This window comes from Ornithodoros turicata, chromosome 1 (genome assembly GCF_037126465.1).
Source record: "Ornithodoros turicata isolate Travis chromosome 1, ASM3712646v1, whole genome shotgun sequence".
Lineage (NCBI taxonomy): Eukaryota > Metazoa > Arthropoda > Arachnida > Ixodida > Argasidae > Ornithodoros > Ornithodoros turicata.
In genome coordinates, this window is record NC_088201.1 from 202,959,399 (window position 1) to 203,031,487 (window position 72,089).

The 72,089-nt window shown below is 45.6% G+C and overlaps 1 protein-coding gene across 7 annotated transcripts; it reads left to right on the top strand.

The window, feature by feature from the left end:
- Positions 1 to 4,504: 4,504 nt before the first annotated feature.
- LOC135378963 (zinc finger protein ZFP2-like) lies at positions 4,505 to 42,146 on the top strand. Of its 7 annotated transcripts, none has more exons than XM_064612154.1 (6): positions 4,505 to 4,586; positions 4,782 to 4,882; positions 10,729 to 10,820; positions 21,918 to 22,152; positions 29,491 to 29,667; positions 39,718 to 42,146. In XM_064612154.1, exons 3-6 carry the CDS (start codon positions 10,737 to 10,739, stop codon positions 40,908 to 40,910), a joined length of 1,689 nt encoding a protein of 562 aa, XP_064468224.1. In that variant the 5' UTR covers positions 4,505 to 4,586; positions 4,782 to 4,882; positions 10,729 to 10,736; the 3' UTR covers positions 40,911 to 42,146. The 7 variants fall into 7 exon arrangements, with proteins under 7 accessions (XP_064468224.1, XP_064468231.1, XP_064468230.1 ...); XM_064612160.1 differs by adding an exon at positions 10,678 to 10,691 and having other exon boundaries at positions 4,534 to 4,882; positions 10,784 to 10,820; XM_064612155.1 differs by having other exon boundaries at positions 4,543 to 4,556.
- Positions 42,147 to 72,089: the final 29,943 nt, after the last annotated feature.

Below are 72,089 nucleotides of genomic sequence, written 5' to 3' on the forward strand. Positions count from 1 at the left end.
TTTGCGGCCAGAAGCACGGGAGGCGCACGGCGAGATGCTGCACTGTCGAAGGGGTCGATGCAGCAGTTGAACCCTCGGAGTGTGGGGCGATAGCGGAAGAGCACTTCCGCTATCGCCCCACACTCCGGGGGTTCACTAGGTGGCAGAGGCGCCGGGTGCTACGTTGTAGTTCATGGACGTGCGAACGTCCGGGTCACCAGCAGTGATTTCCCCAGAAATTCACTGCTGGGGGGTGCCGAGCTTTCAAGGGGGGTGGGGAAGGGGGTGCTTGGTGAAGGTTTCACTTACGGTATTTTTCTTAGAGACTGAAAGAATCGTGGCACAGTGGTGACATATCTGCACAGCTTTCCCGTTTTATTTGTACATGTTATTACGTCCGAACACAGTACAATTGAATATAGATTCATTATGAACGGCATTTCGACATTAAGATCCGTAATTGCATGACCGACAAAGAAAAAAGACTAGCAACTTGTCTCACGAATCTCAATGAATACCTAGCAACCAAAGGTGAAAGCCCTAGACGAAAAAAGCGGAATACCTTGCTTGATTGAGTTGGGCGCAAATGGTTCTTGATGAGTCCCAGAGTTTGCGTGCCCGCACGCATTTTCGCTCGTATATGCGCGCAATATATGCATTGAACAGTCACTTTCAAATGATTTTGGACAAATGCATGGTACGATCATCTGCATGACTGTGGTCCTACAGCATAAGTTTGACTGTACAGGATATTATTCGCTGCGCATGCAGGACTCACTACCAGAACGTGTTGGTGGCCGAGCTGGTTGGGATCACCTGAGAAATTTCAGGGAGGGTGTTGTAAAAATGCAGGGGGGGTGTAGAGAAATCCTTGGTCACCAGTGTTGCGGCCTTTTGTAAACGGCGCTGAATGGCTGGTCGTCCGTGAAAACTACTACTACTGTCCTTTGGGAGATTACTACTACTGGAGATTAATCGGTACTGAATGGCTGGTCGTGACTTGCCTACTGTCCAAAGGGCAACGTCATCGGCATACACGGAGAATGCGACCTTGCAAGAATGACATTTTGGTATGTATATATTTTTGATAAGTATAACTATCATCAAATATCTGAATTCATTTTCAAGGCGTTGGCGTAAAATACCTTTCAAAATTTCCGTCGCAAAATACACTTATTATTATTACCTGGAAACTTCAGTAACATATTTTAAAAACTCCTTTTCCCCCTGTTTGCCCTCCAACGCATTACGGTTTAGGTTCGGAGGGGAACTTCGAAGCCCCCTAGCGGCGACACCGTACGGATCCCGAAAGAAATATTTCACACAGAACGTATGTACGTCAGTGAGGAGGACATATATTTTTTTCACCAAAACTGGTGGTGGTCGAGCCACGCCATTGGGACGTTTGAGCTGGAATGACCCTAAGATAAACCATTCACAAGAATACAACGACTTTGAGCTCGCCAAGGCTTTATGCGAGCAGTGCCAACTGACGTTAGTATTTCCATGGTAAAAAGCATCTGTTGCAGCTTAAGAAATCAATACCATCGGTCAGGGGCGCCGTCAAGGAAGCAGCTGTCTCGTTATATTACAGGAGATTACTCAGTACTGGTGAGAAATCGGCACACAGAACAAGGCATAATGACAGATGAAAGTCACTGAAAAGGAACATCAGAACATCAGTTCTCTCATGTTCAACAGGGCATAAACTGCATAGTGCATTGCGCGTCAAGTTTACTTCTTGGCAGAATATTATCACCATCCGTTTTTTTTTTCATAAGATTTATCAGATCAGAGCACTTTATAGGATTTACAAATTGCCACATATGTGTGTGTATGTACTCACACTTAAATATATTGCTTAAAAATATACCTGTTGTAAAAACCCCCGAGACCAAGCTCAAAATGTGGGATATGGTCTTCAGTTGAAAAGTAATAATGCAGGAGAGCATGCATTGCTGTAAAGTGTTTCACCTGAACCATTATCCAAAATGTATGATTGAGGCACGATATCGACGAGAAATTGGGAGCTACCGGTACAACCGCGCAAGATATTGCTTTACTAAGAGAGAAGCTCCAAGATATTTCCAGAGATTTGAAGCTGTTGACAGCGAGCTCAACACCGCAGCAGCGTATGTATGGCAGTGCACAACTATTACATAACGAATGATTCACCTGGTGTTGTCTGTGGCATCTGTGCAGACTTTTGTTCGTACCCCAAAATGCTTCAATAGCTGTTTTTTGACGCCTGTCATGAGAACTAGCAAGAAATCCTCATGTTGCAACAAGTCAGTATTTGATTTTTGTATGTGAGGGAAAGCACTGAACTGCTTGTTTGGGCTCTGATAGAACTGACCAAAACGGGCAACGCTGCTTTGATTGCCGTCATGTTTCCTCTCACAGTAACGTCCCTCATGGCACATTTCAAACTCTATTTTTCAATTTCGAAGCAGATAAACAAAGCGTCGTGTCCTATATGGAACAGCTAGGGATACGCAAATATATCGGAAATGCAACGAAATATCGCCGTAGTCATTACACTCCATACGTACCGCCATGTTCGCAAGAAAAAGAAAAAAAGAGGAAACATATTGAACTCCTCTTCCGACGTGTTCTGCTTGTCCTAACATAAATTCTACCACCTTGGCAAAAAAGAAAACCTACTACCAGGGCCGGTGCTAGGGGTGTACGGGGCCCGAGGCAAAGGCATATCGCGCGGCCTGTTTCACAGGATTAAGTGCATACTTGATATTTCAAAAAAAAGTAATCCCTGGTTGAGGGCTTTGTGCGCGGGGCCTAAGGCGGTCGCCTTACTTGCCCCCCCCCCCCCCCCCCGGCCTATCGCCGGCCCTTCCTACTACTTCACTGACTTCTCAAGTTCTCTGCTGGCAAGTTCATTATTCCAAGCCGTGCCGTATGGGTGGAGCATTTCTGGCAAGAGAGAATTACCTTAGCTTACACATGACAAGAAGTGCCTCAGGACGACAGCCGCCGATATTCCGAGCAGAGGCAGTCTCGGTTCGAAATATCAGCAACTCTCGTCCTGAGGGACTGATTCTCTTCATACTTCCTTACCGGTTCGCTGGATTTTCTGCCCGTCTAAGTTAGCTGGCGCAGGTGGCCGAACACTATTTAGTTGTTGTGATTCTACACGTCCACACTACATTTCACTCTGTATGTGTCTACAAGTTACATTATATAGGTACATGAGTCACACAGAAATGAAGAAATAGTCATATTACGCGAAATCGCAGGCGTATGCCAATATTGTCGTTCACTTGCTTGGTAACGATACACAAGCCATTAACTTGAAAGAAATTGATGCCTTTACAGCGTCTAACATGTTTAGGACAAGTTACGTATTTTTTAAATTTTTATTTATCCATCTTCCTTTTCTTTTTCTTTTTTTTTTGCAAATGTTTTATTACGGAGGCCACCTCATGAGGGTAGACTCTTCCCCAGGAACTCATGCTTGCTGAAAAAGCATGTTAAGCTTTTCGGATAGTCAAACGCATTTGTATGAGAAATGATGGCGATGAAACTTCCCGCTCATATCCTCATTCAAATCAAGTTGTTTTTGTAAGGGCAGCTGTCGTGTTGCTGGACGAATGAAAGCAGGGGCCAGGCAACAACAGTAACTCCTAATTCCTGTGAGACCTACGCATTGGCGCAGCATGCCAACAGCACAATTAGAAGGCTCTATATTCTTTTTGGAGCCGTTAACCCCGAGGAAAGCTTGAACAAACATTAAGCCATTTGTTTGATCTTTTTGCCTCCTGGTAACTATATACTTATCGATGGCTCGATATGAGTGGAATGATTGAACTTGCACCACTTGACAGCAGGGAAAAACTGATCATTCCGTCAACCAAGCAGACGGAAGTCTGAAGTTGGGATTCGTGCATATTTCGAACGCCACGCTGTCATTGCTGCAAAACAGTTTCGTGTTCGAAACATTCTGACTAGAAAATTATCAAATATGCATATGCGCTATGGCATGAAATTATGTCAGAAATATATAGACATATCTGAAAGTCAAATAACGTGTATTTGCTGCTTGATTGACCACTCGATTAAATTCGGTAGCGCTTGCATTAGATAGAGTGACCAATGGATTAAAATGAGCGGGAAAATCCGTAGTTTGTTCTTCGGTCATCGTATCTCCCTCCGGCGTGCTGCTGCTTCCTCAATATCGTTTCAAGCGTCGTGTGCACCACAGATGTGCAATTCTTTACCACTGTGCCTTCGAGTCAGCATCATATCTATTGAATCTTGTCGTAGGACACGAACTTGAAGTAATTTAACGGCTTATGCTCAGCGCTCCAGCAGATGTTCGTAGCAGACGACGTTAAGCGTGGTCATTATCACGCTTTTTCTGTTGCGCACGTGAAAATTAACACGCGTTCAGTTATATTGTGAATTAAATTCTCACAAATACGTTCCCCACACCGCGATTTTATTATTCTTAGACATATGATTATGAATTTCAGTCCGTTTTACACTTCACGCCATGCAACGATATCGGCATCATTCTATTGATTTCGCGTGGTGGATTTGTTGATTTTCAGGACATTCTGGTGTGTGTCCTCATTCTTTCCTCCATGGCGGTAAGTAAATAAGTTCGGCACACAAACTTTCAACCTTGTAGTAATGGCAGACAGCTACAAATGTTACTTGGAAGAAGACGCCTATAATCTTTACTTCAAGGCATTAGAAATGTAGTGCTCTGTCAGTGGAGGCGATATTGGGATCTTCACTATTTTGATAGTCGCTATATCCTCTGGTACTCGCTATTGCTCCAGGATTGTTCAGAAAGAAAAACAACCAAGGAGTACCCAGAGTACCTCAAAGAGGAAGACGGAGACCCCATGCTCAACTAAATTAAGAACAGCAACAGAAAACAGTAAGTTACGTCAAGTCGTATGGCATGTATATTTTACAGAGTTTACATTGGATGTAGTTAAATGCGGTAACGTGTGACATATAAAGAGGCAGGGCACATTTTCAAAAATACAATGAAGTCTGTGTATATGAAGCTTTCAAAGGAAGTCAGTGGATCTGATTTTCTTCCAAAAACGAATAAACGAAAAAGGAATGCATTCTAATATAAAAGTGCGCACCATGCTGTGTGTGCAAGATGTGGTAGCACGTTCATTCCATCCCCTTTCTTTCCTCACTTCTTCAACTGATGTTCTAGAACTGCTGCACGTTTTGCAGCTATTTTTTTAACTCTTTGTAAAAAGCAACTTCAACAACTGAGCAGAACAGACGAACGTCAATTCCGTGGACGGAATTTGAAGAACTATCCGCATATGCCAGGGAAGGTGGTTGTTTCGTCAATGTCACCTTCATTGAGCTCATTTGAAGACCCTTGTCAAGTTGTATTACCGTATTTTCACGCGTATTAGCCGCACCGCAGATAAGCCGCAGGACTAGTTTTTGGATACATTTTGAAAATGTTTTTGCAGATAAGCCGCGCTCGCAGATAAGCCGCGGGTAATACGACGCGACTGCTTTGTGCGCTAAACCAGTGATGCACAAACAAAATCAATAGAGACTCTCAACGCTCGTCGACGGCGTACTCCCTGCCAGCTGCCCTGTTCCCGTACTGGTCTGCGACGTCGATGACTTTTAGTTTGAAGCCGCTGTCGTAGCTGTGCCTCCGCGTTGGAGCCGTGCCTTACATCTAACTGCCGTGCCCGTGTCCACGAATGCTGCTGCTCAGGTCAAATGAGAACCGACGCTTAGCTGACCACGTTTTATCCCGACGTCAGGTGTATTGAACTCTTCCTGCGGACAAAGGAGACCGTAGGGAAGGCCATAAACCCTGTGGTCCACATTCCGGTGTCGGCATGATGTATAACAAAGGAGGTCAGTTCTAGTGTTCTACTAAGATCGGATTGTGGCCTTGTTGGGTGTTTCTTGTAGATTGATGAATTAGTGGTATTACAGGAGACATTAATCGCTGTCACCCCTTTTGTTAGAGCTGCGTGGGGGAATGTATTCGGAAGGTCAGACCACTCGAATGTGGACCCGCCCCTGTTCGCTATTGTTCGTGCACTAGCAGGGCGGTCTTTTTCCGAAAAAACATGAGGCACTGTCGGCCCTTTCGTGTAATCTGGGGTATGGGGAAAACACTAGGGAAAAATAGCCATCAGATAAGCCGCACCCGTGGATAAGCCGCAGAGGGTCCGCGAAAAAAAAAATTCGCGCATAAGCCGCGGCTAATACGCGTGAAAATACGGTAGTCAGCATCCATCAGTCACAGTATCTTCGTAGTTCTAAGAATCGCGTATTCCGTGGTATGTCTCCAAGCACACACAGTGAGAACCCGTGAAAACACCATTCATTATGAATAAAATATTATGCAACAGAGAGGACATAATAGTAATAACGATGATAACGATAATAACTTTTATTAACCACAGTCAGCAATCAAAAACATAACACACCCTGCTAAGCCCGAGTACCTTCTGGCTCTGGGTCATGGGGCAATTGGGCAAGAATTACTGTATATAAGCAAACTATTTAGATAAAAAATAAACAAGAATTGACGTTACATAAAAAAAAAAGTCTGTGTGAGACTTTTTTATGCTAGATATGCGAGTTAGATTGAACCAGGGAGAACTATGTGAGCAATAGGTTGAAAATTCTAGGCACATAACACACTCCCCGACAGGATCCAAATTTGCTAAAGGAGAAAAAGGAACAGCGAAGTTAAAGACTCTATTTCTGTGAGTTCAACGTTCCTTAAAGGGAATGTTAAAAGAGGTATTCCAAAAGTGTTTCATTACAGTAGTGTGCTTGAAGAGACTAACAAAATAAGGGTATAGATAAAGGTCAGAAAAGGTGTGACCAGAACCAGTCTCAGAACTTTCTCCACGGTCAACACTTTTCACGCAGCTCTTTGGGGTAGCATTAGTACTGCCCCTCCAAGTTTCACTGCAATGAGAAAACAATGTAATCACATATTGCAGCACACTGTAGCCCAAAAGCATTGAGTACAGACCTACGAACCCGCGAGGGAGGTACATATCGAACAGAATTGAGTAAACGGGATGCATGTCTGAGCTTTTTACAAGCACGAGACAAATGCGTGTTATAGGGCATGGGACACGATCATCAAATCGGCAGATGAGGGGGGTAAGTGTCATCGTCACCATCATAAAACACACCTGTGTATCCTTGAAGCCCATGCACAACTCTGAAACACGGCATGTTATGCTTCTACGTGTGCTCCAAAATTTGCAAAGCATATCCAAATGAACCCTATACTGTTCACAGCCCTAGCATGTCCGTTTTTCCTAGCTGGGTCATCCCATGCCAAATGATCCGAAGGTCCTGCTCGACCTCCCACACCTCTTGGCCAACAAATTATTGTGGATACCCTATGGTATTAAATTTTACTGGGGAATATTGAGCCCCTGTCATTTTACGCGGGGTGAAAGTTTCCGGTAAGCACGAAAACCATAGTACGCTTGAAATAATTGAGTGGTTGCATCGCTCGTATTACGCACATAATTGTGGTGCTGAAACAGACAACTGGGTTCGGAAATGTGCTGAAGGAGCAATTTTGAGGGGGTGGGGAATTCAACTTTTAGTGCCATAAAACTCCCCGGCTATCGGCACTTTTTCTTGCGACCTTGCGTTATTTTAGATATTCTTTATGTAACAGCTGGAATTCCTAAAAACTTTGTGTGTGAAAACTTTCACGAGGACCCGTTCTACAAGCCAGCTGGTTTTCGAAGCCGTCAATGCAGTAGTTTTTGCCATAGTACACCTGGCGATTTTCGCAAATTTTGACGTTTTTACGGTCAATTTTGAAAAGGAAGCGGTCGTCATAGAACAGTCGTTTAGTATGCATTAGGTAAAGGAAGCCCTCAGCCAAAACATATGAGAAAACTAAAGAGGTACTTTTTGATAAGCGCAAGAAAATATTTTTTTCAACGAACACACTACGCGGAGGCGCATGGACCCTCTGGGGGAGGGAGAGCGTTGGTGAGCATCTCGGGCCAGGCGCGCTGCGACGCGAGAGCTCAGGTACGCCACTGCTTGTCGCACAATGGCAAAAACGATAAGGGCACCGGTCTAGTGCATGCACAACCTACTGCAACACATCTGGTAAAAACAGACCAAATGCCGGGAACAGTCAAATTTGTTACGTAAAATACACACCGGCACACACAACATTTAAAGCACTTTAAAATGATGTTTCGCCTGCCCCAGCCTATTTAACTACCAAGGCTGGCGTAGCAATCAGGCAGTGGTCCAGGGTATTTGTTGATAGATGATAGTATGCCCTGTATTCTGAGCGTGCTTCCATACTATTTATCACATTGCTTTTATGGGGGCACACTCGGAATACAGGGCATACTCTAGATTTAGATACGCCGCTTATCTTAGCCAGGGAAAATTGTTTGCCCGTATGCAAGTGGTAGGAATTCTGGTACAAAAAAAGGGGGGGAGGGGCAGTTATCAACAAACACCCGAGGCCACTGCCTGATTGCTACGGCTTCTTGGTACTTAAATAGGCTGGGACAGATGAAACGTCATTTTAAAGTGTTTTAAATGTTGTGTGTGCTGGGTGTGTATTTTACATAATAAGTAGATTGGTTAGGAACACCAGGCTATAATCGTTAACTGAGTCAAAAGCAGTGCTACGTTCACGAAATAAAATTAAAATTAAAATCATCGGATGAACCCTGATAGACTTGTTGGTGATGTCTCAGCAGCACACCTTTCACTGTAAAATCTGTTCACCCAGATATCAGGCTTAAACTCCCCAAAGGGGGGAGTTCCTCTTACAATTATTCTGATATTTTATGGTTATAATCGTTCCAGCAAATTAGCTAGCCACGTAGCTCATCCGCACCATGCTCAGACAGCTCTTTGTTAATTGTGCTCACCGTCTGCAATACTTTGATTCCCTTATTTTCATCATGCACATCTACATTTTTATCATGTGCTGAGTACATGTCGCACGTTCTGTTCTCACAAGTTTGTCCTCGGTGCTTGCTGTATCCAGTGATTGCGTAGCACGAAGCAGCGTAAATGCGATAAAGTACCTTAGATGTGGAGCTAGAACACATGTTTTGGGCCAATGACCTCCCTTTTGGCATAACGAGAGCACTGGCGAAATACAGTTAACAGCCAACATTTCAAATATGATTGGAAACATACAGGGTGTCTTTTTTTAGGCGATACGGATTTTTCGTAAAAAATCTAAGGGCTATAGACAGGCTGTTTTCACTTTTATTATCTCTTGGCCGGCGGACATTCTTGACCATATGTTGCTCAACCGTTAAATCACTAATTACCTAAAAATTGTTAATTAACTTTTTCATTATAAAAGCTACGAAGTTGTCCCAATGAGAACATCTGTTCCTTTCGGTGACCTTTAAATCGTAGCCGTTTTCAGAACAAAAATTCATTCAGTAGATCGTCTGCAAAAAATTTGTGAAGGAAAACCTTTTTTTTTTCTTTATCTTGTTTATTGCGCATCTTCGGAGACCCGTCTTTCTTTCACGCCCAGTGTGAGAAGGGGAAGAGCACACTATCACCTCTTGCGTCCCGAAAAAATTATCAGAAAATGCAGCCCAGGATAAGGGCAGTTCCGATAGCTTCGCCCGATGCATGTGTATTTGTTTTGTTCCTGCAAGTTAAAGCTCATCTTCGACGGATGAGGCTCCTTCACCATCTCATATTCGGGGTGAAGGCCCTGAAGGGGGGGCCCTGGACTTATTATATGACGACCAGGAAGGAATATGCAATTATGTGAAATCGATAGAATGCCAAGGGTGCAGGCTGGCTGGTATATTGTTGAATGATGGGAACCGGGAACCGAATAGACATGGGTGAGAAAGGACAGACACAACAAAGATCCTTCAGCAGCAACAACAAAGAATCTTATTGTGTTGTGTCCGTCCCTCTTTGCCTAGGTCTCCCGGTTCCCATTGTTCAACACAAGATATTGTAGCACGCCTGCCAACTCTCCCGATTCATCCGGGAGAGTCCCGGATTTGGACCGGTTTGTACGATTGTACGGCCGAGAAGCAAATCTCCCGGAAAATGCAGTTTCCCTCTCTATATCTCAAACGCCTGCTTTTTCTCTGGGCACACAGACGAAAACGTCAATCCAATACCAGCCCAATTGCCATCGGCATCGCTGCCGCTTCCCGGAGTCTCTGTTTTACGGAGTTCAGGGGTTCTGGTCATGGTTCTAGTTCTAGCACTCATAGTTTCCGGGCATTTCCTCCATGTTTTCGGGCGACAAAGGTGCCTTTGCGCTAGCTGTTTCGACCTTGCGTACCTCGCAAAGAGAACAGAGACATAGTTTCGTGTCCTCACGTTCTTTTGAGAAAGTGTCATAGCCTTGTCACAGCTTGACACCCAGATAGTTTCTTGGAGAGGGCAAACTCTGGTGCTGCAAAACTTGTGCCCGATGAGCCTGCTGGGGTGAAGTGTGCTCCTGTTACGTATGCAAATAAAAGCCACCCAGCATCGGCGTTCTCCTACCCCCCCCCCTTTTTGAAATCTCCCCAATTTGAATGTTCCCAAATTGGCAGGTATGTTGTAGATTTGTGCCGTTGTGATTGGTAATGTGTAGAGAAACGTTAGGATATCAGCTAGAACGCATTCCGAAAATATGCATTTTGCACCACCTCCCACACCCTAGTCATCACGCTTTAATTCTTCCAGATGTGTTGAATCTAGTAAGTACGGTATTCGAATACAAGTTTCTCTCTTCAGGAGAAACAATGGCCAGGCAGGATTTCATCATTCTGGGACCTCTTCTATCTTACAGGGAACCCATGCAGACACAGCCCAGCCTCCAAGAAACAGTGAGTTGGCGTTTTCATCAATACGCTTTATTTTGGGCCACTCCACCCCAAGCGATCCCGAAGTGCCGCTCGACCCCCCGTAGAATTTTATGTGAGTTTTCTTTTTTTTGTTGTTGTTGTTCCTTACGACTTCAAAAGCGTCAGAACATCTGTTTTTTCTTACGAAATTGCAATTTATGTGGTGCAGAGCGCTTCAGAGATGCGGTGCTTGGCGAAAACCTATGTCGTTTTAAGCAGGCATTACGGCCGACATAAGGAATGGAGCACGTTAAAAGGCATCTTATTTCGTAGGAGAGAGTTCATTTTACCGTATGTAATCAATTTTCGCAGTCGCACTCGACGGGCTTGATGCTTGTGGCGTGCACGAAATTTGCAAAGTTTGTGCAAGTTTAAAATTTTTTTGCAATATAAAATTCTCAAATTCATTCTTCAAACTTTTTTGTCATATAACCCTTGTGTTGTACGTTAAGCACAAAAAAAAATGCAATCCCGCCGGTGCACTGTAGCCGCAGTAAAAAAATCGGGAGGTTGTAAAAATTCGACAAAATGCACATTCTTGACCGAAAAATTCGGTGTGAGGAGGTTGGGATAGAAGCGTTATCAATGTGTCATTCGGTGCACCGTCTTCCTAGCAAGGCGTAGCAAAAAGATCTCAGATGTACCTCTTAGTTAAACTCAAATTACTTTTTAATAGACGAGTTCAGAAAATCCCAGTGCTCTTTGCGCACGCATTGCATCCTGTACGCTTGCTGAGCGGGGGAACGAAGAATAATCCTTCACATTTTGCTTTCGCTGACCTTGACACGTCGTAGACAGTGGACTGGCAGGGGAGAAATCGGAAGGTTTAGAGGCCACCGGTTTCTTTCGTACTAGTAAACTCCCACACTTCAAAGCGGCGCTAAGCACTCTGGAATTTTCTGAACTCGTCTATTGAAGGAAACTTCGCAAACATGTATGCGCGCTGTGGCGCATCATTCCGGATGAACAACTGAGCAGGTCACTTACAAAATACTAGACGGAAAGAAAACACTAGGCAGTCGTATTATTGAAGAGCAAATAACGGTTGCAAATACGTGTTTGCTTCCTTCGAGACCTGATGGTTGTTTAGTGAGCGCTCATTAGGATGGCCATCTTGTGCTCTAACGAAACTTCTAGCCAGCTCACGGTGGTGGTAAATGATAGATAAGTAAAGACATGGGAGATAGGGGTCCATTCAGACTTCACAGTACTACATGGGTGATTTTTGGCCGTGTGGCATCCGGCATCCATCAGTCGAGTCGTTGATATGAGTAGAGTATTCACGACATGAACAGTGATCAGATACTGCCTGCACTGAACACAAGTGGAGAATGCTTTAACCAGTAAGTTCCTGATATATATGCCATTGTTCGTGTCAACTCATCTAAGAGGAACAGATGCCTTTAGCTGTCCACTCCTCTTGTGCGTGTATAAAACTTAGTAGGTGTGATGTACGATCCCTTTGCTTTGTGCGCCAATAGTTGAGATGTACGTATAAGAGAAGAATTTTGTCAGTCACGGGTGCTATCACTTCCGATATCGGGTAAGCTATCTCCGGTCATTTCTGTTGTGTACAAAGCTGTGGTACATGTACTACGGTATTCAGGTCAGGACTAACGTTTCTTTCATGGTCATCATGCATATGGGGGATGGTTATTTCAGAGAAACATGGGCGAGCGTACAAGGGCAGGCACATTTTTAACTGCTTGCCATATGCAGACACTTTAGTGTATAAGCAAGACGTTAAAGATTACTTCAGAGAGATCTGGGACTTTTCGACTTGTTCCTTGGCTGGGGTCTTGACTTTTGTAGTTCAGCTCACAAAAGAGTGCTAACTTGATCCCTTGTTGCCATTGTTTCATGGCAGTGATCAGACTCCAAGGAGCAAGGCAAAAAGTCCCAGATCTCCCTGAAGTCATTTTTAAGGTCAGACTTATGCATTAGACTTCACATGGCAAGCAACATAAATGTGCCCGTTCTCGTACGTACGCTCGCCCACGTTTCTTTGAAATAACCATCCCTGTATGAAAGATCACTACCAAAGATAGATAAGTGATAGCAAAGAAGTGATAGCACCCGTAACTGACAAAATTTTATCTCTTATATGTACGTCTCAACCGTTGGCGCACAAAGTGAAAAGATCGTACATCACAGCTACTACACTCTGGAAAAAACGTAAAAAACTTTCTAACCACGCGGGTAGAACGACAGTATTTATAAGAGCCGCAGTGCATCGGCGCGCCTGTTCTTCACTCCGTGTATAAACTAGAGCCTCCCTTTGCCCAGTCCTCTCTCCACTTATCAAGCAAGGCCGCAGTTGGCATGGGAGGGTACCAAGGTGGCCTCGGCAGTTTCTTCCTTTTGAGTGAAAAAAAAAAAAAGGAAGGCCTCGGTAGCACAGTCGGTAAGGTGTTGGCTTGCTGAGCTCAAGATTGCGGGTTCAAACCTGGCCGGGGATGGTATAGCAGTGTGGAGTGGTAAGCATTGCTTCCAGCACCGTATGTTGGAGATTCCCGGAGTAGGTAAGGTGTCCTGCAGCGCGTGCAGACAAATCTCACGTGTAACATAACAGCTGCACACCGCCTGCTACCCGCTAGGTAGCCCTGGATGCAGTTCTATGGATGGATGAATTCGCGCTTGGATGCGGACAGCCAGATTTCCTCGAACAGTATATATCACCGTTTAAAATAAGAGCTGAACTGTTTTAAAGAGTACAAAGGGCCATCCAAAAACATTTCAGTTTAAGACATCTGATGAAAGTGTGTGTGCCATTATACAGAATAGCGCGAAAGGTTTTGTTGTGTGCAATTTGTTTCCCAGAAAGAAAAAAAAAACTCGCATAATCATAGCTCCACGCGTTCACCCTTAACTCGCCACTCCAGGTGTAACGAGGATGAGGAGGTACGATGGCACGTCACCGATGACGTTATAAGGAGTGCTCGTTCTGGTTCGCCTGTCAGTGGGGGTCAATGCCTTGTCCCTTTGCCGCTGTAAACCAGGTCTCCCGGAGAATTGGGGATAAAAGGCGTCGCCGAATCATTATCGTACCAGGAAAAGGGCTTTTTCAGAACCCCGAACAGCCGAGTAGCAGACGACAGAGGAGTGGCAGACAACAGTTCTCCAGGCCAGTCAGCGAGCGTTCTCCTTGTAATGTCAGCGCGAGGTTCCAGGCAGATCACAGGCTGGTACTGCTCTTCACCACAGTTGCACATGGTTGTTTTTTGTGGCATATTTTAAATTCAGTTTCTGCGATAATTGTGACTCTGGTGTGAATTACTTCGCATGGTGCATCTTACTGGCCGACTTAACAGTTTTATAGGAAGAAAACAGGGTGTTAAAAATGACCTCTGTGCTACTTTAAGTAGAACTGCTGTACTACCAATTGTACTCATACCAGTAGAAATGTCTGTACCATTGCAGTTCTACTCATTTGAGTACAGTTCTGGTTGCAGCGCAGTTCTACTCAGGCAGGTGCAAAGTTCTACTTTTTTTCTTTAAGTGTTAAGTAAGTTTTATATACATTCAAGAGGAGTGGGCATCTGAAAGGTTCTGTTCCCAATACTTAAAGGGACTATCGCATCCATCTCGGTCGATTCCCCAGCTTCAGTGCCACAATATTTCTCAGTGACCTCTGACAAGGACAGCGAAAACCCCAAGTGAATAGGTCTCGTATATGCTGAGTAATCTAATGAAATACATCGAGAGAGCAGACGACGCATAATGAGGTCCCTCTCCACCGTCTCTCCACAACGCCTTGATAACGTCACGCTCAACAGCGCCAATGAGAGGGCATCTGGATGCGAGGCGGCCAGCAGACAGCAAGCGTACAGTGTCGAAATCGTCAAAATACGAAAGTGACGTCTCGTCGCTTCCAAGCGATTCTGAGGATTACAGCGCCGAAGAAATTGTGCTCGATGATGACCCTTATTCCATAGACCCTCTTCCAGTTGGCCCTGCTGCAGCTGAAGGTGCAGCCAGTGAAAACGAGCCGTCCGATAGCAAACGACACTTTCAGGTACACCATATCCCGATCATGTCATATCTCATGATGATTGTGCACTGTTAAGCACTTTGACATTTGTCCACTTGGAAATGACAGATGCCTCTGCACTCGCTGTAGTCCAGTGGAACCTGATGAACGCTGCTGCAGTGCTGTTGATCGGGCGTCGGCTGGCTGTGAGAGTGCCGGGGTCAATTGTATCACCGATCGCCCACTCTTCAATGACATTTGTCTGCGGAGGGAGCTCCTGCTTGTTTATGCACCAGTGTTTTGCCGTGATGACTGTCGCATGCGTATTCTCGAGCCATCTGACAATAGGTACTGTGTCAAAAACTTCGTGCTACTTTCGTTTCAAGCTCATGGATGCGTGTTACTAAAAGTTTGCTTCTCTTAGTCAAACAAATCAATACTTTGTCTCCTTTATTATCGTTTCACACAGACGTCTCCGATACACCGCGTATTGCTCCTTCACAAGCTGGATACACGGATACCTTGGGATAAGAAACCGAAGGCAGATTCCAGGATGTGCTGTTCGAAGAATCAGGACGTTGTACCCCTCGATTTCACGTACAGGATACTATGAGTAACACAAGGCATATCTCCCATGTGGCATATATTGTAACATATACTTCACTTTTCATAGCACCTTTCAAATTCAACTCGTGCGGTATACAGGGTGTTTGCTCTAAAGTGTCCAGAAGTTTGATCTATGAGTGCTACTTTTTTTTACTTTTAAAACGAGTGCTACTTTTCAGCTACCTCACTAAGAAACTGGAGCTACTAGTGGTACTAGTGGAGCATTACCTGTTTCTTACTCGAGAAACAGGTACTGCTTCACTTGCAGCACCTGTTTCTTAGCGAAAGTAGCTGAAAAGTAGCACTTGATAAAACTTCTGGACATGTTAGAGCAAACAGTACTTTAATTATATACGCTTGCATTGTAGGACTCATCAATGTCATTGTTGTTTGCGCATGTTCATGTAAGGTGCTTTGCTATTAGAAGATGAACCTCGATGATGTTTGGTTTCCATAACTACATATGGTGAAGAAATGCTGCAGAGTGAAGTAACAAATTATTGAGGAGGTCATACTGTTACATCATATATGTGCATGCATTGACAGTTCCGAAGGTTTGGACCCTTCATTTCAGTTCAAGAGCAGTGTAGAGAATTAAATCACATACTGCAAGTACTGTGGAATGTGTAAACAATTTTCATTGAGAATAATTTGGAAGTACAAACCAAAGTTATCACATGTGATAACTTTGGTTTGTGACAAGTACTGGTGAGCAGAATGTGGACAAGTTCTGGTGCAATACACATTTTGAATACTCTATCCAGTTTCACCATAGAGAGGTTTCTTTTTGTACCAGGTTTTTCACCTATGTTTACAAAGAAAACAATGTTTTTTTTTTTTCCTTTAGCCTGGATTTATGCTTTATTTCTAAATAGATAGGGTACAGGTTATTGCCAGTTTGTATATTGCCCACTCCTGTATATGGGAGCTTTCTGAACTTGATACATGTATTAAACATTTCAAACGACAGCTGATTATATATAGTACATTTTATTTCCTCATTCTTGCTACGTTTTCAGTTGCTATGTAGGGAGCTGGCTTTTTGGTTCATGTTGACAGGGTGGTAACAGGTTCTTTTCTTCCATACGAGCAGTGTGAGCTTGATGTGCTGAAAAAGTAAAAACAAATATTTAAGACAAAGAGAAAAAAACTTACCATCATATGCATATCAGTGGCCGATACCGCCATATTCTTGAATCCTTAGTGTGTCCTCTGCACTGAAACTGTAAGTGGAATTGCAACAAAAGTCACAGGTTCGCATTTGGTTCATTAGAGGCCATTAATAGACACAGTTACTAACAAGGAAGTTAAATAAAAGAAAGCAACACAATTCAGAAAAGTATATGAAGCTGGACCAAAAACAATAATGTGCACTTTGGTGGGTTCGTAACGCAACGCTTGTCTCTGCATAAACCTTGTTTTGGCCCTGAAAAGGGCCTTTTTTTAGCTTGGTTTCAATGTTGAGTGTTTGATGCAGGTGGGAGCCTCATTTCTGGAACCTAAAAATAAAAATTCGCAATATACAACAACATCAAACCATGACAGTATGTGAGCAATATATGGTAGGAAAAGTGTGCACAAACCTTGCCCGATGCTTCAGGACTGCCTCTGTAAGACTGCCTCTGTAAGACTTGGCCTTTCACCATACGTTGATGGCCGCGTTGGCAGAGTTGCCATAACCTTCTGCGCTCCTGAATGCACCTCAGCAATCAAGGCTGATGAATAACCTATCCAATAAGAAGATGGGATTTGGCCCAAAAACTATCTGATCAATGCACTGAAAATTGCCCTTTACTAAAGTGCTCCCCATTGTACACGATGTTTGATGAGACACTCACAGCTGAATAATTCAAAAATAGGTAATGGTGAAGCAAAGTGCTTATGGACAGAGGGATATTCCTTGCCCAATGATCTGGTATTAATACTAGATTTGAATATTTCATCTCACTGTGGGACTCAATATTTGTAACATGTACAGTGGATTTCGGCAAGGTTCCTTTCCCATATTACTCATATCTTACTTTTCTGAAAGTTACGAAGGCCCAGTTTCACTAACATCAATTCACACTTCAACCGAGATTGCTGGTCCCCTAACATGAATTTAACACATAACTGTTCTTCACAAAAAAGAGTCATTGTCACTGAAACGTTCATCACATGACCATCTAACATTTGTAAAGAAAGAATTGTGTGTTGACTTCACGTTTTAGCACCCCTTGATCTCGGTTCAAAGTTAACCAGCATTGGTGTAATTGGGCAGTGTGGTAATTTTTTGGCAAATAAATAAGACTAAAACTCAATGACTGCAACATAGATTCATTCATGCTGCGTGCAACAAGCACATACCATACCTAGCATTCTCCTTCAGAGGTACAGCCACCTATGTCTTCTTCACCTTCAGTGGCTTGGGACGGTACTGCTTCATGCCTTCCCTCTCCAACTGGACACAGTCTGCATTCTCGTTGAAGTGAATGATGGCCAACGGTATCCTACAAGTGGAGTAGATTACAGGATACAGGATACATTACATTCTTATGATACCCTTTGTAACCATGCTGGACTTGGCTCCTAGCTTGTGGGTTCATACCTAGCCACCATCCCCTCATCAGAGAAAGCGTAGGACTTCGGCAGGAAGTGGATGAGGGCACTGTGAAAGGCCTCCAGTTCATATGTTTGTTCTTGCGAAGACAGGAATGGGATATCCTTCAGGAGTGCAGGTGACAACAGGATGTCCTGTACTCGCCTGTACGTCTCTGTGTCTACAATTGTGTGTTGTCAGGTGCTTGAAATGTTCATCATATACACTGAAAGGTTACAGCCCCTACGTTTCCGCAGTGAAAATTTCAATTATACTGCGAACCACAAACTGATAATCTGCAGTTGTCTACAGGCAAAAAAAGAAATAAAAATTGGGCATGTGCTGGATTTCTTAGTGCATATAAAAGTTCACAATGGACAGACAAACAGTTTGTTTTTTCTCAACAGAAAATAATCTAGATATCTCTCAGATACTAAAAGTCCTTGGCCCTATTCTGCAGGCAGAGTGCCATGCATGTGCTGTGCTCTGCCATGCATCTGCATCATCACAGCAGATCCATACTTTTTTCTGCTGTGCTCATGTATCTGGTATTCGAGTTTCGCATTTTTAACACCTTTGCTTGTGCAAAAGAGATGCAAAAACACCCACCAACCATGGCTTCCAGCCAGGCAGGCAGGCAGGCAGTCAGACAGGCTCATGCCTGCCTGATCACTAGATATGAAGTGCTCATGCAGGCATGGGCAGGGGTTGTAGATCATCTCTACTTGGTCTGTTGCAACTGCTTTTTCTTTAATTGTTCGGTGAGAATAACACATTCCATAGGGCACAGCAAAGAATTATAGGTTACATAACTTAAAAGAAGCAAAACTATTTGCAATACCACAACAAAAGGTGTGGTCTGCAAAAACATCATCACTTCTGCGAGATTTCCGTGAATGGTGTAAAGTTAAGGGCTATGAATCACAACTGCCGATACAAGATGGAAACAATAACACCGACTTAACATAGTCTGTTCTGTGACCAGTTTGTTATGTTAAGTCGGTGTTATTGTTTCCATCTTGCATTATGATTCCCGGCTTTTGGAATATATTCGCAACTGCCGATACATTAATATGAATACAGGAGAGCCACATATAAAAGTTTATCCTTATTGGCATGCAGTACACACAATAATTACTTGATGCGAGGAAGGATCATTGTGTCTGCTTATGTTCACGTTTCATTTTAGTAAATTTTAAACCAGTTGTTCTCTCTTGTCCCCTTGCTGAAGGCAGAAGGAAGAATTTACTGCATAAAGAATAAAAGAGATAAATAATACTCAAGATCTTACCACCACCCAGGTCGTGGATAAGAGAATGGGCATGACGCTGCAGTATTTGGTGCGCAACAAGTTTTTTTATTTTTCTGTTTTCAATTCTGCTAATTTTGTTGTAGGATTTTGTAATTTGTGTTGTGTATGTCACCCATAAGTGTCAGTAAGGAAAACTTTTATTACTTCGCTACTCTGTATACATATAATGTTTTACAAACTGTAAAATGTCAGTGTTTACCTTCTCTGAGCCATTGTCGTGGTTCAGAGAGTGCGCCGTGGTAGCAAATCGGGTACAACAGGTTGTCGTGCTCATGGATGTCAACAATGTGGTTAACTGCTGACACCCACTTTCCAAGACATAGGTCCCCATCATCCCCATCATCATCATCATCATCATCATCATCAAAATGCGAGGAACAAACGTGCCGAACGTGCAGTTCCTCTGCCACGACAGGAAGACTGCCGGCGATTGCTGCTTCCCACTTTCGTTTAGTGTCCCGCCTGTCCTTGGCCCCGTGAGATGTCAATTCTGGGTTCTCACCAGATGATTTTTTACAGCCAGGAACATTACAATGCGTTCCCGAACTGGAAGACACGTTGCAATTTCACCACTGAGCGAAACTCACAGCCCTTTCGAGGAAATTGGTTGTTTCATACACAGAGGCATGCACGACGCCATTTGTACAAAGCAGACGATATCTCAAAGAGGAAATAGGGGAGCGGCGCCGGCAGTGCGCCGATCTCGCATTGGTCCTCTTGGAGCCTTCGTCACATTGACGTCATCCAATGTTTTGCTGATCGAAAAAAAACTCGTTTATTTATTACCGAAACATTTTCCAGCCAAGATAATTGGTGAAATCAATTGTCGAATGATGCCAAGCATTCTCGTAACCATTCCCTACCCATGTCTCCGGATGCGATAGTCCCTTTAAATGAGTTAACACACACATGAAAAAAAAAAAAGAAACCAACAATGGCATATGCCAGGAACCTACTGGTGAAAGCATTCTCCGCCTGTGTTCGGTGCATGCAGTACTTGATCATTCTTCATGTTGTAATTACTGTAGTCGTGTCAATGACTCGACTGACGGATGCTGGATGCCGTACGGCCAAAAATTAACCACATGGTACCATAAAGCCCGAATGGACCCCTATCTCCATGTCTTTCCTTATCTCTCGCATACCAGCACCGCGAGCTGGCTAGAAGTTTCATTATCTTAATGAGCGCTCACTAAACAACCATCGTGTCACAAAAAAGGGGGGAACACATGTTTGCAATCGTTATTTGCTCTTTAATAATGTGACTGCCTAGTGTTCTCTTTCCATCCTGTGTTTTGTGAGTGACCCGCTCAGTTGTTCACTCGATAAGATGTGCCGTGGCATGCATACGCGTTTGTGAAGTTACCTTAAAAACATTTAGTTTACCACTGATATTTTTTTTTTGCTACGTCTTGCTAGGAAGATGATGCATTGAACGACACCTTGGTCACGCTTCTATCCTGACCACCTCCCCCCGAATTTTTCTGTAAAAAATGCGCACCTTGTCAAATTTTCACAACTTCCCTTTTTTTACTGCAGCTTACAGTGCGCCGGTGGTGTTGTATTTTTTTTTGTGCTTAAAGTACAGCATGGGGGCTATATGACAAACTTTTGAAGGAGAAATTCCAGAATTCTATATAGCAAAAAAATTCGTAAACTTGTGCAAACTTTGCAAAATTCGTGCATGCCAATGATGATGATTTGGAGTTTAATGGCGCAGGGCATCTTTGGCCATAATGCGCCAAGACAGATTCGTGCACGCCACAAGCGTCGATTCCGTCGAGTGCGATGACGAAAATTGCATACATACGGTAAAATGAACTCTCCCCTATCAAATAAGACGCTTTCTAACATACTGCGTGCCTTACGTGTACTGTAGTGCCTGCTTAAAACGACATAGGTTTTCGCCAAGCACTGCATCTTTGAGGGGCTCCCAAAGCAGCACAATGTACTGAAAGTCGAGTGCAATATGGGTGGACGGTGTGTGTCTTATCAATGTTCTTTAGTTTCACAATTGCGTTCAAAGCCTTCCACCTACCCGTTCGCCCCTATTTCACTTGACTTTCAGTACATTGTGCTGCTTGGGTCTGCACCCCATAAATTTCAATTTCGTTAAAAAAGAGTGACATTCCGTTGCTTTCTGAATCATAAGGAACAACCAAACAAATTCGCATAAAATTCTAGGAGGGCTTGAGTGGCACCTTTGGATCATTTGGCGCGGAATGGCCCTTTTTTTTATTCCGAGTTAGCGCCACGAAGCAACTGTTCCCGTGAGCGACACACAGATGTAGACAGATGGGGAGAGGACAGCAGGAAGGGTTATATGCGTCCTGGGCCGACCTCGCGGGGAATTGTGCAGACATTCGTCTGGAAAGTCTTCGAAAACCCAGGGAAAACCTTACACCCAGTGGTAGGATTAAAACCCACCACCTCCCTGTCTTTGCCATAACCTTGGCTACCACCACCACCGAGTGGAATGCCTAAACCCGCTCAGGCACACTGCGGTGTCAGTGCGCTGTTGAGGATCCGCAATGCAATGTTCTGCGAGCTTACGGAAACTAGCTCTATTTTTTTCGCTTCTGGTCCAACGTGTCTCTTTCTTGTGACTCACAGGGCACCGGTGCAGCAAACGGTTTACTCCGCACGAAGAAAGGGGCAACAGACACTTACGTGTTGGAGTCATCACGTTCCAGCCCCTCGGATCCACAACTCCAGGAAATGCAGCTCTCCACGGAGTCCAGTGGTCAGCTCAAGAGAGTAAAATCGGAACCGCCTGATGCTGCGTGTCTATTAGAAGAGGACCGGGTCCAGCACTGCAGCGTGTCTCTATCAGGAAGTGGTACTTATGGTAGAATCCTTGTAAACTATACGCTCCAGTGGTGAATGTTTTAGAGATAGGGTCTGATGTTTTCAGGTTAAATGCCCAATTAAATCAAACAACCCAAGAAAATGGTGCTGATGCTGGGGTTCAAACCTGGACCTTGTGATCTCCCATCAGATGTGGTACCACTACAGCACTGCTTTCTCCCTAGCTAGAGTGCCTCAAGTATAAGGGGGGGTAGTTACCGGTAGCCTCAAATATTAAATCGGTGTATCCCATAACCGTAACCAAAACCGCTTCCAGACTTCTGACACTGAACCGTAACCGAACCAATATCCGTTTCAACTTCAGTCCCTGGAAGGGCGCGATTGGCTGCCCATCCCCCTCGTACCTGAGGCACTCTAGTCAACACCACCTGGATAGAGAAAACCTGCTTATTCATCGATGGGACGTAACAATTAAGGGTCAGCCAATCAGGACCGTGTTTTCAATGGCGGCAGACGTCGGTGGTGTCTATGAAGACAAACCACCGTCGTCTGCCAGTTGTTTTTTAACGTCCCCGCGTATTAAATGGGAAAACTTGGAAGTAAAGCGCAAAATGGTCAATCTTTCTCAGAGCTGATTTTCTGGAATGCGTCCTGCGCTTTGTGTCTAAATATTTAGGTCTACAGGTTCCAAGCGAGCTGCAGTCACTTGCGAGTTCTTGAATTCGCACATCGGTGAAGCGTAGCAGACGAATTCTGACTCTCAATGTCCACGTAGTGAAGGAGGGAGAGGAGGCAATGAACAGGCTTTCTGTATCCAGGTGGCGTTGCTCTAGCTCAGGATAAGCGTAGTTAGTAGCATATTTGAACGGAAATCAAAAGGCAAGGTGCGAATCCTGGCATCAGCACCTCTTTCCCAAGTTCTTCGATTTAATAGAATCTGGGTCTTGAAGGCCTACGTGTTTGTGTCGCCCATGTTTGTACCCTGCCTCGGGTACAGTTGTCGGGTATCGTCCGGTACAGTCGGGTATGGTTGTTTACGTAGTAAACGCCAAAGGCGGATTCGGGAGGGAAAAATCGGGTGCTGTCTTTAAACCTGCGATTCCACTTGTAAATAGTGCATGTGATACATGGTACAGCTCCGGTCAACCTTAATGATAACACTGAAAAAAATTTGGTCTCGTTCCCGAGTACGATTACAGCAATCCTTGGGGCCATGAGGAAATCTTAAATGGGGACTAAAGTGTGGAAACACCTCTTCGTGTTATGAAAGATTCCGTTGTCATAGGAATAATGTAAAAGGAATTAGATTCACACATTGCACCTTTTGTAATTAAAACGTGCGTAAAGGTACCAATTTAGAGATTACTCTTTTCTTACTTCGAATCGGCGCAACACGTCAAGGGTACGTCACCCCCAGTGCAAACATATTGCGGGAACTGCCCATTCCCACATTTTTTTGTCCAATTAACGCAGTGCAAGGGATGCTCCGACTCGGCAGTGACACGTAGGGACACACACCTTACTGGGGCGCATCTGTAGTAGCGGAAGGCACACGCTTCCGCCAATACCGCCGCGCAACGAGTTAACGGGCACAGAATCGAGCAACGTTCATGTGGGGCAATTGGAACCACCAGGAGCCCGAGTTGCTCGACTTTGGTCCCCGAGTGAAACCTTGAGAAGTTGTTTGTGTGTCCACCATTCAGTGAATGGAGCATTGACCCCCAATTGACCCCCGATTTTGTTCGTGCATTCATGGGTTCAAATCCTGCAGGGTCAGCAGAGAAATATTTTTATCCCATTTTTTTACCAATGCCACACAGACATGTCAGTAACAATTTATTGAAGACAGCGGTGATCTTTTGGCATAATAAACTGACTAAGATTAGGTAAACCGCAACTATAAAAAAAAAAGAGACTGCATTAGGTCGACTCAGACTCACATTCTCCGGGTGTATCCCGTTTGAAACCATTCAAAATAATCTTTCAAAAATAAACGCGTAAGTACCCACTGTTAAAAATATATCTCCCAGAATATACGCTTAAAAATCAACGCACAAAAATAATCGCCGAAATATCCCTCTTTAGATCAAAACGCTAAGGAATCCACGATTAAGAATATATCGTTAAAAATAAATCATTTCAGTATCCCCCCAAACCCACCCTACAGTTGCTAGAGTCATGTAGTATGGCCCAAATCAAGGTGAACTGCAAGCAAGGGGCTTGAACTAACCTCACAGGACCAAACTAGCCTAAACTATCCCAAACTAACCGAAACGAAACTAAACTAACCTAACATAACATGATCTGACCCGGCGCAAATTGCAATCAGTCTGCCTGCGTGCTAGATGGTGAGGGGATTTTGAAACAGTTTATTTGTAATGGTGGATTATTAAACGGTGATCTCTAAGCGGGGATAGTGAGCAGTTTACTTTAGGAGATATATTTTTAACCGTGTATTTTTTAAGCGGATTATTCTTGAATGATTTATTCTTAAACGTTTATTCTTAATGGTGGATTTCGGCGACCCCCCCCCCCCCCCTTCTCCGCCTGCCGTAAGGTCGCTTGCAGGTGGAGCCGTGGGTGGAGCTACCGAGTCGCACGTGCGAAAGCTATCTCGAACTGGCAGGTGGGGCATTTAGTCATTACGACGTACTCATTCATCATTTTGACGTGAAACTCCTCATTACACACACACCTCACACTCGGTGCGCATCACGAAATTGCGTGCTTTTTTTACATTTCCTACGCTGTATTGCGAGTACACGTATATTCGAAATAACGAACATTGAGTACAGAATATACCTACTTACAGTAGCCTATGAGACATGCAAACACCGACCCCTTTGGTGCCCCTTTAACTGAACAAAAATTATTCTGTCAGTTTAATGCTATGATTTTGTTCACTTAACATTTCCCGAGTGCCCGAAGGGTGGCTGTTATCGCACTGCGAAATGAGACCAAATTTTTCCCAGAAGGTTGACTGGAGCTGTGGAACCTGATATATGACCAGAAGTCAGGGAGAAATCTGGTGGGACCAAAATTGATCCTCAACTGATTCGGGAGGGAATAATTGGGGTAGGTCAGGTTTAACCCGAAAAAGTCTTACCCTATTAATAGAATGTTCCTTGAGAACATGTCGTAGTAGTAGGTTCTAGGTCGTTCTATAAACGTACTACTCAGACCATGAACGTTTCTGGGGAGGATGCGTAATGAAAAGGGAGTAGCAGCCAGGGACACGAACAGGAACTACACGAACAAACAGTTGACTCTGAGCTAACCGAAATTTACTTGGTGTACAGGCTCAAATACAAAACAAGTTGGTAAGCAAAAAACTAGACACCTAAAAGACTTTCACACTACAATGCCTCAGTTGAATCCTGGCAGCATGTGATGTACCGCATTCCATTAACATGCGGGTGAGTATATGTCGGCCGGACAGGGCGCCGTGTTAAAGGGATGCTTCGGAACGATCAGTGAAAAAATTGCTGCACATCCTAGTTGGTGCATAACATCCACAGTATATACCAGCCATGAACTTTTTCTTCTTTTTTCTTCTTCGTTTCTTTCTCGCGTGACGAATTATGCCTCGAATAAGCGAGCAGTCCAACAGAAACGGCAACGTGGAGCTGAGTCGCAGAAACTTCCCCCTCCGAAGGCCAAGGTGTTATTACTAAGGCCCTTCATTTTTCTGCTGCGGCAAATCCTGAACTCCGCAGCAGGGAACTATGAATTCTGCATTTTTCCGCGGTAAAAGGCAAATTGCCCTAGTTCAGACAGAAAATACTCTCTGTTAGCTCTTCATGTTGAGGAACATGGTTACAACTCCAAAAACTTTTGCGACTTAGCATAACAAGGTACAGTGTACTTTCTCCTGAGAGGCAGTGACGTTTGTCACTGACTATCAAATTGTACAGGGTGTTACCCTATAAAAGTCTACCCGTGCCGCCATGCCATATTCGCCAATTACTCAATGCAGGTGGCACATTGTGCGATCTTTATATAAAGCTCATAAGGACAATTAATCTTGGTAAATTTCAAAGTGATTGAGTGCCGCAGCACGAAGTTATAAAACGTGCAATTCCCATAGTCAAAACAAACAAGATGGCGGCGTTGAGAAGAGCACTTGACATGCTGCTCCCCACACGATAACCTGTCGCATATCCTGCTAGCCGGATGGAACTGCAGTTTTCATTTCGCTTTCGTGTAACTGTCGTATTTTGCTCAGAACTAAGCAACGTGAGGAACGAAAAATGCTGACGCATACTAAGCAGACGACACCCAAAAGGGATGTCGTCTGCTAACTGAGAGGCGCCATCTTGGCTGTTTTGACTACGGGAACCTCACGTTTTGCGCTATAACTTTGCGTTACGGTGCTCAATCACTTTGATATTTACCATGATGGAATGTCCTTATGAGTTTTATACGTAGGCAACACATTGTACCGCCTGCATTGAGTAATTGCTGAGCAGGGCATGCCGGCGCGGGTAGACTTTTATAGGGTAACACCCTGTACTTGCTAAGTGGCCTCTCTGCATGTACAGAGTTTACTGTCACACAGAGGCACTTGACAGCTATGGACACCAAAGCGTATGGGTCAGCGTTTGCATTCCGCTCCAAAGTCCCAGAGAGTTGAGGGTTAGAGAGAGGAGTTAGAAGGTTGTTCCAGCACACAGATGGGGCCTTATCCGGTTGGCAAATCTACGCTGTAATGCAGGCCGACCCGGTGCGTGTCAAAGTCCGTTCATCTCGTGCATAAACTGAGTTAAGCATGCGGTTTCTGCAAAGTTCTGCGCAAAACATCATATTCCGCGGCAGGCTCACAATTCCGCGAATTTTTGCAGAATCGCGGAATTGCAGAAAAAGAAGGGCCTTAGTTATCACCCTGCATGGAGCGTACAAGTTGTATACCATGCCGGTCGTAGCCACTGTGTTACATTCCTGAAACAAAACAGTGGACAACAAGATTCTGAATCATATTTCTCCGACACTATTGGAAAGAAACAGCGGTCACCTGCTTCCCTGAGAGTCAGAAAACAGTGCAGGAATGGTGTGGGTAATGGACGGTGACGTTGGCTGACCAAAGAAAGAGAGAGGTACTTCCATCCACACCCGGTGGGAGCCAGACTTTTTCAAATTTTGAAAGTTGTTTTTATGATTAGTTAGTATTTCACCGCATTCTACAGATACCATGTCCCACTCCACCCAGCCCTAGCTTCTATTGGGTGACACTCCTCTTGTGCCGTTTGTTAATGTAATCCAAGTTTTGACCATGTGTGGGTTACTTATAATCAGATGTAGATGTTAAGCATTGCTCCGCTTTTATCCAATATCACCTAACTCCACATGTAAATCTCTCATCCTGGATCACCTCATCGCTCACACTTGTAGATAGCTTTTAACTGCCATACTCAGTTGTTGTCGTCATCCTCCTCTCTCTCTTATCTTGGTCCATCTCATCGCTCGTACCTGTAGATAGCTTTTAAGTACCACACACACTCTCTCTCACATCATCTCTCCCATAATCATCTCCCACACACTCACCATAGTTTTGGCGCTCTATGGCCTTTGTTGCCTTTGTGCCAACCCATAGTCTATCTCTCTCGCTCTCGTTTTTATGATTCCACCTTGGTTTTCAAGTGAGATATTTCACAACTGTGTTCAGTTCGTGTAAATGATTGTGGGAATACTGCAAGCTTGAAGTCCATTTGGTTGCAAAGTCTCCCTTTAACGCGTGACTTAACAAAAATAGGGTGTTGGTCCGGAGCACTACCCCATCGGGACACCTAGCACTTCACTTTAGGGCCTGTAGGTGTTCCCACTATTTAGTGACACCGCAATAGAGGACGTTTTCAAAGCATGCGTTCCTCGAGAAGTTCTAAAGGCCTTCTTAATTGCAACATCAGGATGAGGCCACTGTGTGAGCACACCTTCTTTGGCTCTCTTATCTGCGGGGACCAAGTATCTTGGGAAATGTCCAGATTGCAACTAGCCTGTGTTGCTCATCTGGATTTTGTTGCCCGTTTCACTCTGATAAGGATGTTATCTTTTTGCTTTCCTTGTATCTTGTTTCTGTGTACCAACTTGTTTTGTATTTAACCATGTACGCCAAGCAAATTTCTCTTAGTTGAGAGTCAGCAGTTTGTTCGTGTGGTACCAAAGTGCTAAGTTGGGGTAGTTGGCAGCCTAAACTAGTAATGTTCGTGTGGTTCCTGTACTTGTCCCTGGCTGTTAGTCCTTTTTCATTATGTACTGTTACCAACTACCATAGACTGAGAAGTTACCCGTCAAAAAGAACTCGTTACGAGTTAAGTTACTCTGTGAAAAATTTAACTAAGTTAATAACGAAGTTCTCTAGCGTGAAATGTAACTCGCAGTTAGGAGTTACTTTAAAAAAAAGCACGAGTAACTTCCAAGTTACTTCGGACACAAAATAGCACTACACAGGTGCAGCGCGCATGAGCAGTTGAGTTAGACCTTTAATTGCCTGCGGAGGAGTGCAACACGCTTAGATCGTTTTCGTTTATGCCCAACAATTCGAACGCTTTGCATCTTACTCCCTGTGGGCGCACAATGGTTCACCTTCATTTCAACGGCACCGGTTCTTACTTCCTGAATAGAATACTGTCATTGATTGAATATCACGTTCTGTGGCATAAAGGGCCATGAAAGAACCGGAGAGAAAGCAAGAAAATAAGTGGACGTGAGTGAAAAGCGAATTAAAAGTAACTTGGAACTTAGCTTAAGTTACTTTGGCAAAGTTACCTGAAAAAGAAACGAGTTCCTCTGAAAGTTACCACGGCGCAAAAGTACCGAGTTAAGTTACAAGTTACCGAAAAAAGGAACTTAGTTACAGTAACGAGTTACCTCAAACTCTGCCAACTACCCTACCTTAAGATGCTTGTTTTGGGGAAGATGTCTGGCATAATATAGCGACAAAGGATTCCTGATTTCGTAGACTGACTCCTTCGAATGCATTATGTACTGATAAGTTGCAATAGAGCATAATTATAGAATCAGAAATGTGATGGAGATGATGGTCACATGACTTGGGGCTTTGAGAAAGGCGATGGATTTCGCGGGAGGTAATGGAGGCCAAGCACATCAGAGGCATACGTAGGTATATGTATAAGTGATCCAGTGGTGACGCTCACAGAGAGGGAATTTACACTTATCATGCGTGAGGTTCTAGGGGTCTTAGGGGGCGTTGTGGTAGCCATGCATATTGTACAGTTTATTGCTCATGTCCGTGCAATAAATAATTCGTTGGAAGTTAGTGCATATCTGGGCCCTCATTGTTTTTTTGCCCGTGTCTTCGGTTGCATAAGTTGTCATGAGCTTTGCAATGTGGCTTACTTCTCTTCTTTTCGTTTTCCTTCAGGGGCGACTCCTGGGATGTGTCACATTAAAGAAGAACCTCGTGATGATGATGAACAACCGATCACAGTGGTGAAAACGGAGCCTTACAATGTTGCACTCTTGGCAGGGCAGGAGCAAACGGAGCACAAAGTCCAGCAACAGCACTGCGGAGAGTCCGCATCCCAAGGTGATAATTATGGTAAAACTATTGTGAACTACCGTATTTAGTCGTAAAAACTATTGTTTTTTTGCTTGCCACGTGGTTTCTTCGCCATGCCGTCAGTGCTGCCAGAGTCACTGCGGTGTTTTTTGTTTGGTGTGTGCTCGCGTTCGGATAATGGTCCACTGACACGATGGACAATGCTGTCTCTCGAACTACAGAACAAAAATGGGAAGTAATGCTGGACAAACACACTATGAACTTCCAGCGCCACATGACAAAGTTGGCGAACATAGCATGCAACCAGTACCAGCATGCAGGTTGTGAATGTGTCTAATGGAGTCTTGCAGCAGTGGCATAGCGTTTCGCCATATTTCGCTGGTGGAATAAGCTGCAGTGTTACGTCATTTTGAATCCAGACCCTCGCCGGATGCACGTACGTGGGCACTTCTTTCGCACTTGTCCAATTTAGTAATGTCAATGTTTAGTAATAGTGTCAATGTCAGATCTACCTGGGGCCTATATGACGGGGGGAGGGGGGGGCTTTAAAATTTTGGAATTTTGCATCGTTTAAACATCGTCACAACCATTCCTGCGGATTTCGGCGCCCCCAATGTTTCCTACCTTTTTTTACGAGAAAGTGTGTAAATTATGTGAGTAAATACGGTACGTACTCTGTGGGAGTGCGTGCACACAAAAAAGAGAGCGATGCAACAGAAATGCTTTTTAGTTTTCTGTTGGGCATGTATCAGCTGTGTAGTTCACACTCTCTTTTACTAAAGACTCTAGCAGTAGACAGAATAGACGCTGGGATTCTTTATCCAATTTTGCCTCAGAACTTTTGCAGAATTAATGCAAACATAAACAACAACGTATTTATTCATTTGTTTGCTGTGTGTCCCTCTGCTGTGTTTCATCCTGTCTTCTCACTCTGTATGTTCAATACGGATAACATCCTGCAAGTACACAGCATGCATTTGATACCATACTAATAAACGACACTGGTATATAATCAACAAAATATTAATAGCGCCATATGGTAATGTGGCACAGTTTGTTGCAGCATAGATTGACATTCAGCTCACGGGCTACATAATGAGGAATACCTGCACCAGGTGTGCTGAGGTTCTCCCTGTATGTTTCGGAAGGCTTTCCAGACAGCACAGTTTCCCTTGAGGTCGGCCCAAGACTCACGCTAATCCCCCTGTCATCCTCTCTCCTTCCTGCTGACCCCTCTCCATCGGTCCACGCCTGTACGGTGCTCATAGCTGCCATGGTTCCCACTGGTCTTTGAAACCATTGAATACCAGGGAATTCGAAAAAGCTGTTTTCAAGGCTGGGAAAACCGTGGAATTTTAGCATGGTCCTTGAAAACCCTTGAATTTTCACCTTTCATTTTCACTTTTCTTGCGGCACTGAAACATGAATTGCCCTTTTTCCGGTGTTCGAGTGGTGGTTTTGAAATCACTGCAGTCTGCACTCATCGCAATGGCCATCAGTAGCGGAAGCCGGAAGTGCGAGAAATGAACGGCGCCCTCTTTTGTGTTGATTCTTGCAAATGCGGTGATCTGCAGCGGGTCGCTGTGTTACTCATGTTCTTGAGGGAAGTGCATGGCAGATGAATTTTTCAGCAGCTTTGGCTAAGTGCAGGCTTTCTGCTGAATGGCAGTTTTCCCTTAAGAGTGCAGGCCAGTGGCAGGCCAGTGAAAGCCGACTTTCTCAGTTTCTTTAAAAAGAAACACACTGATTTTGACATCTTGAGCTTCTGGGCTGGAATGTAAGAGCTTACGCCTGCTTTAGTATCGATTGCTTTGCAGTATTTGCCTGTGCCAATCGACTCAGCTCATGCTGAAAGGTCGTTTAGGCAATATGGGGACATTGTCTAAAAAAAAGGCAGTCACTAAGTAATCAAAACACAAAATACCTGTTGATTCTAGAGCACAATAGCTGCTTCGACTTGTAAGTTAGCTAGTGCTGACTTATTCCATTGTGTTTCCTTTGTTTATCTGGAACCTAAAGACAGCTGCAGTGCTTAGTTGGTGTATTCTAAGTCATGAGACAAATGAAATAATTCTTTTGTGTAGGCCTATTCCATTCGCGGAGCCGCGGAAAGTTGCTGCGGAATTCCTTTTTTTTTCCTGCGTACACTCGCAGATTTTAAGATCCTGCTCTGCGGAGAACCTAATCTTTTACCGGAGAAATTTAATGGCTTTACGTATGCTCATCGGACAAATACGTTTTCATGTTTGACGAATCTCTTAATGAAAAAGTGCGGCAGAAGCAAATAGATGTACACGTCAGGTGCTGTAATGACTCCCAGCAAGTCTTGACCCGATACCTTACATCCATTTTTATGGGTCATTGCACAGCCAACAACATGGAAGAAAAATACTGGGTGCCTTGTCATCACTTTTCCTGATTAAAATCATTCAGGTTTCAATGCACTGGCCGTGTTCCAACTGGAAATTGTTCAGACAATTCCAGACACACATGGAGTCCAACTTTCTGGTGAAATGCCTTCATCTTGGCAGTTGTGAATTGCATCCTGTGCACAATGCCTTGAAAGCTGGCATAAAAGCATGTAACTGGGGAATAGAGTCATTCCTCTCCAGCCTGTGTTACTTGTTTCATAATGTGCCAGCATGACGAGAGGACTGCACAGCAGTTAGTGGCCAGTACACTTTTCCACTGAACTTGCCTTGTCCCTTGCTGGTGGGTAGAAAATGCAACAGTCCTCGAGAGGGCTATACTAATCTGGAATGCAGTTGTAAAACATATAGACGCTGCTCAGAGCAAGATCATGCCGTTGCCAAAGTGCACATCTTATGAAAGCCAACAGCAGTTCAGGAAGGATGCCTCCTGCTTGCCAAACTGCACTTCATGCTGAGTATTGCAATTGTCCAACAGCCGTTCCTTGTTGAGGACCAGTACGTGGCATTCTTTCTAGCGAGAAACCTGGAAGTGCTATTGAGGCCTCTGATGTCAAAGTTCCTAAAGAGCTAAGTGATAGCAGTAGCAGGTCCCATCAGCCTCCTCAAGATTGACTTGCACGACACAAAAGACCATGTGCCTGCTGAAAAAATTGATGTAGCACATGCTGTCATGCAGCCCTTCAGAGAACGTATGGGCATAGACATGGGCATAAAACTAACGACATTTTCGCTTTCAGTATGGAGTGCAAAGTTCCGCATAAATGTTGCTGCGAAAGTGAGAGAGAAGAGCCCCATCAAATATGCTGTCGTCAGACAGCTTGCGGCGCTGTACCCCCTCCCCCTTGTGTTATGCTGTTGAAGCCAGAGAAATGTGAGAGCCATCTCAAGACTATTCTAGGCACCCTTATTGATGCAAACCTGTTAGCGGAGCACAAGCAGGACATCGTCCTTGTCCAATATTGAGAGTTCTTGCTAGGAAAGGGGGACCTGTTCACACATTTTGGGAAGTCTAAAGATTGTCTGGCTGATTTCTTCAGGGGCAGTCTTAAAGCAAACTGCTTTTCTGCTCTTTGGGATGTTGTGCAAATGCTTCTGCTGCTTAGCCATGGACAGGCAGCTGTCGAAAGAGGCTCCAGTGTAAACCAGCAAGTAGCAGTAGAGGACCTGAAAGACCTTCCATACATATCTAAGAGTATGATATTTGATGCTATGGTGAAATTACTGCACTGCACTGATTGTTAAGTCCAATAGCCTTAGTAAAACTGCAAAACTAAAAAAATGATGATGTTCTCCAACTTGACACTGAAATTAAATCTAAGCTCAAAGATAGCTTCGACATTGTGCACAGTCATCACAGTCTTGTGTCGACTGAGTACACCTATCCTGTTGCTTATCTAGTCATGTTGGTAGTATCTAGCAATATTTGTGGGTCTAGTCATGTTGGTAGAATTTATGAATGTAGCTAATTAATATGCTTGCAAAATATTGAAGTCCTGGCAATATATTCGTTGCTGCAGCGCCTTCGAAATCACATCATCACATGGCCCAATACTGTGCTATGTCCTCGGCAAAACGATGTTTGACCCTTGAAAAATCCTTGAAGAACCCCTGAATTTTTGTTCCAAAATGGAGCGGGACACATGCCCTTGGTGTCGCTAACGCAGAATTAAGAATAAAACATTTTAAGAAAAGATGTTCCTCAGACCATGAGTATTTAAAGGGATGGTCACATCTGGAAGGTCCGTCTATGAAACTGATGCCACTATATCTGCCACTAGCTAACAATCTACCCAGCAAATTTATTTGTCCAAAAAGTGCTTAGATATTAAATAAACGAATTTTAAAGGTCAGCGTTGCTTCAGCGGCCACACAATCTCCAGAAGTGAGACGTTGCTCCCTAACTGGCGAGTGAGAGAGTACGACGATCAGAGGAGGACGCCCGCCCTACGGCATTCTTTTTCTGAGGGTCACACCCACGTTGGTTTTTAGGGGGTGATGATTTCCCGTTTTTCCAGAGAGGGAATTCCGGCATACTCTCAATGTCCATCGTCTGCTGTTGTCATGCATTCCGTCGAATAACAGTCAAACGATGCCACTATTTTGTGTGGGATTTGCGGTACTGTGGACTGAATGACTGTGGAATGGACTGAAACAGATGTGACTGTCCTTTTAAAGATGTCTCTCTGGTACACATATTTGCGACCGTCCTAGTAGAGCTGTGTGGTATTTGAAATTTCAAATATGAAACAAATATCTGAATTCATCCAAATCCTACTTGCAATCTGTTTTCAATACTCAAAATTTCCGAATATTGTTTTAAATAGTGCTGAAGTGAGGTATGGCTGTCACTATTCCGCTAGTGGGTTTCGCCTCATTATAATCGAGAGTTAGGTGAAGCCCATCTCACACCACCACCACTGTTCTTTTTTGTACGACTCAGTTCTGCAAGTCGGCTTCATCTCATTACACTCGAGTGTTAGGTGAAGCTTGCTTTACACAGTTTACAATATTCTGTCACTAAAGTCTACAACATCTGTGAACTCATGGTGAACACTGTACTCTGGGCACTGCATGTTCCAGTAAATATACTTCCAGCTTTCAGAGTTATGTTCAGTGAAAGATGGAAATATGTGTAGCTTCTAAAAAAGCGTACAAGAAATTCACCATGTAAACATAGAAATAAGGACATGCACACAAAGAAGGCTGCGTGGAACATGTTGACTAATTCTCACTGCAGTTCATCCCACTAGTAATACAGTCTATCATGCACAAAACAAAGGGACCCTTCTCTGACGATATGTTGTGCTGGACAGAGGTGGGCGTTTGTCCTCACTGGCCTCGCCCTCACCTCAATTTTCTGGGAGAAAAATTTTCCTCACCTGACCTCACCTCAAAAATGTTTTTCGAAATTTTCCTCGCCTCACCTGATCTCAAATTTTTTTTTGAGATTTTGCTCACCTCACGTCACCTCAAAAATTTTCTTGAAAATTTTGCTCACCTCACCTCAAACATCACTAGAAAAATTGGCCCTCACCTCACCTCACCGCAAATATCGTGAGGTGAGGGTGAGGAAACCCTCACCCTTGCATGCCCTCGTGAGGGCGCCCACCTCTGGAGCTGGATGAAAAGGCTCTCTAGTTGGGAGCAGTACATCATCGAATCAGAGCAGCACCACAAAATATTTCATCGTGAGGTATTCAAAATTATTTGAACTTTGCCTTTTCTGATTATTCGAATTCGATTCACAGTGCAAGTGACATATTCGTGAAGTATTCGCAGGGGAAATGTTGCTCTATTTCTTATAGTATGATCCACTCTGTAACGTATGTGTGTAGGTGGAATAATATTATCATACATTTCCATAGGCAATTTCCACTGTGATCAGAGAGCAAGTCCCAACCCAGCATGGCCTTCATCTGAGTGACATTATAGTAGATCACCATATACTGGGTGTCTCAGTTAAATCCCCGGGCTAAATAATTTGGGAACCGGTGCACCAATCGAATAACTTTCTTTTTTACAAGTATCTGTCCAATATCGCCTACAAGATGCGCACCGCGTGAATGAGCGGGAGGTGCACCTTATTTAAATAAAAATTCAAATGAGTTTCGTGAAAAAAGCTAACTTCTAAAGCAGGGCGCCGTCGGCATTAAAATGGGTACTACTACTTTTGGGACCTTCAGTGGACACCTTTTAGAGAAAAATCTGCCACCAAAGCGGGTCATTTGTTGCAGTAATTAATTGGTTTCGGTTTACGTATTTTTGTCGCGGCTGGTAGCGGCGAATCGCAAAAGGATGTAATTCATTGGTGTAATTCATTGGTGTAAGGACGTAATTCATTGGTGGACATGGGAGTAAAAGAGCGTCTTTTTGTGCTTCACCGCGACCAGCCGCGACAAAAAAAAATGTGTAAACCGAAACCAATTAATTACTGCAACAAATGACCCGCTTCGGTTGCAGATTTTTCTCTAAAAGGTATCTACTGAAGGTCCCCATTTAGCCATTTTAATGCCGACGGCGCCCTGCTTTAGAAGTTAGCTTTTTTCACGAAACTCATTTGAATTTTTATTTAAATAATGAGCGCCTCCCGCTCATTCACGCGGAGCGCATCTTGTAGGCGGTATTGGACATATACTTGTAAAAAAGAAAGTTATTCGATTGGTGCACCGGTTTGCGAATTATTTAGCCCGGGGATTTAAATGAGACACCCGGTATATCTGTATGTGTATTCAAGCACTATATGCGCAAGTGATGTATGATGTCTCTAATTGAGAATATACAGACAACAGCAGACACAACCGCGGTGGCAGTACATAATATATTGGATACGGAAAACACCACTACAGTTGTGTTCAAATTTTGAAGGAAAAGAAATTAGTCCGGCAACTACATATGCTGTTGGAGATAAGGAGACGCAATAGTGTGCCAGGGGAAATACTGCAGTTTCACCATGCGTCACCAGTAGGGGCGCACACTTTTTTCTGATGCGTAGTGTCATATTGCCAGTCTTTAACAGCCAATACGGAAGCAGAGTGAGTATGATGGATTACATTATCTTGTTCTAATTCCGTTCTTTTATCTATGCTACCTTGTGGTTTTAAGTACATCATTACATTTTTAACTTAAGTTTCATTGCATCACCAAGCTTGGCGCATTATGACCTTCGTTGTCGCTGCGCCAAAAAAATCCCAATCATCATCAATCATCATCATCATCAACATTATCTGGCACAGGGAGAGAGTGTAACCTCTCTGCATCCAGTAATCCTATCTGCAGCACAGTAATATTTTGAGAGCTGACAGACGATTTCTTTCCCATCTTGAACATGACTGTAGCATCCAGAACCAACTTCTGAAAAGAGAATGCGTGACAAGTTGTCAGCGAGCCCAAGTTGTGCTTGATAAAAATAAGGGAATCAAAGTATTGCAGTCTGTCTGCACCATTCTCAAAGGCAACGAAGAGTTGTCTGCACGTGGTGTTGATCAGCTAGGTTGATAGATAATCGACCTCTCCCTGTTCACAAATAAGTGACGTCAGATGGTACAACAGCACCGCCAACTTCGCACAGTGAAACTACTATAGTAAAAAAAATCTAAGTCACGAGAAAAGCACGTTTAAACATAGCTTTTCATATCGTAAGGTCTTTATGCAATTCCTTGCATATTATTAGAGCCTGAAGTTTTCGGGAAATATTTTTTTCTAAATTCGGGGGGTAAAAATCAGGTAAATAAACATGTGCTCTAAATTCGTGCGAATTCGGGTGGAAAAAGGTCCAGTACGCTAAATTCACATATTTTGGAAGATTTTTGTGCATAAGGTCCCCGGCTCAAATTACAATATGCTTTAAGTAGAGTTTCTGCACACAAGAGGAGGAAGAGAGAGTGGAGTGATGCCTGCGGTGATGTGGCGCTCTCCTATTGTAGAGAAGCCCATTGCACCACGTGCGAGAAGCGAAAAATGTAAACAAGCTGGATTGATCGCTTTCACGCTGTGAGTTCCTCGTATTTTACGCCGTTTTGAAGTGACGAAATGGTAAATTCGTGTTGTGGAGTACGTGTTGTGATGAGTACATGTTGTGGACACTTTGATGGAGTATCTGTCTTCCGTGTTCCAAAAGACAAACGCGAACGTCGGCAGTGAGAGAGAGGCAATCAACCGTCGCTCCTGGCAAGCTACAGATACCAGAATTGTTTGTAGTCACTACTTTGACGCCGCAGCACCGAGGCACCGCCTTCAGGACTTTTAAAAGTAACACGTTAGTTTCTATGTACTTTAAGTCACATTTTGGCATTGGACCTCTATCCTGTCTGATAGGGTCTGGATAGTTTACCTGCATACCATTCAGGACTTCACATCACCTCCTGCGTGCCCCCAAACCGTCCAAACCCAAGGCGCTGTAAGCTGCCCCATCCCAAGAGGGACGTGAATAGCTCAGTTGCTAAAGCATTATGTGCGTGATGCAGTGGCGTAGCCAGACCTCCAAGGTAGGAGGGGCTCGATACGAAAACACGCCCACTTTCGCCCCGCCCCCCTTCTTCCTCTCCCCCCTTCTTCCTCTCCCCCCGCTATTCCTGGGTGTGCCAACACACACATTTTATTGCCAGGGAGCTATTGCGCTCATCACAAGATTAGGGATGCAAATCTAGACTGATTTGAACGTTCACAATGCGATTACATGTACAGGCTGTTATGACCAATGAGGCCCTGTCACCAGATTGGAAGTATTTTGATACGCTCATACTTTGAAAGCCATTCAAGAGTGTAGACAGACGCAGAAACTGCAAGAACTTTCGTGATCGTCACACTGGTACCCCCTCCCATATATTATTTTCTCCTCGGATTTGCACAATTTGCGTGGGTCGAGCCCCCCCGTGGCTACGCCACTGGCGTGATGCATTGTGCCAACAAAAGGGAACCTTTCGCTTGACCTCCAGGTGACGCACAGAGTAGTATGTTGAAATTAACCTGGAAAATGCGTAGAAGTACAGAAAAAGTATTCAAGTTCGATTACTAAATGCTGCTTTTTTAAAAAGATACTTAAGTTCACTACTCAGGTTTCTGTACAAGTCTAGTGGTATGCTAGTTTTGGGGCCCCGTATCTACTGTTGCAGTACGTCAGTCTTTGACACGTCCTTGATGGCAGCAAACAGCAATGTAGTACTCTATGACTACAATTCTCATTTCCGTTGGAGCATTCACGCAAAGCACACTGGATCTGTCCATAGGTTGACAGTGTAAACCTCACACTGTATGAACGATATCTGAACGAGGCACGTGCATTCGAACTAATACAGACGTCCAGGAATTCAAACTTAACTTACGTTCAACATTTTTCCCCGTTGTTCAAACAGCCAAGATCATCACGAAAGAAAAACAACACTTGCGATGTCGATATCAGAGCGCATTCGTTGTTATAGAACTATAGTCGAGTATGGAACGTACAAGGGTCTTACGTGCTGTTAACTTAGTTTTGAAATTGTCTTTTAAAGTTCTCCCTAAGTGGGATACACGTCTATTACCCTTATGCAAAACAATCTTAATGTGGTCGTATCATTTAACTGCTAGTGCTATATACACGATGTTTATACACATAACACACTTTTTTGCCTTAAAACATGGCACTAAAGACGAGGTCTGTATGGAAAAAAATTTGAAGCTGTACATGTCTTTATCCCAACGTATCAGAGTCCTGGACCTGTAATCAAGCTGCGTTTTGTTGTCGTTTCGCACGTGATCTTAATGTGGTCGTCATCTACTTTGTCAAGAGCTGAACTTCTGTTATCCACAGTAACGCCAAGCAATCCCAGGAAGATATCATATTCGACAGAGAATGATTCCTTCTCGAATACTCTGGTGGTGGGCACCTCGTTTTGGTAGTCACTCCTTTTTTGCTAGTACTGCATTTCCACTTCATCAGTGCAACTGACCAGATGGAGACAGCCACTGCACTGTGTTTTCAAATACAGCAATGCCCAATGTATTAGAGCAAAATGGCAAATGACTGCCAGGTTTCAATCTTCCATACATAATGTGGACTCTTTATGGCACTACATTTTTGTGCAAAATAGTGCCTTAATTTTTTTGAGCAAGTGCTATACTTATGCTAGTCGACTACAAAACTGTCCATGCACTCAGTGTCTGATTTCTGCAATTTCAGGAGCAAGTGAAAGCACTGAAGCACCTCATCCCAAGGACCAGCCCAGAGGCACTTCTCATCAAGCATCCTCAGGTTGCACTTCTTCGAGCTCACCACTCAAGATCACTGTAGCAATGGATGAAACGCGATTTGACAACAGTTCAGTAGCCCCTACGAACGATCCACCCACAGAGCAACCTTCAGACCAGACCAAGGATTGGGAGGCAGGCAAATCGACGGCGTTCGCCCATGAGAAAGACAGGTTGTACAAGTGCACTGTTTGTTTGTCTACATGCATTGACATTCACGACTTGGAAGTTCACCTCAAAGCTCACAAAATGAAGCCATTTACCTGCAACACATGTTCCATGACATTCTGTGATGCGTCTGCTCTTCGAGTGCACGCAAAAAGTCACACAGGAGAAGTGTCACACAAGTACGCAGCATGTGCACTTGCATGTGCATCGAGTACGTCGAAGAGCAGTCATGGCCCTGCAGAGTTCAGCCAACGCACAAGTCCGTCACTTCGCAACAGAACATACACTGGCGAGAAGCAATACAAGTGCAATCTCTGTCCTGCGGAGTACAACCAGAGCACAAGTCTGTTGCGCCACATGCGATTGCACACGGGCGAGAAGCCATATAAGTGTGATCTCTGCTGTGCAGAGTTCAGTGAGAGCACGAAGCTGCGGCATCATAAGCGAGCACACACGGGTGAGAGGCCCTATAAGTGTGATCTCTGTCCTGCAGAGTTCAGCTATAGCACGAGCCTGTTGTATCACAAGCGGAAACACACGGGCGAAAAGCCCTACAAGTGTGACCTCTGTCCTGCAGAGTTCAGCAATAGCACGAGCATGGCGTATCACAAGCGAAAACACAGTGGCGAGAGGCCCTATAAGTGCGACCTCTGTCCTGCAGAGTTCAGCCAGAGCACAAGCCTGTTGCGTCACAAGCGGACACACACGGGCGAGAAGCCATACAAGTGTGATGTCTGCCCTGCAGAGTTCACCCAGAGCACAAGCTTGTCACGCCACAAGCGAACACACACAGGCGAGAAACCATTCAAGTGCGATCTGTGTCCTGCGGAGTACAGCCAGAGCATCAGTCTGCACAATCACAAGTGGACACACCTGCGTAAGAAGCCACAGACATGCGTCATCTGCCCTACAGGGTCCACAGCCACAACTTGCGGCATCACAAGTGGGCAGACATGATCAAGGAGTCGTGCAAGTATGACCTCTGTCCTGCTGAGTTCCGCAAGAGCACCAGTCTACAGAATCACAAGTGGACACACCTGCGTGAAAAGCCACAGACGTGCGTCCTCTGCGCTACGGGCCCACAGCCACAACTTGAGGTGTCACAAGTGGACAGACATGATCAAGGAGTCGTACAAGTATGATCTCTGTCCTACTGAGTTCAGCAAGAGCACCAGTCTACACAATCACAAGTGGACACACCTGCGTGAAAAGTCACAGACGTGCGTCCTCTGCGCTACGGGCCCACAGCCACAACTTGAGGTGTCACAAGTGGACAGACATGATCAAGGAGTCGTACAAGTATGATCTCTGTCCTACTGAGTTCAGCAAGAGCACCTGTCTACACAATCACAAGTGAACACACCTGCGTCAGAAGTCACAGACGTGCGTCATCTGCCCTACAGGGTCCACAGCCACAACTTGCGGTGTCACAAGTGGACAGACATGCGTGAGAAGCCACAAACATGTGGCCCCTGTCCTGCAGGACCCGCAGCAACAACTTGCGGTGTCACAAAGGGACACACAAGTGAGGAGCCATATCGGTGCGATCTGTCCTGCGGAGTTCAACCAGAGCACCATTCTGCACAATCACAAGTAGACACACATGCATGGGAAGCCACAAACATACGAACCTTGTCCTGCAGAACCCACAGCAACAATTTGCGGTGTCACAAGCGGACACACGAGTGAGGAGCCTTACCAGTGCGATCTCTGTTCTGCGGAGTTCGACCAGAGCACCATTCTGTACAATCACAAGTAGACACACATGCAAGGGAAGCCACAAACATGCGACCCTTGTCCTGCAGGACAACAGCAACAACTTGCGGTGTCACAAGCATACACACCAGTGAGGAGCCATACCAGTGCGATCTCTGTCCTGTGGAGTTCAACGAGGGCACCATTCTGCACAATCAGAAATCGAAATTCTTGGTTTTGTACAGCTTAGATATATCTAGGGCCTGATTTTTTGTGATATTATTTTTCAGCAAAATCGGGGTTAAATATCGGGTTAAATTTTTGCTCGAAAATTCGTGTACAATCAGGTTAAAACGTTTGCTGCCATAGCGAAGTTTGGGTGTAAACGTGCAAAACTTTTATGCAACGTTTATAAACGTTTTTGCAATATGCATAATTCCTTTCATAATACTTACAAGAGAAGTTATTTGAGGATGTAATAAATATGGCAAAGTTTGACCAGTTCTTGATTTCTGCAGCACCAAAAGTTTGAGACAGGCACTGTTTGCCAAGTGTCTCTTACTTATTAGTTCCAGGAATGTTGTGGCCCCAAAAACTCCTGTCTTGGGGAGTGGGGGGGGGAGGAACAAAACGATAACCTACATTCTCTTTTGTTTATTGCACTGAAACAGTTGTTAACGACGATAGTTTAGGTATCATATAGTGGCTTCTGAGGCTGCACCTGTTTAGTTAGCCCTTGTTAATGTACATGATAAGTTGCATTTTTAAAAGCTCTTCACTCATGCTGGCATGCTGTGGCCGTTGCACATATCTCAATTTTGAAAATGACCTTCAACATCACAACTTGTGTTTAGGATGCACAGAAAGCTTAAGGCAGCAGCTGAGAGCATTGGATAGCGAGCCTTGGCAGTGTTTATGCAAGTTTATGCTCACATTACTATGTGTGCCTTCAATGATGTACTCTCAAAATTCGCGCTCCAGTTCACTTGGAGTTACAACGAGAGATAGCAGGGGGACATAGTCAGTGTAGTCGTGGCTAATCAAGTCCTTGTGGAATGGGTCAAGAAGTGATTCCAGCTGACGGGTCATGCTGCATCAACAAATTTCCTGCAGGTCCCTGTGTGTTTCTAGGCAACAGTGCTCTTCCACTTCTTTGCTCACTCATGGCAAAGTGTCCTGCACTCTGCTTTCACAGTTGATGCTGCTTCCTTTGGCAGCATAACTAGCAGTAGTTTAGCATGCTCACCTTTTCAAATGTTGCTGTCCACCTCAGAAATTATCTGTTCCAGCTTCACATGAACTTCGTGGCTATAATGAGGAAGGAGTATTGTTCCACCTTCTATAACTGCTTCTCTATTCTTACAAGTGGTTCCAGAGCACTCAAAACATAGAGAGCCTTTGCATATACATATAGTAGATATTTCTAACCAAACAGAAGTTTCTTCAGGTCTTCCACTTTGCTGCTTCCATCATTGTAGTTTTCAATAAGTTCGGTGGGGCAGTCCCACATGTCGATTGCGACATCAAGTGAATTGTAGAAAGTATGCCAACGGCTTGGAGCCACGGAAGATGCCGTAAATGACAGAACTGCAAAAGCTAAGACGAACCTGCATCCTGTCCTGTCCTAGTCTTGTCCTTTAGTGTTTCCTTGTGTTGAAATTTCTAGCTCTTATAAAAAAACATTTCTAGCTCTTATAAAAAAACGAGCAACGCTGTAGCAGACGTTCTTCCAGGAATTCAATATGGCAGCTCGCATTGTCTTGACAGGCCGTTAGACCTCCGACCGTCAGGCTACTAATTTTCAAAATCAACTTGCTGTCAAGTGGAAGTCCGTGTTTCAATTAGTCTAATGCAAGCAAAATTTGTCCACACAGTGCTACCCCCTGTCCCCAACTCCTCCCTGCTGTCCTCTCTCCATTTCTCCACGTCTGTACGCCGCTCATAGCCACAGTTGCTTCGCTGCGCTAACACGGAATTAAAAAAAAAAAAACACACAGCGCTACCGTTTAGAAGAAACACAACGGAAACAGAGCAGTCTGGCGGCAACGAATGGCATCCCCAAGATGCAAAGATTGGCGGCATCCAATGAGACAGCAGGAGAAGCGCGCGCATACCTATCGTGCGTGTGTGGATTTGGAACGGGTCCGATCGTAGTGTCCCGTATATGCGCGGCATGATGCGCACTGCTGCATTTTTCAATACCGATTCACTAAATTGTATCCAACAACAGTTCTCGCGAATGTTCCACTGACAACGTTTACCTTCACGTCCTTCGGACAGCGACGCCAGTCCGCTTCGCAACGCGCACTATGTTTCTCACCGGGACTGCTCCATGGCGTGGCACGCGCGAGCACGCGCAGCATGGACTAAAAACACCTATGCACGAGCTTAACAAGCACGAAATTAACACAGCGTATAACGTAATTCTAAGTGGACTTGTTTTTGCATTTTAGTGCCCCTTTAGGTGGCATGCATGTCAATAAAAATCTCGTTCGTCAGTCTGTGCTGTGTGGTTGTGTCGTCCTTTTGTTTGTTTCCCGGCACGGTTTTTTTTTTATCGCTTTTAAAGTATGAAATACCGAACAGCCCAATTTTTGACCATTTTCTATAAAAGGCCACGTGCCATGCGCGAGTACCATAAGCATTCATAAAACGACTTCGAGCAAGCTTCCGGAATAGCAAGCCGATATTCTGTTTGACTGATCTTTCCTTCTCTTATTTGTTTCTTGTCCTTTCGCCTTCTAATAAATATCCCATCCCTCCCCCGCGTTTCAGCGCGAGGTTAATGTGCCCGATATGGGCACCGTGCACTAGCGAGAGGACGCTGCGGTCGCTTGATCGGCAGCGCCACCCGTGGCGATTTCGCGCGTAACGGTCTGGTACTGACGCCGTATCGGCGCCTTCGCGTATGTAGCTTTGGTGCGTACGGGTGTCTTACCGAATTTTATATGTCGGCTTTGGAGCTTTGGACTCATTAACCCATGAGACTACTTGTGTGGAAGTGGTTTGTCACGTAAAATGTATGCGATGGGGAAGCCTTTTGCACGTGGAACATTATGTGTCTATATGCACAATGTGTGACACAGTGTGTAGCGCAGACAAGCGTGTAGCATTCGTGGCCCGTATTTACGTGAAGTGCATATTTATCCGCAAGGGACTACCAATTATAGACTACACATCAGAGACTAGCTACGTCCAGTACCTGCGCTATGAGGACGGAAATCTCTCACTGAAGAATTCACATGAATAATACAGTCAACAACAAATTGGAATATACATTGCGAACATAGCGGGAAAAAACGTTCTCGTTTCTTTCTTAGCATAATCCGTTAACGTGATGATGCACTGTGAGGATAAGTTTCTTAGTCAAATAATTCCCAATCTTGCATCGCTCAAGGCGGGGGGATTCCCTTTTAGCCCTATGTGCCTGCATTTGATGCACAGTCATAGTAATAAAAATCAATCAGTCAATCAAGATTGTTTCAGGATATAAATAAGGCGTGTTTTTGTTTAAAACTGGATATGTAATGATAATAATGTTTTATTAGTGCTAAACAACGACCACAGCGGCCTTAGTGTAGGTGGACATAGCGCATCAGACACATTGTCGCAAATTGCAACATAGAAGCAGCCAGAAATATCACGCAAAACAAACTATGCTAAAAAAAATGACAATAATTAAGAAGAAACAGTGAGGTTGCTGTTCGACAAACGCATGATTACTTTTGTGTGTGTTTGCGTGTATGTGTGCAGACGAATAGGAAGGAGGAAAGAACCACTTGTAAACCGAGATCACAAGATTTGGCAACGATAATATATAGGGACAGAATGCACCTACATAAAATGATGACGGCTTGCGCAACGCAGCTCCGGGAGGACAAATGTGTTCGCATGCAAGCTTTATATTGAAGGAAGACAACGTCCAAATCCGGTCTTCGCCGACACGCCGCAGAATTAGGGTCCGAGTAAAAGAGATAAATACTGTACGACATATGGCAGACACTAATTTTAGCCAAGCTCCACGATGTTCGTTGGTCATTCATTGGTGTATTTCGCAACTTTTTCACGTCAGTTGCTGTGCTATAAGTCCGCATCGTGACGCTCAACTGGTCATTGACAAATATACTAAATGCAAGGAATGAGTTCTAAGTTTGAAACAACGGATTTGAGCGGCACGTTGGGTGGATTGCCGTGAAAGCGCTCTCTCAAATACATGATCGGCGGGACGATACAGCGAGAAGGGCGAAAACTTTACCTCAAGTTGCCTCTCTTTCACAATAACTTGGTTGTCGTGGCAGATTACCACACAGAATTAATTTCCATTTTGTCTTCTCCTTTGACTTTCTATGCAGGCAGCTTCAAATCGCTCTTTTCGAACGGCGAAACTAGCACAGCACTGCTAGACGCTGCTGGCTGGTACCAGGGCATTACGCCGCGTTTCCCCTCGAGGGGCCGCTGCCGTCGATAGAAAACTCTAGCGCACGGTGCCAATAGGCAGGTCAGGTCCCGCTGCTCCACCAGCCGGATTGTGGACTGTGTTTTGTCCCGCTTTTGGCCGGAACGACCCCCAATGGACCATATTCACAGTGATGGACACTAACTACATCTACTGTAGTTTAACTATAATTACATCGTGATGGAGTAGTCTAAATAGTAGTTCAACTACTTTTCAGGGGAGGTAGTTAAAACTACTTCTCTATAACTACTGCAATGTATTTTAGCTACATCTGTAACTACTTAACGTTGTCCATCAGCACAAATACCATTCTACAGGGTGAGTCTAGCAAACGTTACACATTTCGATCGCATCGTAAAAATAGAAGATGGGGTTTAGCTAACCCCAAACTTCGCAGACTGGTAGCCATTTGTCTGATGTTTTGTTGGAATTGTTTGTGAGCGCTATGGTCCTCTAGAAGAAAAATTAAAAATCAAGCAAAATCTCACTCTGTGCCAATGAAAAAATGGCTAGGAAGCAAGCGAGCTGGTGAAGATGATGCATAATGTAAAAACCCCGAGACTAGGGAACACGAAGGGACAGACACAACAGGAAGACTTCGAAGGTTTTTACATTATGCATCATTCTGTGCATTTTCTATGGCCTATCTCACTCAAAAGCCGCCATTTTCTCCCGTGTGCGCCTCATTTTCATTTCTCCGCACACCCGCACACAGATGGCACCACGGTACAGAACAGGGGGATCCACAGGGGCGGCATCCAATGTATTCCTCCGTAGACGAAAGCGTGCTGGGCGAACGCAATGCATCCTGGACAGGTCCTGGTCGCACGTCACAGCAAACGTCAAGGCGCACGTGACCTTAAAGATGGCGGCGCCCGTGATTGGCGGCCAAACCGTTTGTAAACAATGCGGTTGTTGTTTCTGGACGACGTTTTGGATGTTTTTCGATCACGGGAATTATTTTTATCCGATAATCTTCAGTAAAACGCGCAGTTTTGCACACAAAGCCTCGTAGTGTTGACTTCCAAAGCTGGGATGACGACTGCGCGTTAAGACTTACCGAGCCGATGCCATGTACTTAAACTAAGGAGAAATGGGCTACCATGTTGCGGCAGAAGCACCGCATAGTTTACGCTGGCAAAATACGGTAATCTCTTGGTGTTATGACGGCGAAAATATGTCGGTAAGCGGCAAAAGGACGTATAAACAAAGTCAGATGACCTGAAAATGACGTTTTCTATGACGTGCGACCAGGACAAGATGGCAGTTTTGCCAAAAGCACCCGCTTAAGGGTAGTTACAACAATGGCGGGTTTGTGTCACCCCTGTGGGGGGATCAGTGCATAACGCCAGAATCATGGTCAGAATAGCATGTCACGTCGTTGTAGGCAGCGCCGCCTGTGTGAGGTGATATGAATGTGAAGCAGAGACAAAGAAAAACGGCGGTGTTTGCGTGAGATAGGCCATTGAAAATGCATGGGGCGAGTTTTTGCTTGATTTTTAATTTTTTTTCTACATGACTATGGTCCCTACAAAAAATTACAATGAAACCTGAGATAAATGGCTATCAGTCTTCAAAGTTTGGGGCAGGCTAAACCCTGTCTTCTATTTTTACGATGCGATCGAAATGTGTAACGTTTGCTAGACTAACCCTGTATAGTGTTCTTGGACACCTCAATATGAATCACAAGCAGTGATAAAGGTGAAGATTTAATACACATGCACGGCATAATAAACCTCTACCCGACAAACGTCATCATGACGTTGGTAGACAGACCGAAACCAGAACAGATCGGAAGGCGCGAAAGCTGGGTTCCAGGAATGAGCAATTGTTCGCTGAAAGAAAGTGGGACCGAAGGTCGCGTCCCTTTCAGAGACCATCGTAATCCCTTCAAGACCGTGGCTTTCATGCGCGACCTTGTTCGCCAGTAGCTTTGAACGTAGTTCAACTCTACCAAACTGGTGGCGCTGTCGAACATTATGACGTCATTTGTTTACAAACAGGTAGAGGTCTATTGCTCTCCACCTCCGTTCTCATCAAACAAGTAGCTCGAGGTAAAAGTCGGAAGCACAATCGTGCCGCAAAGCTTGCGGCAAACTCGGAAGTAGTTGGCGCCTGCAGTAACCTAACTGCTGTAGTTAACTACTCGAAATAGTAGTTTAACTACTTGTTGCACACTACATTTCTGCAAGTAGTTGATAACTACTTTTTAAATACAGTCAGGTAGTTTAACTACATGTAGTTAACTACTGGCCATGACTGCATATTCACATACACGTCGTGTCCTAGCAGCTCCTCAGCGAAACACTCGTGGAGTGCACTAAAACAAATCCACGTGGGTAGCACAAAGGACCGCAAAACCGGTCTGGGATAGAAGCCGTTCAAGTGCAGAGGCCACGTGCACATGAAAGAGGCTAAACAAACCATCACGCAGAAGTGTCAGTTCTGTTCTGTCGCATGTCTTCAACCCAAAGACCTCAAGAAGCACATGGTAGTATACAGCGAGGAAAGGTTGTACACATGCAATCTGTGTCGCACATCATGTTATTTCTGTGTGTTTGAAACTTGCATCCATGAACAAAGTGAAGAAAGAGTTCGATTGGGTGGCTACACATGTGAAGTGAAGCGAAGAAAAAGAACCAGTGCCAGTAAACAAACAAACATGAAACAAAACATCCTCACTCAGGCTCTGAACTGCCAACCAAGGCTTAGCTCCAGGAGCAACACGCCCTTTTCCCGTTTCTCATTTTATTTCTCTAGTGATTCAGGCTTATCGTCTTCTTGTTTTATGCACTAAGTCTCCTCAACCGCTAAAACAAGTCAACAAACAAATCAAAAATAATTTCATAAGATGTGACAAGTAACCAAAATTCCGAGAATTACTTTTTATGTTACGAGCACCTTTTGTGGAATGCATTACAATTTGTGAATGACACCTCAGGAGCAACCACTGTGAGAGAATCGTGTGGTACAGCTCGCATCAGGGTTAACTTGAAGGCAATTTCGGTCTGCAGACCCTGGTGCTCCTTACCGTGTATTCACACGAGCGCCTTTTCTGACTGCGCAGCGACTGAAGGAGGAGAAGGAGGTATCAGCATAATCACGCAATCATCCAACCATTCGGTCGCGGGCGGAGCTTATCGCACAGCAGAATCTATGAAGCGCGCACGTTTTTATTGCATTTTTGGCGAGATATAAAAGAGCCTTGTGCAACATCACTGCGCTCAGCAGCTCCGTCCGTCAGAAAGAAGCACACGGATAGTTTGTTCGCGGGGCACAGAATCTGACGACTGACGCGCAGAAGGAGGACGGAGCGAAAAAGAAAGCCACCCTCTGTTGCCAATGTTACAAGCTCTATTATTTTTTATCTATTACACCAGGTAGAGCAACATCCGATCTTGTGGAAGCTCGCCGATGAGCAAAACCGAAATGTACCGAGGAAACATGCCATGTGGGAAAAGATCGCTCTTGAAATGGAAAAGAGACACCTGGATGTCGAAGCAACGGTAGATGTGTACATCAAAACACTTTTTGGGTCCCCATATTCACGGCGCAGTCGTTGTATCAGTTGCTGTTAATTAATAATAACGAGTTGGCAGCATTCGCGTTCCAAACCAAAAGGTATCGGCTCAGGACGCTAGCATTTTGGTTTAAAAACGAGAAATGTATGAGCAGTATCGCACGCCGGGTAAGACAAAGGGGTGCAAAATTTTATCCCCAAGCCGGCCACTGTGGGGTCACGCATATTCATAGTTGTCTGGCATCATAAATTAACCATGTAATGGTATAATATTTTAGGGCTGTCATTACACAAGCCTACATGGCAGCTCCCCGGGGTCATCATCACGTCATGCGGCGCATTCACGGGAGGCCACTGTGTGCATACATCGTGTTCTGACAAGCACCAACGAAAACGATCAGTTGTAATAAAGGGAGTCAGTTTTCCGCGGTTTCACTATTCTTACGTGTTTCCCATTCATCGCGGCCACACAGTTTGAGAACTGCCAGAGCGCTTTAGAGTAACCCCTGGACAAAGCTATAGTGCTGAAGATGCAACACTTACGTGATGGCGTCTCGCTTTGTCATGACATTATTTCATAATTAGTCACTAGGAGAGCTTCCTATATAACGCAATATGCAAAAAGTGCCAATTCGTGAATTTCGTTTTGTTCCATAATTTTATATGTATGTATGGGACGGTAACGTACCTCCACCAAAAAAAGAGAAAAAGAAAAGAAACAGATCATAAGGGTTGTTTGAGTGGGTGTGAACTCTGCATCGCTATGCCACCGGAATGAGTAGTAGACACAAAAACATGGCCTGTCCAACGTCTAAAGCAATGGGGCCAATGAAACGCAGGAATTGGAAGCTACCAAAGCTAGCCGAAAAAAAAAAGCAAGACGGATGGAGGATAGAGGATGAAGGGTGGAGATGCGTTGAGGGTGCATGAGTTCGTCGGGGAGAGCAAAGTATTAGATGGGCCGTTGAGCAAGACCTCCCTTCTGCAGAAAGAGGACAAGGTTTCTTGCTTTAGCGGAACGTACAGCAGAGGGACCACCAGAGACACACACACAATTGACACAAAAAGGTGTACGCTCCACTCTGTCCTCCAATCAGAAGTGAGAGCCCTATCATTCACGGCAATGATTGGTGCAGAACCTGCTATGCGGTGAAGCTGTTTTTACTGTGTTCGAAAGGTGCGACCTTTACGCCACAGCCGTGTCTGCTTTACACCACACTCAACACTGTCAGACTGCTGCGGAGTCACGGTAAAAAACGACGACGCACAGCTTTCACAGTACTCTCTCCTACACTCTTTCCCGCTCAGTCTTATATACGAAGGTTTTATGCATTTAGAGGCATGTTTAAGCGCACATAATTCGAACGAACCTGTTGCAGACGGGTTACGGAAAGACGATCACTGGCTAGTATACTGTCCCGCATATTGGCCTCTATACTCTCCTTTTGCGCTTTGCTATGCGGAGCAGAATGTATTTAAAAGTGGCCGCATCGATGCTCAAAACCTTGCGGTAGACAAATGGGTCCTCGCGTCGTAGCTCCCGTAGAAGGCTATTTTGCAGACCGTACTCTTTCCTCAGCAACCATTCATTCGTCCATAGCTTCTTTAACCGCTTCTTTTCGTGTCAGCATTCACTATCGTCAATGAGAAAAGCAAGAGCCACAAATTTTCGCTTTCTTTCGTCCATTGTGTACCAAGCGCCGTGCACATAAAATTGATGCTGCAACGTTCAACCGCAGCGCGAACGTAATCCCCGGCTTCCCCAGCATCTGAGCCGACATCACATTGGAACACTATCTGTGTAGGCGTTCCAAAAGGGCGTAGCCTCAGCGCCTTATCATTTACCCCTTTCGCTCCTTCAGTCGCTGCGCCGTCAGAAAACACGCTCGTGTGAATACACGGTCACGCGGCATGTTTGGCTGCGATGCAAGGTGCTTGTGTCACGGGCCGCCTGCTGAGATGTCTCTGGGACTTCCTGTCTGGCTCGTCTAGGCGCAGAACCGACATCTCCAACAAACTCTCTAAAGCAGTCGCCGGACACTTTAACGTTCCCGGTCACAATTTTGACAACATTAAACTACATATTCTAGAAACTGGGTTCAGATCCACACGTGACAGGCAGTCTTATCTCATATACAAACCACAAGGCACCCTAAAAACACTTCACAAATAAAGTACGCCCAGACCTTTTCCCTCCGACTATTCTATCCCCGTTATCTATTGACACTATTATGTTCTCCATGGCCACTACTTTTTCTTTATTTATTGCATGCCACATTAGTGTATTACAAATATATGTTACAAAAAAAAGGCTTTGCTTGCTCTGAAAATTTCCACCTAACCCTAACGTCCTTAGCTTTCGGAGTGCTCGCCCATTCCTGCCTGTTCTCCAGTTTCGTCTCGTTGTTCGTGAGCCTTGCATCTCTGTAACCGGTCTGGAGCCAAGATGACTTCATTCACATTACCCCCTCCACACCCTAACAGAGCCGCCATTCACTTCCCCCGTAAAACCCTGTACGGACCCTTTCTTGCCCCGTGCTGTTGACCCACAATTCGCACCAACCTTTAACACGTCATACATAACCATGGCAATGATGAGGACGGTGCCCAGAAGAAGAACAGTCTATGTTCGAAATATCGGCGGCTCTCCTCCTGAGGCATTTCCCTTCATACTTCCTCGAGGCATACAGACCATTCTCCATAGGCTTCGGACTGGATCTGCGTTCACCAGCTTTCAATTATTCAAGGTCGGCTAGGGGAGACGCCTGTTGTGGTCACTGTCAGCAACCTGAAACAATCGAGCACATCCTGCGAGACTGCAGAGCATACCATTCTGCGCGCAAAGCCTATCTCCCTCGCTCCATCTCGGGGTTCTTCTGCCGAATGTTCCGCTGAAGCAAGAAACCCTATTCTCTTTCTGCAGAAGGCAGGCCTTGCTCAACGACCCCTCTAATACTTTTCTTCTGCCTATGGACTCATGTACCCTGTACGGTATCACTATTTAACCACTCAAATACACGAATTTTCGATGTCTCTCCAAGTCGTTTGAGCGGCTATTAAGCTTAGGAGGGCGAACACGACTGAACAGAACGTTGGTGAGTTTATTATTAGGTTAGTCCAAGTTCAGTGCTTGCATTTCTATGTCCAGGTTAGTCTAAGTTCGCTGTTCGCAGTTTCCAGCGCACAGGTCCATTTTATAGTCAGGTAACATTTACTTGCAGTATCCTGCAACGGGGATTTCGATTACTTTATATAGAGGTACACCCCAGTGGTTAGGCGTGCTGGCTACGTCACATCCAGACTTGGAGATACCCGGGTTGGAATCCCGGTGCCGGTTGTGCTGTCCGGCGTTTCTCCTGGGTTTTTCTCAGACGTTGTCAAACACACGTCGGCACTGTTCCCTTAGAAGTCGGTCCGGGACGTATATTCCCCAAAGGTGTTAGTCGTGGTGTTGCCCACTTCTGAGAGGCCAACAACGGTGATCGCTTTCACCGCCACCACCTGCGTTTACAGTGTTAATTCTCAGAGATGACTCATCAGTTACACAATTAGTATTTTCAGCTCAAAGTACTTTTTTGCTCACCGTACATTTAAACCCCTTCAATTCTATCGCCTCTCTTAGCGGTGAACTCGTGGAGGCGTCGCAGAAGGAGTCCGCAGTGTGCCGTAGGAAGCCATTGCCCATTTTGTCCCATGCCTTTGTCAAAGATGACGCGAAGGAATCTGCAATCAGGAGTAGCGAATGCCTTTCCTTCTTATACATCGAGAGCGATCGAGAGGATTCAGATGAGGACTGTACTCCTGTGCCGAGATGAAATCGGCGAGGTTTTCCTTGCACTGGTCTTGCATCATCCTCGCGTTTTGAGCAAACGCTGAGCCTTGTTGGAACGCGTACGGTTTGTTACCGAAAATGGGGACTGATCCAAGGGACGAATGTTTATTTGAGATGCCGTTCAGAGAGTTGTGCTGGTTGACCCTTTATCACTGGGTCCACGGGGGAGGCTTGCCGTCGCTGGTGAGGATCGCAGAGTACCATCACAGGTCGGGGCCCAGTCTGTCAATTCGTGTGGCTCTTATGCCTACACCTTGCAGAGTTTCCCAGACCTTATATTATCTTATCACACTTGCTGACCTCGGGTCTTACTCGGGTATCTGCGAGTATATTCGCACCCGCGTATACCTCTGCTCATGAGGCACAAATTATTGCACGGGTTGTTTATGAGGGTATAAACAACCCGTGCAATAATTTGTGTGTGTGTGACCACATTTGAACACCTAATTCGATTACGCCCACCATGTACTTACCAGACGTGGCGATGACACGTCTCAGCCAAGTAAATTTGTCGCCACCACTGTCTCAGCTCATGCACGACGTACGCGAAACTGGGAACCTCGTTCGTTAAAGTAGAGGCACGCTCTTTATTCCATGAAAATCTTATTTTTAAACGAGAAGCTTTCCTTCCAGGTAGAACGCTGTTCGCTGATCTGGAAGATCTGTATGTGATATCCTAGGATGCGAGGTTCCTAGAATCACAAAATGGGCTCTCCAGATGTGCCCAGCGAGCAGGCCAGACGTATACTTCTAGGGGCATTTTCCTTGTGTGTGTGTTGGATAACGCTAACAACGTATTGAAGTTTTTCTTTCTCTTCGTTTTATCTGTGGTGCGAGGCTCGCTCTCTTTGCACATTATTCTATTAAAGTACGTTCTGCTAACAGGTTATGGGCCCAGGAGCTCTTGGTTAGCTGTACAGGTGATCTCCAGGACGGTTTCAGTCAAGCTTCGGCAAGGTTAACATTTCTCCGGGTTGGATGGTAGCCAGGAATGGTGGAACCAAATAAGTTCACCGTAGCGAAGCTGGGAGACGACAATTATCAGGCGTGGAAGTTCAAGATGCGGATGCTTCTGATAAGGGAAGGTACCTGGAAGTATGTCGAAGAAGAGACGCCCACAACTCCTTCAGCGGAGTGGATATCGAATGATCAAAAGGCACAGAGTACAATCTCGCTCAGCATCGAGGACAATCAAATAATCCATATCTGCAAGGCGACGACAGCGAAAGAAATGTGGAAAGCGCTACAGGAGCTCCATGAGCGGATAAATATGAGCAACAAACTGTGCCTGTTGCGTAAGCTTTACCAGTCGCGGCTCAGTGACGGACAAGAGATGCAAGACTACATTGGGGAGACGTTGAGTCTCGTAGAGCGCTTACGAGGGATGGAGCAAGAGATCACCGATTTCCAAGTAGCTGCACTACTACTGAGCAGACTCCCTCAAGATTATGCGACCTTGATCACAGCGCTTGATGCTCGTCCTGAAAGTGAGTTGACACTCGAGTATGTCAAGGGAAAACTTGTAGATGAATTCAGGAGAAGATCAGAAAACCCGCAATGCATGGAGTCAGTGCTGAAGGCACAAACCACGCAGTTCAAGGGTTTCAGCGAAGGAGAGAAAGAAACTAGGGAGTGTTTCTTTTGCAAAAGACAAGGACATGTCAAGAAGGACTGCTACAGAAGGCAAGCAAGAGAGGAAGACAACGTATTTCGAAGGCCACAAGTGCGATCAACCAGGACGAGAAACAAACAGCTTTCGCCAGTGCTGCTGCTAATTTCCACGGTGGGTGGTGTATAGACTCCGGAGCCACGAGTCATATGACTAGCGACAGGAACTTTCTCACTAAATTTACGGAGCAGAAGTCAGATTCAGTGGTTGTGGCCGATGGTCAGCGTGTTGCATCAGAAGGCATTGGAAGCGGTTTTATCGAGCGTGCTGCAGTATCAACAACTCGCCGCATACAAGTACACGACGTACTGTATGTTCCATCGCTTGAAATGAATCTCCTCTCGGTCAGGAAACTTACAGATCGCGGCCACAGGGTGACATTCGACGGTGGCGTCTGCACTGTCACAAACGACGACATTCTTCTAGCCAAGGGTTCTTTAAGCAATGGTCTTTATCAGCTGGAATATAAGGAAGACAGATGTGCAACTCGAAGAGATCACGCCGAGTGCATTCATACACGGCACCGGAGGCTTGGTCACAGAGATCCGGAAGCGGTGAGAACGCTCGTCCGCGATGATCTTGCTGAAGGCATCCACATACGGGACTGCGACAAGCTGTTGAAGTGCTCAAGTTGTCTGAAAGGAAAGATGACGAGGAAACCCTTTCCAGAAGTGAGCAAGAGACAATCTCGAGAGTTAATGGAAGTAGTAAGTACTGACCACGCTTATCCGGAAACGCTACAAGGCTTCTGGACGCCATTAATTAGCAATTAGAGCTAATTGGGACCCCCCACATTAATCAGCATCATCCAATGAGTCATCACACTAATTGGGGAGCGTCTAACTAGTGTCCAGACCACCCTGTGCGTTTCCGGATAAACGTGGTCATAAAAATAAAAAAATAGATAGAGATAGAGTGGAGAGAAGGAGTTTAGTTGAAGATCAACGACGCCATCTTGAAGAAAGCGGCCCGGAAAGGCCGCTGACCGTCGCTGGGCGACGGAGCACAGAGGCAGGTTGCAAAGTATCCCAGCTATGACCACAAGTTCCGGACATCCTGTGACGTCAGCTGTGACGTCATCATGGCATGTCTGGGCAAGTTAGGACAGCTCTGGACATGCAAGGAGAAAAACACTCGTAATACAGAGGCTGGGAAAGCAAGAGTATGCAAACCATCAATAGCTAACAAGAAAAAACAATTAGTTACACAACAAATGAGCCCACCAGAACAGGAGCGCAGAACCATGCGACTGCTCCATCCGAGAGGCAGGCAGAAACTGACTCGTAATGGTTTTTTTTCTCCTGTATAAAGCCCCACAGCTGCATCCCCTAGCGGTTACTTTCTCAACTAATCTCACAACAAAATTATTAAGAATCACGCCAGCGCTACTCCCGTTCCCAAGGCAGAAGATGATAGAAAATGGCGGGAATGCCCAGTCAACAGCAACTAGCACTGGCACGAAAATCGCAAACAAAGCGGGAACAAAGTTGACGAAAGCATTAGTTACACAACAAATCACCTCACCACAGCAGGAGCGCAGACCGATGCGACTGCTCCATCCGAGAGGCAGGCAGAAACTGACTCGTAATGGTTTTTTTCTCCTGTATAAAGCCCCACAGCTGCACCCCCTAGCGGTTACTTTCTCAACTAATCTCACAACAAAATTATTAAGAATCAGGCCAGCGCTACTCCCGGTCCCAAGGCAGAAGACGATAGAAAACGGCGGGAATGCCCGGACAACAGCAACCAGCACCCGACGTGCACTGACACGAAAATCGCAAACAAAGCGGGAACAAAGTTGGCGAAAGCATTAGTTACACAACAAATCACCTCACCACAGCAGGAGCGCAGACCGATGCGACTGCTCTGCGTTACAGCCAGCCAGAAACTGAGCGAGCACGGGGAGCGCACGTCTGCTTTCCGCGACAGCCGGGGAGAAACTGACTGGGGCGCCGTTCCGCGGCCGCTACGCGTACGCGCTCCTAGCGCCCTCTGGGGCGACTACCTCTGAGAGGCTAAGAGTGAAGAGCATTCCTGCGCCCCCTGCTGGCCATTCTCATTGGTCGTGGAGGAGGAGGAGGAGGAGGAGGAGTGTCGTTGGGAGGAACCCGAGAGGTCTGCCTGCCTGATTAGGCGGCATGTTTCTCGGGAAGGGAAAGGTGGTGGAGAGGAGGAGAGGAAAGGGTGAAGTGGAAGACCGAGCGGAATCCGCTCGGGGGGAGGATAGCTGCGTCCATGGGCCGACTTCAGGGGAACTGTGCCGCCATACGCCTATTACACATCTGAGGGAAACCTAGGAAAACCCCAGACGGCACAGCCGGCCCGCGGATTCGAACCGCGGACCTCCCAGTCTCCAAGCGCACGCGTTACCGCTGCGCCACCGGAGCTGGTCATTGGTCGTGAGGCTAAGAGAGAAGAGCATTCCTGCGCCCCCTGCTGGCCGTTCTCATTGGTCGTGACGTCATCCTATTGTCTCAGGGCTACCCTGTTTTTTTCCACTAATGCTCCTTTGGTCAATCTACAATGAAGCCACAGTATGACGTCATCATGCACCTGCGTGGCTCAAGGACGCGTACGCTCTAGACAGGGGACATATTATTTATTGAATCACTATACCAAGATTATTTCCTTTATTATTCTATAACAACTGAATAGGAAACTATTGCAGAAGAGCACCATGCATGAAAGCTGATCGTAGGAATTCCAAAGTCTTACTAAATGAGACTTGCAAAAGAACAAAATATCCTAACACGTAACTCCATCAACGGCAAATAAGAGGACTAGGTACTCAACAAATCAACACAGAGTACGGGTAAACAGGAGCGCAGAACTCAGGGCAGCACTATCGTCAAGACAACAATGTTCCTTGTCAAAAGAGAAAAATTACAAAACGTCAACACAGGAAAGCATGCATATCGGGGCATGTCAGAACACGTCATTTAGTCTCATTTAGTAAGACTTTGGAATTCCTACGATCAGCTTTCATGCATGGTGCTCTTATGCAATAGTTTCCTATTCAGTTGTTATAGAATAATAAAGGAAATAATCTTGGGATAGTGATTCAATAAATAATGTGTCCCCTGTCTAGAGCGTACGCGTCCTTGAGCCACGCAGGTGCATGATGACGTCATACTGTGGCTTCATTGTAGATTGACCAAAGGAGCATTAGTGGAAAAAAACAGGGTAGCCCTGAGACAATAGGATGACGTCACGACCAATGAGAACGGACAGCAGGGGGCGCAGGAATGCTCTTCTCTCTTAGCCTCACGACCAATGAGAATGGCCAGCAGGGGGCGCTAGGAGCGCGTACGCGTAGCGGCCGCGGAGCGGCGCCCCAGTCAGTTTCTCTCCGGCTGTCGCGGAAAGCAGACGTGCGCTCCCCGCGCTCGCTCAGTTTCTGGCTGGCTGTAACGCAGAGCAGTCGCATTGGTCTGCGCTCCTGCTGTGGTGAGGTGATTTGTTGTGTAACTAATGCTTTCGCCAACTTTGTTCCCGCTTTGTTTGCGATTTTCGTGTCAGTGCACGTCGGGTGCTGGTTGCTGTTGTCCGGGCATTCCCGCCGTTTTCTATCGTCTTCTGCCTTGGGACCGGGAGTAGCGCTGGCCTGATTCTTAATAATTTTGTTGTGAGATTAGTTGAGAAAGTAACCGCTAGGGGGTGCAGCTGTGGGGCTTTATACAGGAGAAAAAAACCATTACGAGTCAGTTTCTGCCTGCCTCTCGGATGGAGCAGTCGCATCGGTCTGCGCTCCTGCTGTGGTGAGGTGATTTGTTGTGTAACTAATGCTTTCGTCAACTTTGTTCCCGCTTTTTTTGCGATTTTCGTGCCAGTGCTAGTTGCTGTTGAGTGGGCATTCCCGCCATTTTCTATCATCTTCTGCCTTGGGAATGGGAGTAGCGCTGGCGTGATTCTTAATAATTTTGTTGTGAGATTAGTTGAGAAAGTAACCGCTAGGGGATGCAGCTGTGGGGCTTTATACAGGAGAAAAAAAACCATTACGAGTCAGTTTCTGCCTGCCTCTCGGATGGAGCAGTCGCATGGTTCTGCGCTCCTGTTCTGGTGGGCTCATTTGTTGTGTAACTAATTGTTTTTTCTTGTTAGCTATTGATGGTTTGCATACTCTTGCTTTCCCAGCCTCTGTATTACGAGTGTTTTTCTCCTTGCATGTCCAGAGCTGTCCTAACTTGCCCAGACATGCCATGATGACGTCACAGCTGACGTCACAGGATGTCCGGAACTTGTGGTCATAGCTGGGATGCTTTGCAACCTGCCTCTGTGCTCCGTCGCCCAGCGACGGTCAGCGGCCTTTCCGGGCCGCTTTCTTCAAGATGGCGTCGTTGATCTTCAACTAAACTCCTTCTCTCCACTCTATCTCTATCTATTTTTTTATTTTTATGACCACGTTTATCCGGAAACGCACAGGGTGGTCTGGACACTAGTTAGACGCTCCCCAATTAGTGTGATGACTCATTGGATGATGCTGATTAATGTGGGGGGTCCCAATTAGCTCTAATTGCTAATTAATGGCGTCCAGAAGCCTTGTAGCGTTTCCGGATAAGCGTGGTCAGTACTTACTACTAATGGACTGGGTACACAGCGATGTGTGTGGTCCAATGCAGACCGCCACAGTTGGCAAAAGGAGACACTTCATCTCATTTATTGACGACTATTCGAGGTATACAGTTATTTACTTGCTACTGTCAAAGCTAGAAGTTCCGGAACGGCTAGAAGAGTACATAGCGTATGTACAAAATAGATTCGGAAAACGACCGATTGTACTTCGCAGTGATAATGGGACAGAGTACACGGGCAGCAAAACGCAAGCAATCCTCAGGAAGCATGGAATTCAATTCCAGTCTACCGTACCCTACAATCCAGAGCAAAACGGTGTCGCAGAGAGGAAAAATAGAACGCTTTGTGAAAGCGCTCGTAGTATGCTTTTTGAGGCGAAGCTTCCGGAGATGCACTGGGGGTAAGCTATTTCAACTGCGTGCTACTTACAGAATAGGCGACCTACAAGGGCTGCGACGAAGACACCTTTTGAACTCTGGACTGGACAGAAGCCCCATATCAGTCACTTGCGAATTTTCGGCATCAAAGCTTTTGTACATATTCCGAAGGAAAAGCGCAGGAGGTGGGACAGATGCGCGGAAGAAGGTATCTTCGTGGGGTACAGCGACAGACAGAAAGGGTACAGGATTCTGCATCCTGACAACAGAGTGTCTATTAGCCGTTCTGTCGTAATCGACGAAAATTCCGTGGAACCGGATTTCTACGGGTGTCCAAACGTATGTAGTAATGGACGCGCCAGTCCTTCACCGACCCGTTGAAGTGGAACAAGACACTGTGACTAACGGTGTGGAGGTTACAGTAGGAGAACAATCCGCACAGCAAGACGAGCAGAATGTAGTTCGGCGATCGAAAAGAACGAACAAAAGTGTACCGCCGGAGCGCTTCTCCTACGTCACTTTTGAAGCAGATGTCTCAGATCCGGAATGTTGGGAAGACATACCAATGATGCCAGAACATGAAAAAGAGGAGTGGATAAAGGCAACAGACGAAGAAATGCGATCCTTATGCAGTACGGGAACCTGGGAGCTTGTCTCATTGCCAGAGGGGCGGAAAGCGATAGGTTGCAAGTGGGTTTTTAAAAAGAAACGTGACAAAGACGGGAAAATTGAAAGGTACAAGGCGAGACTTGTTGCGAAAGGCTACTCTCAGAAATATGGTGTTGATTACGACGCCACATTTGCACCTGTTGCAAGGCAGGCCACTTTTAGAGCAGTACTAACAGTCGCAGCCGCACAGGGGATGAAAGTCAAGCATTGTGATGTAAACACAGCCTTTCTGCATGGAAACCTTGAAGAGGACATCTACATGTCACAACCAGAGGGCTACATAAAAGATGGAGAAGGCCACCTCGTGTGCAGACTGAAGAAATCCATCTACGGACTCAAACAAGCCGCTAGAGCTTGGAACGAAAGGCTTAACGAAGTGCTGCTTGAATATGGCTTGTGCAAAAGCAAAGCGGATCCTTGCCTCTACACGAAGTACACAGACAGTTGGTTGTATGTACAGTCAAACTCCTTTAGAGCGCACGCCTTTTTAACGAAAGTACTAGTAGAACGAATTTTTTTCGCGGTCCTGCCAGAGCCCCATAGGACTAATGTATTTTTCAAGCATTTAGTACGAATTTCTTTACAACGAAAATACATTAATAACGAACAAAAATGCGGCCCCTTCAACGTAATTTCCAACACATACAACGAAGCTCCTCAGGGGAGATCGGCGGGTTTTACGAGGATTATACTTACATACCAACTTTTTCTCCCGGTGCGGGCCCCCTTCTTTATGATCTACGTTTCCAAGCTTTGTCCGGGGAAAGGGGTGACATCATCAGATGATCCATCACAAAGCCTCCCTGGGTAATTCCTGGTCGCCTTGGAGTTCAAAGCCTGATCGACCTCCTTTCTGACTTGAGTTCACAGCGTCGAGTGCACACCAGGACACCAGCATTCGCGAAGAGTCCGTTGTGGCGGCCAGTTGTGCTATGGCAGACATGTCAGCGAAGGGCGGCGATGCTACCTCTGCAAGAGCATCCTCGAAGCCGAAGCAGTTTACAGTCGAGGAGAACATCGCGGTGCTGAGAGCCGTTGATAGCGGGCAGAAGAAATCGGACGTTGCAAAAGAATTTGGGATTAGTGCTTCTACACTTTCGACTTTTTTGAAGGGCCGAGAGAAGATACAGAGCAGCACGAGAACAACGAAGGATCCTCAGCGCGAAAAAGGATACGTGCGGCTAACTTCGAAGAAGTGGACAAGTGCGTTTACCGATGGCTGTTAGAGGTGAGACCCCAGGACATACCCATATCGGACCCTGTGTTGTGCGCGAAAGCAAGGGAGTTTGCCGCCATGTGTGGTGTCGAAGAGAAATTCAAAGGAACGCAGGAGTGGCTCCGAGCCTTTCGTGCACGGAAGCGAAGCGGAAATGTAAACAAACAAGATGGCGGACATCCCCTTTAACGAAGTGACCTTTACTACGAATTTTTTTCGCGATCCCCTGAGCTTCGTTCTAAAAGAGTTTGACTGTACTAGCATATGTGGACGACATAATCATTGCACATGAGAATGACGGTTGTATTCAAGAGCTACAAGAACTGTTGAATCACCACTTCGGAACGAAGGATCTTGGAGATGTTACACACTATCTTGGAATTGAAGTTGAGCGTGAAGCGGACGGGAGTTTCCTTCTCAGTCAACGCAACAAAATCGACGGCCTCCTAAGTCGATATGGCATGGAGGACGCAAGGGGCGCTGCCACTCCTATGGACGCAGGCTATCTCCAGTGTAGGGGAGACGAGGATTTGTTACCAACAAGTCATAAGTACAAAGAAGCAGTTGGAGCTCTACTGCATATGTGGACGACAACACGGCCAGATATTGCGTTTGCGCTAGGCGTCTTGTGCAGACGAGTTAGCTGTCCACGTCAGAGAGACTGGAACGCACTAAAACGAGTACTACGTTACCTCAACCATACTAAGGACATGAAACTGAAATTACCAGTAACTGCAGTACTCAAGCTTTCCTGCTACGTCGACGCTGATTGGGCAGGAGACCCTCAAGACCGGAAATAAACATCGGGTTTTTTGTTTAAGCTTGGTGAGAGCAGTGTGTCTTGGGGCAGCCGAAAGCAACTCTGTGTTGCATTATCATCCACCGAAGCTGAATACGTTGCCGCAGCGAGTGCTTCTCAAGAACTCCTTTGGCTACGTCAGCTGTTACTGGATTTGGGAGCGCCACAGGCTGAACCAGCGGTTATTTACGAAGACAACCAAGGCTGCATCAGGCTTACCGTGGATGCAGGCTCCAACACTCGGACAAAGCACATAGACATTCGCTACCATTTTATTCGTCACTTGGTTAGTCAAAAGGCAATTGGACTCGAATACTGCGACACCAAGAATATGGCGGCGGACTGTTTCACGAAAGCTCTTTGCAAACAAAACTTCGAACGACTTAGAGCTCAAGTGGGAATTGTAGGGAATCGTTGTTAACGAGTTGGGGTGTTTGATAACGCTAACAACGGATTGAAGTTTTTCTTTCTCTTCGTTTTATCTGTGGTGCGAGGCTCGCTCTCTTTGCACGTTATTCTATTAAAGTACGTTCTGCTAACAGTGTGTGAGAGAGAGAGAGTACCCCTGAAGTGACGGCGGCCGCTTGAAAGAACGAACAGCACGACATTGTTTTGAACGCCCACACCCAGGGCAAAGTCAAGTGTTGACGAACCAACGTCTACCACGAAGATAGTGCAGAGAATGCTCTCTTTTTAGCAATTTCCCTGTTTTCCCGACTCTTCCCGAAGCAGGGAATAGCCGTGGGCAGCGGAGGCTAGTAGGGTACGTAAACTGAAGCGGCAGATGGGAAGAGGGAAGGCGATCACGACTTGACACGACACCGCCGATTCCAGGAAGCCGTCTCATTACTTTGCCGGCTTTTCCGTAAGCAGGGGATGGGAGTGGGTATGGCGACCTGAGAGTCCATCAAAGAGGAGCAGCTCCATAAACAGGGGGAGAAAGAGAAGTGAGGGCAGACGACCACGACTCGTCACAGAACCGCCGGGGAGCAAGTAGTCATCGCTCGGACAAGCAACCCTCAACAACTGGTGTCGCAAGGCCCGACTCGGACTTCGACTCACTGTGCAACAGCCAGCTCGACAGTCCCCACCAGCACTGTGCCGTCACAGATTGTGCCCCAAGGACAACGTCCAATTGTGGTGAACCGGCAGCCTGGTGCACGGATCTCTTACTCTAGATTAAATTGTATGCCCATTATTTACCAGTGGCGCCCTCGGTCCTTCCACAAACTACCCCAAAGGTACCCTATCTCGTGTGTTGTCGTTCCTACCGGGAGCGATCATCACATATAGAGCACATGCTACTCCATTACCCGCATTACCAGCATTAGAGAACCACACTTTTAGTGCCTCTAGAGCAGCTGGAATCACTCCCCTCCCCTTTCTTTGTCAAAATTGCTTGGACCATGGCCAAAATCCAGCCCACCAACGTTCTGCCCTAAACGTACCTCTAAAGATTTTGGACACCGTAGGACCTGAGTCCTCAGTGTGAGGTGGCTCATTATTCCTTTTCATCACATTACCGCCAGCAACGCGGTACGGTATCGCCCCTTGTGATGGAACTTCCCAATCGTCATCATTAAAATAAGGTAGTTGTCCCTAAAATAGCAGCTCCCCGATCTTTTTTCTACGCCTAAATGCTAAATCTTCGACAAACAATACGCTCTATAAAACATGGGAACATGACAACATGTTCGGTGTTTATTTCACACATTCTTCAAAAAGTCACATATGGCACCACCCCACGTCTGGATCTTTCTCGCATACATCTTTCCACGTGAACTCCTTTTCACTGTTTTTGGGTGGTGAAGGTGATGGTGGTGGATTGGTGAGTGTTTCTTTGCCACTGTACCATTTCTTCGTAAATGCAGCGTAGAAACTTGGGGGATAAATGATCTCCCACTTTTTTTGCAGATCTGTTTTAATTTCACACGTCTTCGTTGTCCAAAGCCAACCTGACCCTCTGCACATGAAACCAAGAAGACATAGAAGAGTTATCAGAACTTCTCATGGCAAAGCTTTAATTCTTTCACACACGGGGTAACGCATATCACATGGAAAATGGGGATAACGTGCAAGCGAACTGATCAATTAAGTTAGGCGTGTGTAGCGTTACACATGTGTGAGTCCTCGCCCAGTTCACTTTATGTACAGTGCTCGCAACTTCCAACCAATCTCCCGCTATTGTGACCTCGGTCCGATAAGCGTCCGTCTGGCGGCAAACATTACAGTCAACAACGGGTCTGACCCATGTTCTTTCGAGGGGTGGCGAGATGTCGGCATGCTGACTCCGAGCCTTCGTACTCTGGACTTCACAAATTATCATTACCTTACATCAAACAGCGAGTTATCGCGAACTGGTGCAGTAACCTTGAAGGCGTATCAATAGAACATTTATTAGATTGATCTGATGGTGTGTACAATGAAACAGTGAAGAACAGTAATAACGTTAGTGGCAGAACAGACACGTTGCAAGGTCGTCCCGAAGATGTCCAGAAATTTACTTTTTTTTATCAAGTCTGTTTCCACACGTATTGACAACAAGCGACAGCACGTACAACACGTGTTTATACTTCCCAAATGTAGCCACACAAGCCCTGGACAGCTGTTTCGTCCTTATATTATTCATATATATATATATAGGGAGAGAGAGACTTCAAGTAATGAAGAGACTTGGGAAGCCGTATAAGGATTAAAAACAATTGCTACTTTTGTTACATTCACAAATTAAATGGGAATACTAGAAATGTATTTACACTTACATGTTAAGGATACCGTCAGTTTCGGCAGTCCGCGCTGCCTTCAACAGCAGGCCTGTTGAAGGCAGCGCCGACTGCCGAAACGTCGACCGCCCCAAGATATATAAGGCTACGTAAATACAGTACATTTCTAATATTCCCATTTAATTTGTGAATGTAATAAAAGTAGCAATTGTTTTTACTCCTTATACGGCTTCCCAAGTCTCTTCATTACTTGAGGTCTCTCTCTCCCTATATATATATATATATATTTATGAATAATGTGCATTTATTTAAATATAAATTTATAAAGGATATATAGGGATATAAAGGATTTATAGAGGATAAATATATTTATATAGTTAATTACATTTATTTAAAAATTTTAAAAAAATGGAATTTCAAACACGTCTAGTGTCATTTACTTGTTTCTTTAATGGCTTTTTTTTTCCTCATTATAATTCACTGTCTTGCACTGTGGCATTGAGGAGTGCTCAGTAGAGCACTGCACGGGCCCGGTCTTTGCGTTTTTTATGTGGGCCTGGGCCGGGCTCGCGTTTCAGCCACCGTGCCGGGTACGGGCTTGACAACGCCGGCCATGGTCAGGCATGTACGCGAACATATTTCGCGAGACTGGACAGCTGAATTTTCATGTCACTTTTTTTTCCATTGGGTATGGGATATCATGGTATTCTCATGTGAGAACTACCACTTTTTATATGTGATCATACTTATTTCGTGTAATGGGTCTGGATTTCACACGTGTACCACATACATTTGGGGACGATTGGTGTGTCAGGCGCGCCGAGGGTCCGGCACGAGGGTCAGTTGGGTTAGGTGTTCTGACATATTTCGTTCGCGTGAGAGTTCGAGAAAGGGGAACTAACACCGGTGCATGCGCAATAGAGCGGAGATGAGTCTCTCTTGAACCGCAAGGTACATACATATCGCTCACGCGCCGCTGAACGTTGCCTTCCCAAGCTAGCAAGCACAATGTACAGAGCGGCTTGCCGGCAGAGAAACACAGCTGCTCCGTTCGAGTGTACTTCCTTATCATCCACCAATTAGCTGCGTCCTTTTCCTCGCTGGGCTGTGCCCTTTAGTAAATCTAAATACGTCTCCGGGCCCTAAGAATATATAGAGCAGAGGCGGGCTGGGACCGGGCCTGAGCATGGAAACAGTCGGGTACGGGCTGGGCCCGGGCAGTAAATCTATAGAAGACGTCGAGCCCGGTCCGGGTGCGGGCCGTAGCAGCCGGGCCTGGGCCGGGCACGGGCCTGAAATTAGGCCCGTGCTGTGCTCTAGTGCTCAGTCATCCTCCCAGGTGCATATCGCTCGCTGAGGGACCCCTGGTTTGCCAATTCCGAACGATGCGCAGCTACCCAGAGCTGACGAGCCGCAAACACGGCGAAACACGTGTCCTCTGGTGCTGTCGCATCGTTCCATTAGTATATGTTTCTCTGCGTGCAGCCATAGAAGCCATCTTAATCTGTAATTGTGATTTTCAAACACGTCTAGTGTCATTTACTTGTTTCTTTAATGGCTTTTCCCCCTCATTATAATTCACTGGCTTGCACTGTGGCATTGAGGAGTGCTCAGTCACCCTCCCAGGTGTATATCGCTCGCTGAGCGACCCCTGGTTTGCCAATTCCGAACGATGCGCAGCTACCCAGAGCTGACGAGCCGCAAACACGGCGAAACACGTGTCCTCTGGTGCTGTCGCATCGTTTCATGAGTATATGTTTCTCTGCGTGCAGCCATAGAAGCCATCTTAATCTGTAATTTTGAATTTCAAACACGTCTAGTGTCATTTACTTGTTTCTTTAATGGCTTTTCCCCCTCATTATAATTCACTGGCTTGCACTGTGACATTGAGGAGTGCTCAGCCACCCTCCCAGGTGTATATCGCTCGCTGAGGGACCCCTGGTTTGCCAATTCCGAACGATGCGCAGCTACCCAGAGCTGACGAGCCGCAAACACGGCGAAACACGTGTCCTCTGGTGCTGTCGCATCGTTCCATGAGTATATGTTTCTCTGCGTGCAGCCATAGAAGCCATCTTAATCTGTAATTTTGAATTTCAAACACGTCTAGTGTCATTTACTTGTTTCTTTAATGGCTTTTCCCCCTCATTATAATTCACTGGCTTGCACTGTGGCATTGAGGAGTGCTCAGTCACCCTCCCAGGTGCATATCGCTCGCTGAGGGACCCCTGGTTTGCCAATTCCGAACGATGCGCAGCTACCCAGAGCTGACGAGCCGCAAACACGGCGAAACACGTGTCCTCTGGTGCTGTCGCATCGTTCCATTAGTATATGTTTCTCTGCGTGCAGCCATAGAAGCCATCTTAATCTGTAATTGTGATTTTCAAACACGTCTAGTGTCATTTACTTGTTTCTTTAATGGCTTTTCCCCCTCATTATAATTCACTGGCTTGCACTGTGGCATTGAGGAGTGCTCAGTCACCCTCCCAGGTGTATATCGCTCGCTGAGCGACCCCTGGTTTGCCAATTCCGAACGATGCGCAGCTACCCAGAGCTGACGAGCCGCAAACACGGCGAAACACGTGTCCTCTGGTGCTGTCGCATCGTTTCATGAGTATATGTTTCTCTGCGTGCAGCCATAGAAGCCATCTTAATCTGTAATTTTGAATTTCAAACACGTCTAGTGTCATTTACTTGTTTCTTTAATGGCTTTTCCCCCTCATTATAATTCACTGGCTTGCACTGTGACATTGAGGAGTGCTCAGCCACCCTCCCAGGTGTATATCGCTCGCTGAGGGACCCCTGGTTTGCCAATTCCGAACGATGCGCAGCTACCCAGAGCTGACGAGCCGCAAACACGGCGAAACACGTGTCCTCTGGTGCTGTCGCATCGTTCCATGAGTATATGTTTCTCTGCGTGCAGCCATAGAAGCCATCTTAATCTGTAATTTTGAATTTCAAACACGTCTAGTGTCATTTACTTGTTTCTTTAATGGCTTTTCCCCCTCATTATAATTCACTGGCTTGCACTGTGGCATTGAGGAGTGCTCAGTCACCCTCCCAGGTGTATATCGCTCGCTGAGCGACCCCTGGTTTGCCAATTCCGAACGATGCGCAGCTACCCAGAGCTGACGAGCCGCAAACACGGCGAAACACGTGTCCTCTGGTGCTGTCGCATCGTTTCATGAGTATATGTTTCTCTGCGTGCAGCCATAGAAGCCATCTTAATCTGTAATTTTGAATTTCAAACACGTCTAGTGTCATTTACTTGTTTCTTTAATGGCTTTTCCCCCTCATTATAATTCACTGGCTTGCACTGTGGCATTGAGGAGTGCTCAGTCACCCTCCCAGGTGTATATCGCTCGCTGAGCGACCCCTGGTTTGCCAATTCCGAACGATGCGCAGCTACCCAGAGCTGACGAGCCGCAAACACGGCGAAACACGTGTCCTCTGGTGCTGTCGCATCGTTTCATGAGTATATGTTTCTCTGCGTGCAGCCATAGAAGCCATCTTAATCTGTAATTGTGAATTTCAAACACGTCTAGTGTCATTTACTTGTTTCTTTAATGGCTTTCCCCCCTCATTATAATTCACTGGCTTGCACTGTGGCATTGAGGAGTGCTCAGTCACCCTCCCAGGTGTATATCGCTCGCTGAGCGACCCCTGGTTTGCCAATTCCGAACGATGCGCAGCTACCCAGAGCTGACGAGCCGCAAACACGGCGAAACACGTGTCCTCTGGTGCTGTCGCATTGTTTCATGAGTATATGTTTCTCTGCGTGCAGCCATAGAAGCCATCTTAATCTGTAATTTTGAATTTCAAACACGTCTAGTGTCATTTACTTGTTTCTTTAATGGCTTTTCCCCCTCATTATAATTCACTGGCTTGCACTGTGGCATTGAGGAGTGCTCAGTCACCCTCCCAGGTGTATATCGCTCGCTGAGCGACCCCTGGTTTGCCAATTCCGAACGATGCGCAGCTACCCAGAGCTGACGAGCCGCAAACACGGCGAAACACGTGTCCTCTGGTGCTGTCGCATCGTTTCATGAGTATATGTTTCTCTGCGTGCAGCCATAGAAGCCATCTTAATCTGTAATTTTGAATTTCAAACACGTCTAGTGTCATTTACTTGTTTCTTTAATGGCTTTTCCCCCTCATTATAATTCACTGGCTTGCACTGTGACATTGAGGAGTGCTCAGCCACCCTCCCAGGTGTATATCGCTCGCTGAGGGACCCCTGGTTTGCCAATTCCGAACGATGCGCAGCTACCCAGAGCTGACGAGCCGCAAACACGGCGAAACACGTGTCCTCTGGTGCTGTCGCATCGTTCCATGAGTATATGTTTCTCTGCGTGCAGCCATAGAAGCCATCTTAATCTGTAATTTTGAATTTCAAACACGTCTAGTGTCATTTACTTGTTTCTTTAATGGCTTTTCCCCCTCATTATAATTCACTGGCTTGCACTGTGGCATTGAGGAGTGCTCAGTCACCCTCCCAGGTGTATATCGCTCGCTGAGCGACCCCTGGTTTGCCAATTCCGAACGATGCGCAGCTACCCAGAGCTGACGAGCCGCAAACACGGCGAAACACGTGTCCTCTGGTGCTGTCGCATCGTTTCATGAGTATATGTTTCTCTGCGTGCAGCCATAGAAGCCATCTTAATCTGTAATTTTGAATTTCAAACACGTCTAGTGTCATTTACTTGTTTCTTTAATGGCTTTTCCCCCTCATTATAATTCACTGGCTTGCACTGTGGCATTGAGGAGTGCTCAGTCACCCTCCCAGGTGTATATCGCTCGCTGAGCGACCCCTGGTTTGCCAATTCCGAACGATGCGCAGCTACCCAGAGCTGACGAGCCGCAAACACGGCGAAACACGTGTCCTCTGGTGCTGTCGCATCGTTTCATGAGTATATGTTTCTCTGCGTGCAGCCATAGAAGCCATCTTAATCTGTAATTGTGAATTTCAAACACGTCTAGTGTCATTTACTTGTTTCTTTAATGGCTTTCCCCCCTCATTATAATTCACTGGCTTGCACTGTGGCATTGAGGAGTGCTCAGTCACCCTCCCAGGTGTATATCGCTCGCTGAGCGACCCCTGGTTTGCCAATTCCGAACGATGCGCAGCTACCCAGAGCTGACGAGCCGCAAACACGGCGAAACACGTGTCCTCTGGTGCTGTCGCATTGTTTCATGAGTATATGTTTCTCTGCGTGCAGCCATAGAAGCCATCTTAATCTGTAATTTTGAATTTCAAACACGTCTAGTGTCATTTACTTGTTTCTTTAATGGCTTTTCCCCCTCATTATAATTCACTGGCTTGCACTGTGGCATTGAGGAGTGCTCAGTCACCCTCCCAGGTGTATATCGCTCGCTGAGCGACCCCTGGTTTGCCAATTCCGAACGATGCGCAGCTACCCAGAGCTGACGAGCCGCAAACACGGCGAAACACGTGTCCTCTGGTGCTGTCGCATCGTTTCATGAGTATATGTTTCTCTGCGTGCAGCCATAGAAGCCATCTTAATCTGTAATTTTGAATTTCAAACACATCTAGTGTCATTTACTTGTTTCTTTAATGGCTTTTCCCCCTCATTATAATTCACTGGCTTGCACTGTGGCATTGAGGAGTGCTCAGTCACCCTCCCAGGTGTATATCGCTCGCTGAGGGACCCCTGGTTTGCCAATTCCGAACGATGCGCAGCTACCCAGAGCTGACGAGCCGCAAACACGGCGAAACACGTGTCCTCTGGTGCTGTCGCATCGTTTCATGAGTATATGTTTCTCTGCGTGCAGCCATAGAAGCCATCTTAATCTGTAATTTTGAATTTCAAACACGTCTAGTGTCATTTACTTGTTTCTTTAATGGCTTTTCCCCCTCATTATAATTCACTGGCTTGCACTGTGGCATTGAGGAGTGCTCAGTCACCCTCCCAGGTGTATATCGCTCGCTGAGGGACCCCTGGTTTGCCAATTCCGAACGATGCGCAGCTACCCAGAGCTGACGAGCCGCAAACACGGCGAAACACGTGTCCTCTGGTGCTGTCGCATCGTTCCATGAGTATCTGTTTCTCTGCGTGCAGCCATAGAAGCCATCTTAATCTGTAATTTTGAATTTCAAACACGTCTAGTGTCATTTACTTGTTTCTTTAATGGCTTTTTTTTTTCTAATTTAAAATTATATATGTACATATATATATTTATATTCATAGGTTGTCACAATTTTCTTCGCAACTGCGTTCGCAGCCTTTTAGAAAATATAAAATTTTAAATTATGCGCGCACTGCGTCGATGTCAGGGTCACCAACTGCGCATTACCCGTCAAGTATGGCGGCAAAACTACATTGCATGCGCATAACACTGTGTCTAAAAGCAAAAGAAGCCGGCTAAGTAGTCGCCATGAGCGGCAAGCCAGTCGGGAACATAGATCACTGTTGCCTGACAAATTCGGGATTATTATTAAATTATTATTATTATTAAAGTGAGGCGCTGTCAAATTAAAAATATTAAATGTCGTCTGTCACGTTTACAATTTGTTGCGCCGCGTTTAAAGGAAATAGCTGTCAAAGTATGCCGCTAACACCTGTCTGCTGCTTTAAAGGTGCATTAAAGTG

Excerpts from the sequence above, each read along its gene's own strand:
- LOC135378963 (XM_064612154.1), top strand. The coding sequence starts at position 10,737 with ATGGCCAGGCAGGATTTCATCATTCTGGGACCTCTTCTATCTTACAGG. Across the intron at positions 10,821-21,917 it reads AGCCCAGCCTCCAAGAAACA|GGCACCGGTGCAGCAAACGG; the intron begins GTGAGTTGGCGT and ends TGTGACTCACAG. Across the intron at positions 29,668-39,717 it reads ATCCCAAGGTGATAATTATG|GAGCAAGTGAAAGCACTGAA; the intron begins GTAAAACTATTG and ends CTGCAATTTCAG.